At 44.3% G+C, this 72,089-nt stretch overlaps 1 protein-coding gene across 3 annotated transcripts; it reads left to right on the top strand.

Moving 5' to 3' along the window:
* Window positions 1-16,951: 16,951 nt before the first annotated feature.
* Window positions 16,952-70,755, top strand: RNF34 (ring finger protein 34). 3 transcript variants are annotated; one of them, XM_073676287.1, is made up of 7 exons: window positions 16,952-17,105; window positions 54,324-54,533; window positions 56,493-56,891; window positions 64,703-64,756; window positions 65,004-65,205; window positions 65,369-65,398; window positions 69,887-70,755. In XM_073676287.1, exons 1-7 carry the CDS (start codon window positions 17,100-17,102, stop codon window positions 70,072-70,074), a joined length of 1,089 nt encoding a protein of 362 aa, XP_073532388.1. In that variant the 5' UTR covers window positions 16,952-17,099; the 3' UTR covers window positions 70,075-70,755. The 3 variants fall into 3 exon arrangements, with proteins under 3 accessions (XP_073532388.1, XP_073532389.1, XP_073532387.1); XM_073676288.1 differs by lacking the exon at window positions 54,324-54,533 and having other exon boundaries at window positions 16,961-17,105; XM_073676286.1 differs by lacking the exon at window positions 16,952-17,105 and having other exon boundaries at window positions 54,315-54,533.
* Window positions 70,756-72,089: the final 1,334 nt, after the last annotated feature.

Raw genomic sequence — 72,089 nt, 5'->3', positions numbered from 1 at the left:
CACCAGGGTGAAGAAATCAAATCTGGACGTAGCAACATGCAATGCGCTTTCAGTGTATGAAGCTTCGAACAAGCCAAGATGATGAATCAGAGCGATGAAGTAGGGTTATGTTAACTTACACGTACATATAAATCATGGAACTTCATAGCAGATATAAATGCTCCCCTCCTCGCAAGAAAAAATAATATTCAGCGGAGTCACAGAAGAGCATATCTCACAACTTTGCAGCCCTTACAAAGTAATTTTGCCCTTATTGCAGCCCCTCAGTGTTCTCACACACTAAAATAGCCCTCTCATGGTGCCTATAAAGTATGATGCCAACAAGTGCCCCCCAACGACAGTAAAATACCACACAGAGGCCCCAACACAGCCCTCCACACTGTATGATGACCCTTTATACTGTACAATGGCCTCCTATACAATATAGTGACTCTCCATACAGTATAGTGGCCCTTCATACCCTCCACACAGTATGATGGCTCCCTCACAACCCTCCACGCTGAATAATGGCCTACATACAGTATCATAGCCCCCACTAGCCTCCAAACAGTATAATGGCCCCCATGCAACACTCCACATTAGTATAATGGACCCGACACTACCCTCCACACTGTATAATGGACGCTCCACAACCCGCCACATTGTATAATGGCCCACATATAGTATAATGGCCCCCACTAGCCCTCCAAACAGAATAATGACCCCCCACATAGCCCTCCACACAGTATAATGGACCCCACACAACCCTCCACACAGTATAATGGCCGCACCCAACCCTCCACACAGTATACTGGACCACAAACAACCCTCCACACTGTGTAATGGCCTACATATAGTATAATGGCCCCCCACATAGCCCTTCAAACAGTATAATGGCCCACCCACATAGCGCTCCAAACAGTATAATGGCACACACACAGCTCTCCAAACAGTATAATAGCTCCCACATAGCCCTCAAAACTGTAAAATGGCCCACACACAGCCCTCTGAACAGTATAATGACCACCACCCAGCCATCAAAACACTATAATTGGCCACCACACAGCGCTCCAAATAGCATAAGGGCCCTCCAAATGGTATGATGGCCTAAATATCCCTCCTAATGGTATGATAAACCTCCAAATAGCCCACCAAATAATACGATGGCCCCCCAAATGTTGATACCCCCACAATTAGCCCTCCAAATGGTATGATGGCTTCAAATAGCCCTCCTAATGGTATGAAGGCCACCAAATAGCCCTCCAAATGGCATGATGGCCCCCCAAATAGCCCTCCTAATGGTATGATGGCTCCAATTAGCCCTCATATTGGTATGATGGCCCCCAAATAGCCCACCAAATGGTATGATGATCCCCCAAATAGCTCTCCAAATGGTATGATAGCTCCAAATAAACCTTTTAATGGCATGATGGCCCCCAAATAGCCCACCATATGGTATGATGGCCCCCCAAATAGCTCTCCAAATGCTATTGCTATGATGGCCGCCAAATAGCCCTCCAAATGGTATGATGGCCGCCAAATAGCCCTCCAAATGGTATGATGGCCCCCCAAATAGCCCTCCAAATGGTATGATGGCCCCCCAAATAGCCCTCCAAATGGTATGATGGCCCCCAAATAGCATGATGGCCCCCCAAATAGCATGATAGCTCCAAATAACCCTTTTAATGGCATGATGGCCCCCAAATAGCATGATGGCCCCCCAAATAGCTCTCCAAATGCTATGATGGCCGCCAAATAGCCCTCCTACTGGTATGATGGCCCCCAAATAGCCCACGAAATGGTATGATGATCCCCAAATAGCTCTCCAAATGCTATTGCTATGATGGCCGCCAAATAGTCCTACAAATGGTATGATGGCTCCTAGAAAGTGCTCATTGATTTAAAAAAATACTTACCTTTTCCCATTCCCCTGCTGCTCCAGTCTCCACAGCCATGTAGTCTGAAGCTCTGCACATCACGGCACAGCAGGCACAATGTAGTGATGTCATTGCGCCCACTGAGCTGAGTCATCAGGGAGAATGATGAAGGAGGGAGCAGACTCTTTCATCATTACTTTCAACTCTGTCAGCATCCAGGTGCTGTCACTGTCACTGAGACCCTCTGACTCACGGTCCCCATAGAGGCTGCGTGGTCCGCCGCTATTAATGGTACCCCAATGACCCCCATATATGGTACTCTGAAAATCTCTCTGCCACTAAGCAAAAAACACTCCATTATCAAAAAGTCGGTATAAGGTGCACAATGTTTCGGTTGCGCTTCACACACCCCATTTTCTTTCACACCACTGTGAACACGGATGTGTACCTAGACATTTTTTAACAAATTGTGAATCAACAGCATGACCGTGAGTTAACGGAAGATTGCATCCAGCAGGATGGAGCAATGTCACATATTGGCAAGAAGTATGGCAGAAATTGAATCCTTTATCGGCAACATTGGCTTTGGCCACCATAGTCACTGGATCTAGCAGCACAAGACTTCTTCCTTTGGGGTATGCTGAAAGGAAATGTCTATTTAAATCTGATATTGATAAGTATTACGTATCCTCAGGATAAGTTATCAATGTGGTGGAAAACCCCTTTAAAAGGTCATTTTTCCAAAGATCATTGGTGACTCAACCAGGGTACCCTACTGTCCTGATGATTCAGAGTTTTACACACATGGAGTCATGTTTTTAATTAATACCTATAGCAAAACATATAGTTCAGCTACAAACACCATTGCAATCATCACATAATTGCCTATAAGATTAAAGGGGGTTGTCCACTACTCGGACAACTCCTTCTCAATCAGCACAGTTCCCCCATGTAAAATAATAGCAGCTATACTCAACTCTGGTGCAGGCACTGTACCAACGATGTCGGCTACTGATCTCCCAGAGCTTGCGGGACATTATGCCTCACAAGCTCAGCAGCCAATCAGCGGCCGCTCACCTCTCACTTCCTTGTGTAGTGTACCTTTAATAGGTGATTTTCTTATGATTGGTTCCCTTTAATAATTTTGGCTTTTAATAGCATTTTAAGCTGTTTTTTTTTTTAATTACAGGTCCAGCTTAATTTATTCAAGATGGCAGGAATGACTAGCACAAGAAAAACAGTCTCTCTCTGATCTTTTTTTTTTAATAACTTGTATAATTAGGTTTTCTTAATTAAAGTTATAAATCTATGTTATCTTTTAAACACATTCATCATACATTCCACCATATGTTCCTCCACCGTTTCTTTTCCTATTACTGTACACTAATGTAATTTATTGGATGCTTCTGGTCGTTTGGTTTCTATTTAGAAGCATTTTGCACGACTGGTTAGTGCTTGTTGCCATGGAGATGTTGCTTGCCGCACAGTGTGCAGACTTTGCTCAGGAACTCTCGGCGGGATGGTTTAGTGTTTCAAGTACTAAGTACAATCAGAACTCTGTTACATTGCCATCAGCAAATGTGGAATATTTAGTAGGAACTAAACGTGAGCCTTTAATAAGAGGGTACACAAGCCCAAGAAGAGTCTTAACACAGATTCTATGGAGGCAAGGTTCATCTTGACACATCAAGGGCAATGACAGTAGGACTGAAAGGATGGAAAGGAACATCATAACACCTCTCTCTGCCAAACGGCCACTATCCCTGGGAAGTAAGCTTTTGGGTGGAACCAAACTTGATAAAAACTTAAAGAGGTCATCCCAAGTGGACAATCCCAGTGCATACAGTTGCAATCAAAATGATTAATCTTTAACTGAAAATTAAAATGATAAAAATTTACAAACTTTCTGCATTTGCATAAACCAATGGAGCAAGAACAATTTAAATAGCTCAAAACTATCATACACCTGCCCTGGTATCCTGGGCTTCGCTCCCTTACCCTGCTGCCCTCTGTTGTGCTCCATGTTGGGTTTTGCAAGTTGCCGGCCCCCCCCGAAGCTGCTGCTACTGTTAACTATATCGGTGTGCACAGCGCGCTAAAACAGTTACTCTGTGGTAGAGCAGGGAGACACGATCTCCCTACACTACCGCTCTCTGTTCTGTACACTGCAGGTTGCTTGAAGTTTGCGGTCTACAGAACAGCAGGTGATGCACCGGCGTAAGCACAAGACTTCAGAGTCCCGGCATGGTGACGTCATTGTGCTGCATCGAGATTCTGATGTCCTGTGCATGGGATGACAGCACGTTGATCCGTCCATGCTTTGCTGTAGGACTCATCAAGATTGTGGATTAGTATATGATGTTTTTGATTTTATGTACAATGTGTGGTGGAACTGTCTGGGCATCATAGAGTATAGGGGCCCCTCACACAGTGGGGGGCCCCCTCATACAGCGTGGGAGCCCTTATATAGCGTGGATGCTAATCTGGAGGCCCTTATGCAGCGTGGGAGCTAATCTGGTAGATAGATACATACACACACAGTCATGGCCGAAAGTGTTGACACCCTTGAAATTGTTCCAGAACATGAAGTATTTCTCCCAGAAAATTATTGCAATTGCAAATTTTGTTATAGACATGTTTATTTCCATTGTGTGTATTGGAACCACACAACAAAAAATATGAGAAATAAGGCAAATTGGAAATAATTTCACATGAAACCCCAAAAATAGGCCAGACAAAATAGTTGGCACCTTGCCAAAATTGTGGGTAAACAACTTTGTTTGAAGCATGTGATACTCTTTCAAACTCACCTGTGGCAAGTAATAGGTGTGGGCAATATGAAAATCACTCCTAAAACCAGATAAAAAGGGGGGAGGTTGACTAAATCTTTGCATTGTGTGTCTGTTTGTGCTACACTAAGCTTTAGAGAACAGAAAGAGGAGAAGAGAACTGTCTGAGGACTTGAGAACCAAAATTGTTGAAAAATATCAACAATCAAGTTACAAGTCCATCTCCAGAGATCTTGAAGTTCCTTTGTCCACCTGTTATGCTACTCACTTGAGATAATAGGTAAATCTAAATACTGCAACTGACCCTGCCGGTTCCTGCAGACTAGAAATCCTGACCCCGAAGTCCCTAGTGGTTCCTGCATGAGTAGAAATCGCCCTAACCACAGACTAGAAGATGGCAACTCAGACCTATGCTGTCTAAAAGGTCGTTGGGTACATCACGTTCCTCCTAAAAAAACAGAGGGCAAAGCAGAGTGTAATTTACCTACAAAAGGGAAAGTATGCTGAAAAAAGAAATAGAAAATATGCCGCCAACTTCCTAAAAAGAAACAGAAGGTAGGGGTCATGCTAGGTATGGGAAGGACCCCACGTATGACGACGGGAAAAGGGGGGCGGGGGGGGCCCTAGGCAGATCTAACAACATCCTGACTCCCCTATCACCCCTAAATAGGTTTCTCACCTATCGCCGAGCAGGATACCTTAACCCTGGCTGTCCCTAGAGCTAGGCCCTAGGAAGGGAGGGGTGAACACTAGTCAGCCCCCATGCAACTAAAGACAAGGGAAACAGACAAGAAGATACACTTAGCTTTGAGAAGACACCAGAGAGATCACGACTACAATCCACAAAGGAACTCCAAGAAGAATCCAGCCGACTACTAGAACTCCAGACCTGAACAAATTAATTTACTCTATCACCAGTGATTCTCTGGAGACACTAAGGGTATTTAAAGATCCAGAAAGGGTGTGTTAATTAGCAGCAGAAGGTGGAGATCACCACTGGGTCCTAGAGAGGGAGGGATTATAAAAGGATCAAGAAGATGTCTGCAAGGAAAATCACAGTGACCTTTACAGCCGGATCCAGAATGACTGTCTGTCAAACCTGATACACCAGTGACAGTAGGTGAAGAATAAAGAACAGAAACAGCAAAGAGAAAAACCCTAACTGGAATTTCACTGACTGGCTTTAAGCTACAGCAGAATGGTTGAACATCCACAAGAAACTATCACCAGCAGGAAATGCCAGTAGGGACACAGAACATAAAGCCGCACCCAAAAGGTGACAGGGCAGACAAATGAAAACACCTGTGATATACTGAACAGACTACAGCCAGAATAACAAAATCTAAACAACCAGAGAAAAGGTGTGTCTGCTGTGGCTCGGCGGACAGAGAAGCCGACCACAAAACACAGGCTCAAGGGTTTGAACCCAGGAGCATGACAGCAACATAAGAAGTTTACAAGCCATGGCACTGTAGCTAATCTCCCTGGACGTGTACAGCAGAGAAAAATTGATGAAAGTCTGCAATGCAGTATTGTCCGGATGGTGGATAAGCAGCTCCAATCAAGTTCTAAAGAAATTCAAGCTGTCAGGGTGCATCAGTGTCAGCTTGAACTATCAGTCGACAGGCACATAAATATATATATGTATGTATGTATGTATGTATGTATGTATGTATGTGTGTGTTGTGGTAAAGTGGCTTGCTCGGCTGTACACTGAGGTAGACATGGAACACTTTCTTTAAATTTCAGGTTGGTTTATTAAAACATGTCATAAACCACCCTGGAGTCCATAAAGTAAACACAGCCCATTCGGAATAACGTCAAAACAAAACAAAGATACAGCACAGTCCGTATATCGGCTAGGGTCCGGCCACCCAGGGTTAACCACACACGGTTCAGATTTAGCCCAACACATGCAAGCTCCTCTCTGGAGCAAGCCTCTCCAGATACTGACCCACACCTGAGTATTTATAGCCCAGACCACACCATGAGGTGGAGATATGGAGAACAACCTCCTGCCCGCTCTATGGTTGTTCTGATAAAACACGCCCAAGCTTGAGAAAGACTCACATTTGGAGCTGAAACGTCGCATCAGCCCTTATGGGCTAATAAATCACTTTTTTTCGCTTTTTCCAATGAGGAGTGCTGTCTTCATTATTTTGCATCTAATAAAAAAAAAAACAACATATATATACGGTATGTATACATACACACACACATAGAATAATCTATATATATATATATATATATATATATATATATATATATATATATATATATATATATATAGATTATTCTAATTGTCTTATCCCGTCTGTGTCTTTCTGTCCAGGAAATCCCGCGTCGCTCATTGGTCCGGCCGCTGTCTGTCCAGGAAATCCCGCGTCGCTCATTGGTCCGGCCGCGGCCAATCAGCGACGCGGGATTTCAGAAAAAAGATGGCGGCCGTTAGCGGCTCATCTGCCGGACGGAGGTCAGCGGCGATGAACGGAGGACCGGGGAGCGGCGCCGCCGGTCGGAATGCTTCTGCTGCGAGCAGCCGCTCATCTGATCGCCAAATTTAAACAAGCTCTCCGGTCCTCACTAACACAGTTCGCTGATTGGTCGCGGCTGGCGGCAGCGACCAATCACCGATATTGCCGCCAAATTTAAATACCGTTTTGCTGATTGGTCGCAGCCGGCAACCGCGACCAATCAGCGATTTTGGCGCCAAATTTAAAACAACGTTCTGCTGATTGCGCCCCGTCGACCGCATACATATTCTAGAATACCCGATGCATTAGAATCGGGCCACCATCTAGTATCATATAAACATATATGTGTATCATTTATTACTTTTTATATAGTCCATTTTTTTATTCTAATCTTAATCCCCAAACAGTCCCTGTACAATGGCTTCTGAATTCATTTAAGGTATTTTTTTTAATCCAGTCTATTGTTTTTAACGTTTGCCTGTATTTTTATCTATTTTACCATTTGTATTTGCACTTTGTTATGCATTTCACTGAACCTTTAATATCTCATCTTTCTCCTCTGAAGTATAACACTCCCTCAAACCATGACCACAGCTCTTTTCCCTTTTTTCCTCCTTCACACCTAATTCTATCACAAACGAAATCTTTTCCATTTCTTCTCTATTACAGTTAGCTTTTGTTATTTTACTTTCACCCCTAACTATATTATTTCTTCTTTTACGTCCAAGCCTCCCACCATAAAAGGCAACACCATTACCCTTCTCGATGTCACGATTCCACCACTCACGGTGTCCTCTGGATGCTGTGAGTGACAGCTCTATAGAACCAAGGGTGTGCTGGGCTGTAAGTATTGTGCATGACTGCTCAGATTTCCAATCTGGCCAGGCCTATGGGGTTTCCTCCAGGTGTCTCCCATTCAGGGTGATTACCTAGCTATTTAGCTGGCTTGCAATGATCAAAACATTGCCAGTAGTAGCCTTGCTCAGTGGTGTTTGCTCTGTGTTCTGATCTTTCTTGCCGGACCTTGGACTTGCCTTTTGACTACTCGTTTGTATTACCCCTTTTGCCTTGACGCATTCTGACCTTAGTTACCTGACCCTAGACTGTGACCCCGACTATCCATTTGTTTTATCCCTTTGTCTTTAATGTACCCTCCTGGCTTTTGACCTTGGACGCCTTGACTTTCCCGCCTCAACGTCACACTCGCACTGTTATCTCATTCTTAACTTACATGCAATCTCTATAATTTTCTTTTTGCCCCTTCTTCAACTACTCTTTGTTACGCTCACGCCCGGACTGACTGGCGTGAGCATGGTTAGTGGTCCCACTGGGCCACGAACCAAGGAGTGCCTGGAGGGGCGTGACTAGGGGCCTCGCCAGATCCGACCACGAACACACGGCGGCTTAATCGGCTCCGTGGTCCGAGGAGGGACGTGGGAGGTGGCCCAGGTGCTACTCCAGGTCAGACCCTGGTCACAGCTGTTGACCCACACTGGGGAATGCAGGAACAGGCAGGTTAGGCTGGTATGCAGACAGGTGGGTACAGGCAGGCACGGCTGGCATGCAGACAGGTGGGTACTGGCAGGCACGGCTGGTATGCAGACAGGCGGGTACTGGCAGGCACGGCTGGTATGCAGACAGGCCGATACTGGCAGGTAGGAAAACAAGCTGGATAGGGACCATTACAGACTGGGATACAGGAACAGAGCCACAGGTGCGATGGACAAGCAGAGCAGAGCCACAGGCGCGGAGGACAAGTGGAGCAGAGCAGAGCAGAACCGCAGGCGCGGAGGACAAGCGGAGCAGAGCCGCAGGCGCGGATGACAAGCGGAGCAGAGCAGAACCGCAGGCGCGGAGGACAAGCGGAGCAGAGCAGAACCGCAGGCGCGGAGGACAAGCGGAGCAGAGCAGAACCGCAGGCGTGGAGGACAAGCGGAGCAGAGCAGAACCGCAGGAGCAGAGGACAAGCAGAGCAGAGTGAAACCGTAGGTGCAGGCAGACAGGACAGGGCTCTGTTCACATGGAACAGACTGGGAAACACAAGAAGATAGCTAGAACACAGGAGGTAGATACGGAGGCAGGGAAACGGGAACCAGATACACACAAGGTACTTGCAATGAAGCAGCGAGTGGACACAAAACTCACAAACAGAAGTATAGAGACAACGAGTTGGAGTTAGGTGCAGGTTCAGACACTGCAGGAAAAGGAAAGGATCGGACATAGAGACAAACAGGTATCGGGCTAGGACACAGTTCAGACAGGAACTGAACCTGGAACAAGATACAGGAACGAGCCTGGGTACTCAGCCCCCAGGGAGGTGGAAACAGACAAGATACAGGAGAGGACCTGGCAACTCAGTTGCACAGAAAAACTGAAAGCGTTACTCAGGCACCTCCTACTGGGTGGAGGGGGTTTAAGTATCCAGTGACTCACAGCAACAGGCTGGGGATGCATTAGGACTGCGCACACTAACTTTAAGAATCAGGAAGTAACAGCGCCGCCGCCATAAGCAATCAGACAAGAGACATGCACACAGCAAGTAATGGAGCAAAGTGTGCAGCCTGGACTGATAGGTAAGTTGGCGGTCTTGCATGGTGGGAGATGGTAAGCCATGCCAGCATGCCGCCAGGGATATTTCAGTACCCCCACTTTACACCCCCTCTTCTTCAAGCCTGCAGGGATTTTCTGCAGAGAATTTGGAGGCCAATCCGTCTGTTCAAGATTACCTCTTCTGTCCACTAGAGGGAACGAGACTGGGCTCACCATCTTGGTGACTAGGATGCTTCCTCCCATCGAGCCATCCTCAGCATCAGATGAAGTGGACGAAGTACCAGGAACAGGACAGTCTCTTTCCATTTGTTAATATCGGGTAGCACCCCAAAGGATTCACGGGACAACTGGAGATCCTCCACCGGATTGGAGGGGTGCAGAGACTCGGGGGTAACCACCGCCTTGATGTAAACTTTGCCAAGCTTACTGGATGAAGTGGGCGAAGTACCAGGTACAGGGTGTAGGAAAGTCTCTCTCCATTTGTTATCAGGTAGCACCCCAGAGGATTCAAGAGACAACTGGAGGTCCTCTGCCTGGTTGGAGGGGTGCCTTGGAGGTAGCGACCGCCTTGATGGACTTATGGCCAGATTTATTAGAGATGGAGGATCCTTGCTTTGGGACCATCTTCAGTCTGGTTTATGAGATGACACGTCGGCGAGGCGGGACGGTACCTGAAGCCAGATCATTGGTACAATCGTCGAGACTGTGTGGGGACATTGCCTCCGCTTCCCTTCCTTCGGATACTTCAGCATAGAGCAAGTCAGCGACTAGCAGATCTGGTGAAGAAGAAGAAGACACTGCTGACTGTCCTGAAGGTATGGGGACTGGACACCCCTTGTACCTCAGCAGTCCCCCAGGAAACACCATGCAGGATCTCCAGACCTGAGCGGGCACTAGATCTCTCGGCTCTGGACGACCTGTGGGTAAACCAGACAGCACCTGGAATGTGAACTTCTTCATGTGTAATGCTCCAATCTGGAGCTTAATTTGTACAGACATATTTTGACTGTTTCTGAGTAGGACTCGTCCTTCCGATGACAATGCCCAAACTGGCTTCTGGAGTTGTCGGACGGGAATCAGACACAGACTCTTCAAGGCTTTAAGCCCGAAACTTCCGGTTAATCAGAGGCCTTCACTTGCCACGGAGACAGTCATGGTCATCTGTGGAGAGGAAACACTAATGCCAAGGGCAGCCTCTCCTACAGGCCTAATGTCTTGGGACTCTCCAACCTTCACTGGACAAAGACAGTCAGGGTGACCCAAACAACTGCAGCGGGTCAGCAATCCGATTTTATGACTGAGTTCCATCCTCTGCTTTGCCTGACGAACATGGTCAACCTTCATGGATTCTGTGCGGATAGCTGCCTCTACAGGATGGGGAACTGGAGGTCTTTGGGAGGACAGAACCTGACGTGATGGTTTACCTCTACGCCTTGCACGTCTGGACTGCCTCTTGAGGTTGGGAAGAGAAGTATTCTGCGGAGCATTGTCATCCTGTGTGGATTCTGCGTGGGCAGCAGCCTCTTCAGGCTGGGGAACTGGTGGGCTACCTACAAGCATCACCCATCGGGAGTGCTCCAGGATATTGGGAAGGGAAGCTTTAGCAGAAGCTTCAGGGTTAGGGTCATCGAAGACCATTAGAAAGGCCACCAGGAAGGCCTGCAGGTCAGAGACTATAGGATCCCATGCTTACCATAGGGGGGTGATCCAATTCAAGGCATCACCCGCTAGGTAGGACATCGGAAATGCTACTTTAACCCGATTGTTGGGAAAATAGTGAGCATAGAATTTGAAATGCAGCATGCATTGCTCCACAAAAGCACGGCTTTGTTTTGGATCTCCATAGTACCGTGGTGGATCCGCAGGAAAAAGAGTGCTGATAACTCCATTTGGGCTTGTGCGTAAATCGCCTGGACCTCAGATTGAGAAAATTTTTTTCCTTGGTGCACGTATTCGCCAGACAAGGATTCAAATGTCTCTGAGAGCGAAGGGCCGTGGGGCTCAACGGGGACCATGGGCTGAGCAAACGGTTACTTTAAGAATCAGGAAGTAACAGCACCGCCGCCCTAAGCAATCAGACAAGAGACATGCACACAGCAAGTAATGGAGCAAAGTGTGCAGCCTGGACTGATAGGTAAGTTGGCGGTCTTGCATGGTGGGAGATGGTAAGCCATGCCAGCACGCCACCAGGGATGTTACAGTGGCCTGAGCAAACTGTTACGCTCACGCCCGGACTGACTGGTGTGAGCATGGTTAGTGGTCCCACTGGGCCACGAACCGAGGAGTGCCTGGAGGGGCGTGACTAGGGGCCTCGCCAGATCCGACCACGAACACACGGCGGCTTAATCGACTCCGTGGTCTGAGGAGGGACGTGGGAGGTGGCCCAAGTGCTACTCCAGGTCAGACCCCGGTCACAGCTGTTGACCCACACCGGGGAATGAAGGAACGGGCAGGTTAGGCTGGTATGCAGACAGGTGGGTACTGGCAGGCAAGGCTGGTATGCAGACAGGCGGGTACTGGCAGGCACGGCAGGTATGCAGACAGGCGGGTACTGGCAGGCACGGCAGGTATGCAGACAGGCGGGTACTGGCAGGCACGGCAGGTATGCAGACAGGCGGGTACTGGCAGGTAGGAAAGCAGGCTGGAAAGGGACCATTACAGACTGGGATGCAGGAACAGAGCTGCAGTGGACAAGCAGAGCAGAGACGCAGGTGCGGAGGACAAGTGGAGAAGAGCAGAGCAGAACCGCAGTTGGAGGACAAGCGGAGCAGAGCAGAACCGCAGGCACGGAAGACAAGCTGAGCAGAGAAGAACCGCAGGCGGGGAGGACAAGCGGAGCAGAGCAGAGCAGAACCACAGGCACGGAGGACAAGCGGAGCAGAGCAGAGCGGAACCGCAGGTGCAGGCAGACAGGACAGGGTTCTGTTCACATGGAACAGACTGGGAAACACAGGAGGTAGATATGGAGGCAGGGAAACGGGACAAGCAGAACCAGATACACACAAGGTACTTGCAATGAAGTAGCGAGTGGACACAAAACTCACAAACAGAAGTACAGAGACAACGAGTTGGAGTTAGGTGCAGGTTCAAACACTGCAGGAAAAGGGAAGGATCGGACATAGAGAAAAACAGGTAACGGGCTAGGACACAGATGCAAGACAGAACCTGGCAACTCAGTTGCACAGAACACACTGAAAGAAAGCGTTGCTGAGGCACCTCCTACTGGGTGGAGGGGGTTTAAGTATCCAGTGACTCACAGCAATAGGCTTGGGACGCATGGTGGGAGATGGTAAGCCATGCCAGCACGCCGCCAGGGATGTTACAGTCATAAGTTTGTTTTTTATTGTTCCCCTCAGAAAAAAAAACAAAACTTTAGTTCATTGGACCTCCTCTCACTAACGAATTTCACTATTACCTACTTACTCGATACCATTTTTCAAAGCACCATTTAACTCACAATACTCCTTCTTACACAATGTTTTTCTTTTTCTGTTCATTTTTTCTTGGTATTCACCCCTTTTACTATCTTCTCTTTTTAAATTTTTTGACAATTTCACTTTCTCCCCACTATACTAACCTCTTTTCCATGAAACTACACTTTTCCTCGTATATTGCTTCTGTCTGTCCTTTTGTATTGAAGCTGTCGACAATTATTTACCACTTTTCCTTATGCTTCCTCTGGCTTCTTAGTCTTCCACGTTATCTAACCAAAACTTTAATAATTATCCTGTGGCTCTACCAGATTACTCCTATTTTTTCCTGGTCTTTCTTCTCCTTCATTTCCACAACAGTGTTCTAGCCACAATTCCATCGTGTTTTTTTTCTCTTCTCTCTCCTGATTTCACCACTCATACATCATTTCACATAACTGAATTTTTCCATACTCGCTTCTTTATATTATTGGATCAAAGATCTTAATTTCGGTTAGTGCAGCCCAAACCGTGAATTGTGTTTACATTCAAGCTTCCTGGTAGAATTCATCCCCCAGCCATGGGGCAGCAACAACAGTTATTGAGCTTTCACAGGAGCTATGCTTACACAACGCGCTTAGGTGAGCACATTACCTGGATCTATTTTATCTTTTTATAAAGGTATCACTCCGTAGTCTGGTGCGCTTTGTTTCCTTACAGTGTTTATCTATGGCATATATAACGTTATCCATCTGGCCGATATTAATTCAAGGCTGATGCACAGACCGCACAGAGATGTAAGTAAATGCATTACATTCGACCACTTCGTCACGACGCCGAAAATATGTCTCCTATAACTACAGGACCTACATCTGTCATAAAAAAACAATATTCATAACCGGACTTTAATGCTAGTTTGTCTTATATCATTGGAGTGGGTAGTATTTGAACACAGGAAGATTTATCTCCACAGGCGTGGAGTCGCCTCCCAGCTTTTTGTATAGACTTTGTGTCTGCTCTCCATCAGATAACCCACTTCAATTACCTGTTCACCGCAGGGGGTTGTAGCTGAACAGGGGTCTGAACAGGAATAATATGTAGTGTTAGGGAGCTAGCTCTTGTTCCCTTTTCAAGTTATGATGAAGCCATGTTTCAGCCCTCAATATGAGGGTGACACGTCCCATCTCAAGAGATGACTTTATAGATTGTGTTAAATGTAATGGCAAAATAGGACCAATTATAAAAGAATGAACAAAAACTAAATCCATAGGTCCCAGCTGTCCCGGATACAGCGGGACGATTCCTGATATGAGTCTATGCTTTTCTGTCCTGGGCGTCTGCTGAATGTCCCTCACTGCTACCATGCCCCCTCTAATATCTCCTCCTAACAAGGTAGAAAGAAATGGTAAATGGATGTAGCTAAGGGGTGTGGTTAGGGATATGACTAAAAAATTAGATCAGCGATATGCCTTGGGCATTTCTGTCTACCTCCTCCTTGTCTCCAGATATGGTTAGCTAAATTTTCTGTTTTATTTTCTCCTTTGCCCATTTGCTGCCGTCACTATTATTTACAGCATTTTTTTACTCTATATTCCTACCATTCATGGTCTTTCTATCTTGACCAATATGGCTGTTGACACTACACACCTCTAGAGGTTTCTTCTTTTGTTAGTTATTCTCTTATCATCCCTTTTAGCTTCTGAACCATCATATTTACTACACACCCATTCTTCAAATATTTTTTTAAATTACCATAGTTTTCAGACCATAGGACGCACTTTTTCCCCCCAAATTTTGGAGGAAAATGGGGGGTGCGTCTTATTGTCCGAACGTAGCTTACCGGGGAGTTGCGTAGGTGATGGAGCGGGATTGCAGGAAGCATGGCCCTCTGTTCCCTCCCCGAGGAACCAGGTGGCGGCAGCAGAAGAGGTGAGATGCTAAGGGGCCGGTGTCTGGCTGTCGGTGGTGAGGCAGAGCAGCGTGCGCTGCTTTTCCAGTGGCAACGGCCATCTTCCTGAAGCCGTGATCTACAAGAAAATGGCTGCCTGAGCCGGCGCATGCTTAGGCTGGGAGCTCGGCAGCCATTTCCCTGAGGCCCATGGCTTCAGGAAGATGGCAGAGGCCACCAGAAAAGCAGCACATGCCGCTCTGTCTCATCTCCGACAGCCAGACACCGGCCCCGCAGCATCTCACCTCTTCTGCTGCCGCCGTCGGGAACGCAGGGCCTGCTTCCTGAGATCCTGCTCAAACACCACTGCAACTCCCTGCTGCTGGAGCACCGCCTTCTCGCACACAGGGTCCGCAGCATTTCTCCACTTCCACTGGCTTCCTGAGGGACCCTGCCTCCTGTGATCCCCACTTCACCGCCCCCCAGGTAAGATACCTATTCAGACCACAAGACATACCCCATCTTATAAAAGATTTTTTTTTTTCCTATTTTCCACCCCAAAATTTGGGGTGCGTCTTATGGTCTGGTGCGTCTTATAGTCCGAAAAATACGGTAAATTACATTATTATTATTGGGGGAATTGGTTTTTGGATTATTTTTTTGTGTGTGTTCCAACTACATAGTTGCGCCCATTATTTTGGCTTGAGGACATGGTTTATTCTTGCTCAATATCTCACCTTTTTTTTTTTTAATCACTGTTATATTTGTTCTCTTTTTTTCATAATAAAGTCTCATTTTCTGAATGTGTCTTCCTTTTGCATGTACTCTTTGTTTTCCATTGAATGCTCCTCACTTCTACCATGTCCCCCAGTGTGGTTAGGGACGTGACAAAAAAATTAATGCGATGCACAATTTCTGCTGCTTCTGTAAAAGTTGGGATGTATGGCTTTACTTACCCCACAGCCACAGCTCCCAGTGTCTGGTATTGTCTCCAGCACTGATATCACAACAGCAGCGCTGCAGCCGATCGGTGAGCTCAGAGGGCAGGACATCACCATGTTTTTGCACACAGGTTACCCTGTCTTTCACCTGCAAAATCTGTGTGACAAAAACGAATTGCAAAACTGCAGAAATTCATGGTAAAATGATTGCAGCTGTAAAGCAAAACAAGACATTTGTAGTCATTGAACTGTAAATCTATACTTGCCAACAACTCCCTAAATATACACCAGACCCCATAATTAAGACCCCAAACAAGAGAAAAGAAAATTAATTCAGACCTCAAAATAATTAAAGCACCACTCCAGAGGTTTTTTTTTTAGTGCTGGAGTGGTGCTACTAAATTAAGGTCCCTGCCCCCGGTGTTATACTCACCTGCCGTCTTTACCTTTATTCGTCGTCGCTCCGGTCCCGTGGACCATCTTGTGACTGCAACTTCTGACTGGCCGGAAGTGAGCTACGTCACAAGCTCTCAGTGAGGCCAGAATAAGACAAGAACGAAGCTCTCATAGACTTACATTGAGTTGTGACCGCCGTCTCGCCCAGCAAACACTGGAGCGATCCTGCAGGTCACAAACTGCTAGAGACAGACGGGAGCGGCGCAACAAAAGGGGAAGACGGCGGCAGGAAAGTATCAGACTAGGGGCAGGGATCTTAGAGTAGTAGCAATGCAGCAATAAAAATACCCGCTGGAGTGGTGCTTTGATACCTGGGACAACTATTGACCGGGATTGTGGATTGTCTAGCGCCACCTCGTTAGCACCTTCTGACACATCACAAGTAGAATCCTGAAGTGTTGCATCACCACTGATTTCTGCCCACATCCGGCCCCACACAGTCACATCCCTTTAGTACTGCTCAGAGATTTCTGTGCCTGAAATCATGGCCTTTCTGCAGATACTAGGGACCCAGCTCAGCCCTCGCACATGCGCACTGGTGCGCCCTGTGCTACAGCACGTCCATTCATGCCTCTCTCGCCGCGCAGAGCGTGGTCACGTGATCCAATGACGTCACACCCTTCCCCGGACACGTGACGATGATGTCATCTAACGGTGGAATTTACATGTAACGGTGGCGACTGATGGTTCTGTGTCAGAGACCGGGTCGGTGGGGAGCGCAAAGCGGACGGTGTCATGAAGGTAACGTCCTGGTGTTGTGGTGCCGGCTGTCAGGCAGGGATCATGTATGTGATGTTTGGCTGCGGCCGCAGATCAGTGCGCGTCCCAGATGATTGACTGCCTCGCGCTGAGTGTCAGGGAGGTCACGTGTCCCTGCCATGACCGGAGGTGCCCAGCGCTGGTGCCCGCAGGTGTCAGCCCTGATATTAGGGCGCTCGGTGTGACGTCACTTCTGACAATCAGGAAAACAGCTGAAAGCTTCGCACGTCCCCGGGATCCCGGAGCACGGAGCACGGATCGCGGATCGCACCGGCGCCCCAGAGCTGGCGCAGTATCCATAACTTAGTGTGCCTGCTGCTAACCTCTCCATGTCTGCATTACAGGCTGTAGACATTACACGCTGAAAATCTCCATCATTTAGTATGGTTTTCCATTGTGTCTGTAAAAAAAAAAAAAAAATTTGTTTGGCCTTCTGAAGAATTTTAGATAAGCAGCACTGAAAAAATAACCATTTATGTTGCCATTTGTGCATATGGCATAGTAATAGATGGTAGAAGTGTAATTTTAGCCTGGAAATCCCTTTTAAAGGGGCTGTCTGGGACTTTAACATTGATGTCTATGTTTAGTACAGGTCATCAATGCCTGATTGGTAGAGGTCCGGCACCCAGCACCCCAGTCACCCGCCCATCAGCTGTTATCCGTGCCGGCGGCTGGAACTGCTCACTTGTGGAGTTACACATTGCAGCTCTGTTTACTGCCAATTACTGTATATCTGCCGCATAGTCTAATAAATGGGCAGCTATACAGTACCGGACCGCGGCCTCTCTTCTGTTACCCAGCTCTGCAACTGAGCCGACACCAAGAACAGCTGATGGGCGGAGGTGCCAGGTGTCATATCCCCACCGATCAGACATTGATGACCTAGAGAGGTCTTCAATGATAAAGTCTCAGACAACACCTTAAAAGCCCCACCAATTACTAGAATATGGTTCCAAGCCGTGATCAAGCATTTACAGGGCCCCCGTACAATGTCTGGAGGGTGATGGAGGTGGGCAGCACCGTGGCTCAGTGGTTGGCACTGCTACAATGCATCGCTGGGGTCCTAGGTTCAAATCCCACCAAGGACAACATCTGCAAGGAGTTTGTATGTTCTCCCCATGTTTGTGTGGGTTTCTTCCGGGTTCTCCAGTTTCCTCCCACATTCCAAAGACATACTGATAGGCAATATAGATTGTGAGCCCCAATGGGGACAGTGATAATGTCTGTAAAGCGCTGTGGAATATAATGGCGCTATATAAGCAATGAATAATAATTGAGTGCAGTACTCTGCCATCTTCGTCATAGACGCTGCATACAGTTAGGTCCATATATATTTGGACAGAGACCACATTTTTCTAATTTTGGTTCTAGGCATTACCACAATGAATTATAAACAAAACAATTCAGATGCAGTTGAAGTTCAGACTTTCAGCTTTCATTTGAGGGTATCCACATTAAAATTAGATGAAGGGTTTAGGAGTTTCAGCTCCTTAACATGTGCCACCCTGTTTTTAAAGGGACCAGAAGTAATTGGACAACTGACTCCAAGGCTATTTCATGGACAGGTGTGGGCAATCCCTTCGTTATGTCATTCTCAATTAATCAGATAAAAGGCCTGGAGTTGATTTGAGGTGTGGTGCTTGCATTTGGAAGGTTTTGCTGTGAAGTAAACATGCGGTCAAAGGAGCTCTCCCTGCAGGTGAAACAAGCCATCCTTAAACTGCATAAACAGAAAAAAAACCATCTGAGCAATTGCTACAATATTAGGAGTGGCAAAATCTACAGTTTGGTACATCCTGAGAAAGAAAGAAAGCACTGGTGAACTCATCAATGCAAAAAGACCTGGGTGCCCACTGAAGACAACAGTGGTGGATGATCGCAGAATAATCTCCATGGTGAAGAGAAACCCCTTCACAACAGCCAACCAAGTGAACAACACTCTCCAGGAGGTAGGCGTATCAATATCCAAATCTACCATAAAGAGAAAACTGCATGAAAGTAAATACAGAGGGTTCACTGCACGGTGCAAGCCACTCATAAGCATCAAGAATAAAAAGGCTAGACTGGACTTTGCTAAAAAACATCTTAAAAAGCCAGCACAGTTCTGGAAGAACATTTTTTGGACAGATGAAACCAAGATCAACCTCTACCAGAATGATGGAAAGAGAAAAGTATGGCGAAGGCGTGGTACAGCTCATGATCCAAAGCATACCACATCATCTGTAAAACACGGCGGAGGCAGTGTGATGGCTTGGGCATGCATGGCTGCCAGTGGCACTGGGTCACTAGTGTTTATTGATGATGTGACACAGGACAGAAGCAGCCGAATGAATTCTGATGTATTCAGAGCCATACTGTGTGCTCAGATCCAGCCAAATGCAGCCAAACTGATTGGTTGTCGTTTCATACTACAGATGGACAATGACCCAAAACATAAAGCCAAAGCAACCCAGGAGTTTATTAAAGCAAAGAAGTGGAATATTCTTGAATAGCCAAGTTATTCACCTGATCTCAACCCAATTGAGCATGCATTTCACTTGTTAAAGACTAAACTTCAGACAGGCCCACAAACAAACAGCAACTGAAAACCACCGCAGTGAAGGCCTGGCAGAGCATCAAAAAGGAGGAAACACAGCATCTGGTGATGTCCATGAGTTCAACACTTCCGGCATTCATTGCCAACAAAGGGTTTTCAACCAAGTACTAGAAATGAACATTTTATTTACAATTATTTAATCTGTCCAATTACTTTTGGTCCCTTTAAAAACAGGGTGGCACATGTTAAGGAGCTGAAACTCCTAAACCCTTCATCCAATTTTAATGTGGATACCCTCAAATGAAAGCTGAAAGTCTGACCTTCAACTGCATCTGAATTGTTTTGTTTATAATTCATTGTGGTAATGTCTAGAACCAAAATTAGAAAAATGTTGTCTCTGTCCAAATATATATGGACCTAACTGTATGTGTGATCACCACTCCATCAAACGCCTATGGAACTAATTGCTTGGGTTTTCCATTCTATTCCTCGGGGAAGGGGATATTATATGGGTTTTCTCATCTGGGTGAACATGAGTACACTGCCCACCAGCCCCATAGCCTCCTGATCCATCGATGCACCGCTGTCCGATGCTGTTATCTGTGGCAGCGGAGGAGCAGTGTGACATTAGTGCTTACACGAGCTTGTGAGCGCTGTGCTTTTTGCCTTAGAGACCGGCCACTGTAGATAGACTGCAATGGTGGCAACAAGCAGAAAACAATCGCATTACAAATCCTTATTTTCTTGAGAATCGAGAGAATCTTTAATAGTAAGTGAATTGCAAAGTTTCCCATTTTACAAGCACTTTGCTCTTTTACCCATCTAAGATTATGAGAAAACCTCTTTAAAAATCATACATACAATCAGATCCCACAGTGATAAATGATTTAGAGACAAATGCTAATGGCTGTGTAAGAACTAATGTATTCCTAGGCTGATCTGGTCCCACAATAACTTAGAAAGTGGCCAAATTGTATTCTGTGGCTACCCAATGGTTTATTTGTGAGGCCGGAGAGGCAGACGTGAACATCCCAATGAATGGAAATGTCCTGTCCTACCTCAGCACCATGGACAGCATGTTGTTCTTGTCATCCATATCAATCAGGTGATGATGGGGGGACATTTCAGTTGTTATCCTCATTATCCAATTGGTTATCTCTGTATGGAAAATCTGCAGCAGAATCATTTACATGCAAGTCAATGAGATTTTAACCAAGTACAAATTTCCTGCATGGAAATTCAGTAGGGAAGAAATCTGCAATCAAATTCTAGTGGTACAGATTTTACGTCCGATTACCGAGTTCCTAGTTTCTTCTTCCACTGTTGATAATGCTCTTAAAATAAAAGACAGAAGTTGCACTCTATTCACTTTAGCTCTTTTTATGCACTGCCGTGTGTATAATAATTCATGTTTTTTTTTCAGGGGATTTTTTATTTTTTGTTAAAGGGTATTTTGTCATTAGATTCATACTGCCCAAACCGTGTTCAATGTGACTCAGAGCCTATCTGCTCGATTGTATCCAGCCGTGTTTTACTCTGAAATGCTGCAGTGTTTCAGAGAAAACCTTTAAAGAGCCAGCTGGGGACCAAACGGAGTTTGTCTACGTGGTAGGAAAAGCGAGGGAGATGTATGTGAAAAAGATAATAAATAAAGGACAAAAATTAAAACACCGCTTATGCTGAATATATCTATATATCTCAATTAATAAAAAGTACACTAGAAAACAAAAAAAGAGCCTAATAAAAAATGGTATAACTAAAGGAACCGTCTTTAAAAAAAACATCTATAATATGCCCACTCATATCCATGAGACAGATGAAAGAATGAAATGGCAATCTAAAAGAACATCTAAGGCTATGTGCCTACGATGCAGAAATGCTCCGGATTTTTCCTGAGCGTTTCTGCATCTCCCTGGCAGAAAAAACACATGCGGATTGTACATGCGTTTTTCCTGCCAGGGGCATGCGGATGTGAAGCGTTCTTCACATGCATTTCCTCATGCGGGTTGACAAGCGCTTTCCAAGCGATTTTAGCATCACTTGGAAAGTGCTTGTCAACTTGGTCACACTATATAAATCCATGCAAACGGCATGGATTTATATAGTCTGACCCCAAAGAATGGTTAAAAAAAAAAAAAAAAAAAAAAAAAAATCTATACTTACCTTCTGATGTTCCCTGGAGTCTTGCTTCGCTCCATCCTGGCTGCCGGCAGATCGCGGTACACTACACTGAAGGACCTGGCGACGTCAGCGGCGCGTGACCCGTCACATGATTATGACGTCAGCGCAGTTCCTCCAGTCCATCGCGATCTGCCGGCATGGGAGGACGAGCGCACCGGGGGCCATCAGAAGGTAAATATAATATTTATTTTTTATTTTATTCTTCTTTTTTTTAATTTTTATTTTTTACAGTTTCTATGGTACCCGGGTCCGAAGGAGAGTCTCCTGTCCTCTAGACCCGGGTACCATCCGCACATTGAACGCATCTATTCCGCATGTGCTTATCTAGTGAAGCGGAATACATGCGTCTAATGCAAGTAAATGGTGGCGAAAAGGCAGCCCTTCCGCAAAATAATTGGTAGTGCTGCATTTTTTTCCGCAATGATAATCCGCAGCATGTGCACAGCACATGCGGACTATCATTGGGGAACATGGCAGGCCTTCTACCATGGCAGGCCTTCTGCAGCGTTTTTGCCGCTGCGGAAACGCTTAAACGCATCGTGGGCACACAGCCTAAAAGAGCTCTAAAGAAAACAAGCAAAACACAACTGGTCATTCAAACTAAGTGGTGATAATGTTTGTAACACGGTAATCCACTTGTGCTCGATTTGGACCAATCTCTTCTTAATATTGCCCCCACATGACCCCAAATTTATCAGGTCAATCCCTCTGACTCGAAGTTCCTGCCACCGATGAGGATGGTAGTCTGAAATGGCGTGTAATTGGTTTCAGTTGGGAGATTGTATCTTACTCTCTCAGACTTTTTGCCATTGCATTTTTAAAGGGGTTGTCCACTACTCAATCACCATGTTCTTTCCTTCTAAAATAATAACGATACTCCCCTCCGGTGTGGGCACCATGCCAGCGTTGTTGGCACTGGATCTTCTAAGGCTTGTGAGATGTTATGTCACTTGATCCCCGCTCCTAATCAGCGGACGCTTCCCTCTCCCCTCCTTCGGACAACTGGAAGAAGTGAGAGAACAGCCGCAGCTCTGACTTCCTTCAGATGTCTAATTTGTTAGAAGAAGGTCGCATGACTTTGTTATTGGAGAGCCAGGGCTGACACCATTGGAACAACGCCTCCACTGGAGGTGAGTATAGATGTTATTATTTTATAAGGGGGACCATAGTGATTGAGAAAGGGGTTGTAAGAGTAGTGGACAACCCCTTTAATATCCTTGATATGCTCCAATACACATGCATGAAGCTCTCTGGAGGTGAGGCCTAATTATAGTAGTTGGACACATGGATAGGACGCCAAAAAGATAACCACTGTAGATTGACAGTTGATATAACGTACAATTCTGAAAGCATACAAAATCCACAATGGCGCTACTGACTATCTCACACGCTGCAAGTTGATTGTATAAACCCACTAATTGCAAAACAGTAAAATATTAAAAAGGGAATATGTGCTCAATGAATTAGGGTAATGAACCACATACAACCCCTGGCAAAAATTATGGAATCACCGGGCTCGGAGGATGTTCATTCAGTTGTTTAATGTTGTTAAAAAAAGCAGATGACAGACATGGCCCAAAACTAAAGTCATTTCAAATGGCAACTTTAGGGCTTTAAGAAACACGAAAAGAAATCAAGATTAAAAAATGTGGTACTCAGGGTAATTTTTTTTCAGACCAAGCAGAGGAAAAAATTATGGAATCACTCAATTCTGAGGAAAAAATTATGGAATCACCCTGTAAATTTTCATTTCCAAAACGAACACCTGCATAAAATTACATCTGCTCGTTAGTCTGCATCTAAAAAGGAGTGATCACACCTTGGAGAGCTGTTGCACCAAGTGGACTGACATGAATCATGGCTCCAACACGAGAGATATCAACTGAAACAGAGGAGAGGATTATCAAACTCTTAAAAGAAGGTAAATCATCACGCAGTGTTGCAAAAGTTGTTGGTTGTTCAGTCAGCTGTGTCTAAAATCTGGACCACATACAAACAACATGGGAAGGTTGTTAAAGGCAAACATACTGGTAGACCAAGGAAGACCTCAACGCGTCAAGACTGGAAACTTAAAGCAATATGTCTCCAAAACAGGAAATGCACAACAAAACAAATGAGGAACGAATGGGGGGGAAACTGGAGTCAATGTCTGTGACCGAACTGTAAGAAACCGCCTAAAGGAAATGGGATTTACATACAGAAAAGCTAAACAAAAGCCATCATTAACACCTAAACAGAAAAAAACAAGGTTACAATGGGCTAAGGAAAAGCAATCGTGGACTGTGGATGACTGGATGAAAGTCCTATTCAGTGATGAATCGCGAATCTGCATTGGGCAAGGTGATGATGCTGGAACTTGTTTGGTGTCGTTCCAATGAGATTTATAAAGATGACTGCATGAAGAGAACATGCAAATTTCCACAGTCATTGATGATATGGGGCTGCATGTGAGGTAAAGGCACTGGGGAGATGGCTGTCATTACATCTTTAATAAATGCCCAAGTTTACATTGATATTTTGGACAGTTTTCTTATCCCATCAATTGAAAGGATGTTTGGGGATGATGACATCATTTTTCAAGATGATAATGCATAGAGAAAAAACTGTGAAAACATTCCTTGAAAGAAGACACCTAAGGTCAATGTCATGGCCTGCAAATAGTCCGGATCTCAATCCAATTGAAAATCTTTGGTGGGAGTTGAAGAAAATGGTCCATGACAAGGCTCCAACCTGCAAAGCTGATCTGGCAACAGCAATCAGAGAAAGTTGGAGCCAGATTGATGAAGAGTACTGTTTGTCACTCATTAAGTCCATGCCGCAGAGACTGCAAGCTGTTATTAAAGCCAGAGGTGGTGCAACAAAATACTAGTGATGTATTGGAGTGTTCTTTTGTGTGTTTATTTTTCATGATTCCATAATTTTTTTCCTCAGAATTGAGTGATTCCATAATTTTTTTCCCTCTTCTTGGTCAGAAAAAAATTACCCTTACTGAGTACCACATTTTTTATCTTGATTTCTTTTAGTGTTTCTTAAAGCCCTGAATTTGCCATTTGAAATGACTTTAGTTTTGTGCCATGTCTGTGATCTGCTTTTTTTTCAACAACATTAAACAACTGAATGAACATCCTCCAAGGCCGGTGATTCCATAATTTTTGCCAGGGGTTGTATACCGAACAGATACAGCATATACTGCATAGTATGTGTCACAGCCAATATGTAATATACACAGGGTATTGATAGTGTGATTACCATGTGGGGCCAAAGTGATAGGAGACATTTACCCCATGGATTAAGTGGTCTATAATCAAGTACTTTACCGCCAACACTGGACTAATGTGGACGTATGACCTATGTTTTATGCACTCCGTCCACCTTATGCCTATTACTACTGGTGTAAATATGGTAGGCTACCGCGTTCCTGTGGCAGATCGGTGCACAAGTAGGGTCCAACCACAGAGCAATAATACAAAGAACTTGGCACTCAAAATGACTCAATAAATTTTGAGAATTTAATTGTGGAAAAAATAGTACAATACACAAACGTTTCAGTCATGTATGACCTTCCTCAGTGTACAGAAATCTTCGGTGCTGGACAGAAATTAGAGGTACTGTGTCCAGCATCTATACAAAGCACTGCGTGGTATCTTATAACTTGGGTAATGGCGGTGGGAACATGGTGTCCGCCGCTGTGTTCCCACCGCCATTACCCAAGTTATGATACCACCCAGTGGTTTGGATAGAAGCTGGACACAGTACCTCTAATTCCTGTCCAGCACCGAAAATTTCTGTACACTGAGGAAGGTCATACATGACTGAAACGTTTGTGTATTGTACTATTTTTTTCCTCAATTAAATTTTCAAAATTTATTGAGTCATTTTGAGTGCCAAGTTCTTCGTCTTATTGCTACTGGTGTAACCTTTGCCTAGTGGAGATATCACCTTGGCCCCACATGGTAATCACACTATATCAGTACCCTGTGTATATTACATATTGGGTGTGACATACTGTGCAGTATATGCTGTATCTGTTTGGTCTGTTAGGGTAATGAACCACATATACCTATTTCATTGGCCTTTTTAGTATGTTAATAATGTACAATTCTATATTCCTTCTGTCCAGAGGAGTCTAAAAATCTGTCAGTTGTAGTCATAAATCTGCATGCGGAGCAGTTCATCATTTGAGACCACGAGAGTCAAATAAATACCTAGAAGATGAAGTATAGTGGCTATGGACAAGAATGTCACGCAGCGTCTGTACATGTCTAACCACCAGTTATGGTGTCGGAGAGGTAAATTGTTTAAGATCCTAGTCTGGCAATAAAATTGGCCAATATTTTTTAAATATTTCCAGCGCCTCGTCCCAATGACTAAGAAAACCAGCAATTACAGGGACATGTTCTTCTTTAGATTGCTGTTTTTTGCTCACCTTAGAATAGAGATCATCACGCCGACATTGCTTTGCAGCATGGTTAGCTAGTCAATATTTCGTTACCAGTAGCCTCTTGGTAAGAATCGCCTCTTCAACGCATTGACCATTCTATTGGTTGGTCTCAGATCCTCCCAGCTCTGATAGATTGTCCTTTTGGGATAGCACTAATGACGTGTTTGGGATGTGACAACCGGGCATGTAGAATAGCATTCACATTGGTAGATTTCCGAAAGAGTGTGGTATGGAACATGCCAGAGGTCTCCTTCTGAATGCTGATGTCAAGGAAATCAATTCAGATAATTGATATTGAGGGAAAGACATTGATTCAGCGGTTCATGTGTACGCTGCCAGATGAAGAGGATATCATCAATGAATCGTAGCTAAAGAATAACTCAACCCTTTTCTTGCATGCTGTATGTTTGAACACAATTTTTGTCTTACAGTTCCAAGAATAAATTGGCATATGCAGTTTTACAGGTGGCGCCCATAGTCACTGCTCTGGTCTGTAGGAAATATTTGTCCTAAAAGGGGTTGTCCAGTCTTAAAGGGAACCTTTCACCAGGTTTTTCCCATATAAAGTACTGTGAGCTCCTGTACGCCCTCATATACAGCATTCTAGAATGCTGAATATATGTCCCCAGTGCACTCTGCATAACACAAAAAATAGCTTTTATTATACTCCGCTACAGTGTGGTTCGGTCCGATGGGCGTCATTTGTCTTGATCAGGCGTCTCCTCTGTTTTATGATCCTGGCTACATTCTGAGTAGATGTTTCCAGCTTCATTCAATACACTTGCATTGGGCGAGGTCGGAATGTGACCAGGAGCATACCTATCGCATACTTGCTGTCACATGACCGCTGGTGCCGGAGAATCCTCACAGCGCACTGGGCATCACCAGTGTATTTAACATAAGTTCTGCTCTGGTTCTTGCTGCTTGAACCACGGCAATGTAATGACAAGTTCCCTTTAAAACCATTAGCTAATTCTAGATGATTTAGTTTGAATCTGTTGAGGGAAAAGTCCTGCAGCAAAATCAGCCTTGCCTGATCGTGCCTTGGCCATGGAAGCTGTTCAGCAACAGACCCATCCAAACTACTTAAAGGGAATCTGTCACCACTTTGGAGTTATCAGACCTCTACTATGGCCATACAGGGTATAGAAAAGAAAATCTATACATACCTGTATGGCCCATGGTAGAGGTTTGATTGCAGAGAAAAGCGATTTAATCAACTTTATTCTGTACAGGCTTGGCGTCCCCCGGACGCCAAGCAGTCCCCGGCTATGTGCTTATTATTCCCCCAAATCCCTGGCTATATGATTAATTATCATATTCCCCCCTCCCCTGCACGTCACAGGGCCCTCTGACGTACACTGTGCTCCCTGACTTCCTGGGCATGGGCAAAGCGCCGCTCACATACAGCGCGCTTTGCTTCATCCCGGCCCGTCTCTCCATGCTCTGCGCTGCAGGGTTCTGTTGCGCAGGCGCTGGGGAGTGACAGTGACTCCCCGGCGCCTGCGCAATAGAAACTTGCGGCGCAGTGCACAGGCAGACGGGGCCTGGATGAAGCAAAGTGCGCTCTATGTGAGCGGCGCTTTGCTCGTGCCCGGGAAGTCAGGGAGCACAGTGCACGTCACAGGGCTCTGTGACATGCAGGGGAGGGGGGAATATGATAATTAAACATATAGCTGGGGATTTGGGGGAATAATAAGCACATAGGCGGGGATTGCTTGGCGTCCCCCAGACGCCAAGCCTGTACAAAATAGAATTGATTAAAGCGCTTTTCTCTGCAATCAAACCTCTACTATGGGCCATACAGGTATGTATATATTTACTTTTCTATAAACTGTATGGCCATAGTAGAGGTCTGATAACTCCAAAGTGGTGACAGATTCCCTTTAATGTGGAAACTGCTGGGAGAACCGATTTTAAATGATGTTTGATGGGCAGTTTGCTTCATCACCTTGTAGCTTTCTCTGTCATGATAAAAGATTATCAATGCTATTTAGAGGAGAAATCCACTTTAAGGGAATCTGTAGTATCAGTAGGATCAACCCTCCTAAGCCGTCCATATGGGCATGTAGGTCATAGGAAGCTGAGTACAAGGATACCTTGATATCTGTGATCCAGTGTCTTATTCCAGAGAAATCCATGTTTCTCCAATTCCCTCCACGACAGCACCACCTGGAGGTTGCCTCCCCATCCTAATTAGGGACAGGAAACACAAGAGGTTAAATAGCTCCTCCCCTATACTATCCCCAGTGTTTTCCTGTCCCTATGGGATGAAGAGGTTCCTAGGGTAGCTGTGGCCGGCGAGCAGTTCCCTAATAACATAAACCTGAGCCGGGCTGCAGGGATTGAGCGCCTCTAGCCTTCCTCCCCTGTTAGCTCCCTTTCCCTCCGGAGCGGGACCTCCCCACTCTCCTGCGCCTTCAGGTAAGGCTGAGTGGGTGGTGGGCTGGGGGCCTCCTGTAGCTCCTCAGCCTGTGGATTGTCCTCCGTCCTCCATGGCAGCGTCCGGCGCACATGCAGGACGCACCGGAAGTATGCAGTGTTCGATCGGCGACGTCACTTCCGGTTTGCGTTCCACAGTGGACCACATGGGGCCGCGGCGGGAAATTTGAAACCTTGGTTTTTCCCTAAAATGGAGGAAAACTTCCACCTGATTGGTGGGAGTCGGCGGTGGATCTCGGTTCCTTCTATAAGAGGCCCAGATAAGAAGACACCGATAAGGTAGGACAGAAAATGTCTGTATCTATGGAAGGTGTTGTCTCAAAGCCTGCATCTGCAGAGCCCGGCGTGAACCCAGCCCCAGTAAGTACTCCTGGGATAGGTTATTCCCCACTCTTGAGCAGGATCCAAAAAGTTTAAATAAATCTTCCCTTCTAATTTTAGGGAGACAAGGATCCTGCACCGAAAGTGGGTGAAAGTACTACAATATGCAGATGTGCCATTTGTAGAAAAAAATCTTACCTCAGGCCATAAGAAACCCCTGTGCCAGAGATGTACGGAGACTATTGTGAAAGAGGAATAGCCGTCCCTTATGGAAGAAGTTAGGGGAATGGTCCGGCAGGAAATACAGTCCTCACTAGCTTCCTTCTCACAGTCCTTCCAGCAAGCGAGGGCTGAGGGTCCTCCCCGGCTAAAAAGAGGAAGTATCCAGTCAGGGATACTTCAGACTCAGAGGAAAATATTTCTATGGAAGAGCTTGAGAAGGTGACCTGAGTGCAGATCAGCGAAGTGAGGACAAAAAGTACTATTTTTCATCAGAAAATATGGAAGAGTTGTTGTTGCAAGTGAGGGACACTATGCAGGTGGAGGAAGAGCAGAAAACCTGTACAATCCAGGATGAGATGTTTGGGGGCTTGAAGTCGAAGAAAAAGCTAGTGTTCCCGGTGCACGACAATATCCGTAGTCTCATCATGGATGAATGGGAGTTTCCGGAACAAAGGTTAAATATTGCTGGAGAAATGAAAGAGAGATTCCCGCTAGATGAGAGTATGACTAAAGCATGGTCAGAGATTCCAAAAGTAGATGTTCAAGCTGCGAGGGTGGCGAAAAAGACGACCCTTCCATTTGAAGATTCCTCCCAACTAAAGGATCGAATGGAGAGGAAGATGGACAGCCTGTTGAGGAAGACATGGGAAACATCTGCGGCTTCCCTGAGGACAAATCGCCTCGACTTGTGTAGCATGATCCATGTTCCTCTGGTTACAGCAATTAGAGGATCATCTCTGGAAAGGTACTCCCAGGGAGGACCTTCTTGCATCTCTTCCCCCTACTGCAGAAAGCCACAAGATTCTTAGCAGATACCTCTGCAGAGTCTGTTGGATAGTACTGTCGATCTTGCTGCAATTCTAATTCCACGAGAAGGCCTTTGTGGCTGAAGATGTGGAGCGGAGATAATGTGTCAAAATCAAAGCTTTGTTCCATCCCGTTTAAAGGAGAATATATGTTTGGTTCGGCCTTCGATGAGCTATTAGAAAAAGCTTCAGAAAAGAAAAAATCTTTACCAGAGCCAAAAGTTCCAAAAAACTTTAGAAAGAGGCCATTTCTTCCATCTCAGCAACAGCAATCGTTTCACTATAGAGGCAAAGGAAAATACGGTCGCTGGTCTTACCCCAAAGGTGGAAGAGGGAAGAATATTTTTCAAAACTTAAGACAAGACAGACAATGACGCCAGGAAGGTAGGAGGCAGGATTGCAAGTTTCCTTCCACAGTGGCGGCTAATATCAACAGATAGAAAGATACTGGAGATAGTGGGAACAGGAGTCAAAATTGACTTCGCTGCTTACCCACCAAGAAGAGTAGAGATAACAACCTTGTCTTCCTCAAGATTTCAGAAAGTCCCAATATCAGGTCTTCAGGATTTACAAAATGCAGGAGTAATATCAACAGTTCCTGGCCGAGAACGAGGAGAAGGTCACTATTCTCGAATAGTCTTGTTAAAAAAGGCATCAGGTGCCTACAGGATAATTCTCAATCTGAAACGTCTCAACCAATATGTAAAATACAGAAGGTTCAAGATGGAATCTTTAAAGTCCACAATTCCACTGATTGGGGAAGATTTTGTGATGGCAACAATAGTACGCCTCTTGCAGTTCTATCATGTGCCAATTCATCCTTCTTACAGGAAGTTCCTCAGGTTTGCTGTAAGTCATAATCAAAGAATACATCATTTTCAGTTCAGCGTGCTTCCCTTCGGGATTTCGTCGACTCCCCGCTTGTTCACAAAGCTCATGGCGGAAGTAGTGGCCTTTGCAAGAAGACGGGATATCGGTATCGTTCCATATTTGGACGATTTTTTATTAATGGCTCCCTGAGTCCCAATATTGAAGGAGCACCTCCAGATGACTCTTCATACTCTGGAATCATTGGGATGGCTGATAAATCGCAACAAGTCGGATCTACTTCCCTCCACCAAGAAGACCTTTTTGGGGATTCTTCTAGATTCCCAGCAGCAGGCCTCGTTTTTGCCAAGGCAAAAGCAAATTCAGCTGAGGTCAAAAGTCCATGCACTAATGAACCAGAACAAGGTCTCAATAAGATTTGCCATGTCCGTCCTGGGGACCATAACCTCCTCTATTCAAGTGGTACCTTGGGCTCAAGCACATACAAGGGTTCTCCAGAGCTTCATCCTTTCCCACTGGGACAGATCTCTAAGTTCCCTCACCAGCAGAATTCATCTACCAGAGCAGGTGAAAGTATCTTTAAGATGGTGGCTTTGTCCGAGAAATCTGGAAAAGGGAACAGTATGGTTTCAGCATCCGTTTGTGTCAGTCAAGACAGACGCCAGCAAGAGGGGATGGGGAGCCATAGTCTCCCAGGTGGCCTTTCAGGGAATTTGGTCGCAAGAAATTGCGGATCAGTCCTCGAACTTAAGAGAATTGAAAGCTTTGGAAGAGACCCTTCTGGCAGCCGAGTCCCTACTCCAGGGGTCACATGTCAGAATATACTCGGACAATATGACAATGGTAGCCCACCTGAGACATCAGGGAAGCACAAGGAACAGAAACCTGCAGTTAATCTGAGCAATGATCTTTCGCTGGGCAGAGCTTCATCTCCTATCCCTGTCGGCTGTGCACCTGAAGGGCTCCGACAATTAACAGGCAGATTTATTAAGCAGAAGGGATATTCATCCGGGGGAATGGAGTCTGAACTGGAAGATATTCCACATGGTTGTACAGAAATGGGGAAATCCAGAAGTGGATCTGTTCGCAAACCACGAGAACTCGAAAGTAAAAACCTTTTTTTTCTCCCTGGATCCCAAGGATCCGGCAGCGTGGATAGACGCGTTTGCTCATCCTTGGAATGTCAGACTCGCATATGCGTTTCCCCCAATTCCGTTTTTACCAAGGACTTTACAAAAAATCAGGGCCGAAAGGGTAAAAACAATCCTCATAGCTCCGATGTGGCCCAAAAGGGCATGGTTCGGAATATTGAACAGTTTGAAGGTGGCAGATCCGTTGATTCATCCTCAGATGCACGATCTTTTGCATCAGGGTCCGATCTACCATCCAACCCCTCAGAATCTCTCCTTAGTAGCCTGGCTTCTGAAGCCACCATCCTGAAAACCAGAGGCTTTTCAGAGGAGGTAATCCATACATTGCAGAAAAGCAGGAAGCAGGTCACGAACTCCATTTATGGAAAGCTCTGGAAGACCTTCAAGCTGTGGTATGACCCTCATACACTAGATCCCTTTCAGCCGAATATATCTAAGATTCTGGATTTTTTGCAAAACGGTCTGTCTAAAGGATTAAGACCAAGCACTCTTCAGGTCCAGATCTCGGCCCTAAGCTTCTATTTTGATACTGACTTGGCCCAAAACAGATGGACTAGGAGATTCATGACGGCTGCATCACGAATAAACCCGACGAGAGCAAGAAATGTTCCGCCTTGGGATCTCAATACGGTTCTTAAAGGTCTTACCATGCAACCTTTCAAGCCAATATCTGAATCTCAAATAGACCAGCTGTCATGGAAAGCAGCATTGTTGATAGCCCTGACTACAGCTAGGAGAGTGGAGGAAATTCAAGCACTTTCCATCAGAGAGCCTTACGTTCGTGTTTTGGAAGACAGAATAATCCTCCAGTTGGAGCCTTCATTTCTTCCCAAAGTCTCATCTGAATTCGATATGTCTCAGCCTATAATCCTTCCCTCCTTTTGTCAGAATCCATCAAATAGCAGGAAAGAGGAGTTCCACTCGCTGGATGTTAGAAGGACTATTATCTTCTACTTAAGTCAGACTGAGTCCTGGAGACAGGATCAGAGCCTATTTGTGCAATATGGAGGCCCCAACAAAGGGAAGAAAATCTCCAAAAACACACTGGCAAATCGGATTAAAAAAGCTATTTGTGAGGCGTATAAAAATCAAGATTTACTTCCTCCAGAATCATTGAAAGCTCATTCCACCAGAGCTATGTCTGTCTCCTGGGCTGAAAAGACTAGCGCATCCATCAAGCAGATTTGCAGGGCGGATGTAATGTCAAATTAAGACCTAGCATTGGGAAGGAAAGTCCTTCAGGCGGTTGTGCCTCCCTAAAACTCATTCTTTGGTATTGCTCCAGGTGGTGCTGTCGTGGAGGGGACTGGAGAAAATAGAATTGGTCTTACCGGTAATTCGGTTTCTAAGACCCTCCACGACAGCACGGGTAATCCCCCCCCCCTTTCTTGATTTATGAGAAAAATTCCTTAGTGTTAATAAAATATTATTGAAGCATTCATCTTGTGTGGTCCTTTGAAAACACTGGGGATAGTATGGGGGAGGGGCTATTTAACCTCTTGTGTTTCCTGTCCCTAATTAGGATGGGGAGACAACCTCCAGGTGGTGCTGTTGTGGAGGGTCTTAGAAACCGAATTACCTGTAAGACTAATTCTATTTTTTCTTATATGTACAGTACAGACATCATCTATATAACGTGTCCAGATGTCAATCTTTTTTGCTATCCCCTCTGCTTCCCCTTCAAAAACTCTGGTCTCTTCCCACCAACCTAGGTAAAGGTTCGCATACGGAGGGGCACAGGGGCTCCCCATAGCGGTTCCCCTTATTTTGTGGTAGAGCTTCCGGTTGAAGCAGAAGAAATTGTGTGTCAGGCAGAATTGTAACAATTTTAATATAAAGGTATTATGTGCCTCAAACTGGCAACCTCTCATCCTCAGGAAATGGTTAACTGTCTCCAATCCCTTGTCATGTGGGATGGAGGAGTAAAGGGCCTCAACGTCCACACTCCCCATTAGGGCCTGAGGATCTATTATAAGGCCATCCAAACTACGCAACAAATCTGGTGTATCCTGGACTTATGACTGTAAAGCTGTAACCCTATGGTCCGGTTCACCTAATATCTATAAAATAAAATAAATGTCATTGACTATATGTAATCAAAAATTCACTGCATCTAATAGATCAGCTAATCATAACATTCCCTTGACATGGTTAATTGTCATTGGTATTTTGGAATTATTTGTTTGATTGGGTGCTGTTTGTGAGTTTTGAATGCGGAGCGTGCGTCCCGCACTCTTTGGTTGATGTAGTGGACATTGAGGATGTGCCTATGCAGCTATGTATTCTTGGAGCGCAGTCTGTGCGGCTCACGTTCCGGAACTGATGTGGGGCACGTGGGCCGGCAATGAACCGCAGTATGCTTCTCTAGCCTCGGAGCTGATGTGGGCGGACCGTAGCATCTGCATTCAGGCGGTTGTGTGACGTGTAACAGCCGGCAATGAACCGCAGAATGCGTCTCTAGCCTCGGAGTTGATGTGGGAGGAGCGCAGCGTCTGCATTCAGGCGGATGTGTGATTTGTAACAGCCGTTCGCGAAACCGGAAGAGGGAGGAGTTTCTTGCGTTCCACAGATTCAGGAAGTAGTGGAGCGTGCGGTTCATATACCGGACGCGGTGCAGAAACAACTACATGTGGAAGCATAGTTTTTGGGAAGGGAACAGGGAGGTGACAATTCATATAGGGGGGAGTCTATAGGTAACCCATATGGTCAGTAATATTGTGAGCTGACAGGGAATAATAGGGTCAGCCCATGTCCCCACTTTGTGTTCCAAAGGTAACCCTGGACATCTACCTCCTCCCTTGTTAATCAAGAAAGAATGGGTGAGATAATTCCATTTTTTTCTCTTATATAATTGAACTGTGATAAGTTGTTGTCTGCACTCGGACTATACTATGTATAATCACTTTTTTATGTCACTTTTATCTTCATGGACTCGTGGTTACTAGGTAAATGTGTGGACCTTGAGTACGTTTCAGTGACTATTTTGGTTACACAGACTGGAAAAAAATCTATATTATAGAGGGTATCTGTTTGACACAGGGTTTTCTCCACTGATCCCTGTTTTTCTATGGTCCTTCTGTTATAGAATCTATCCTACACAGGTTTTTGATCTCCTTACTGCAGGGGTGATCAATAAACCATTTTTTTATATATACATAGGGGCGGTCTCTAGGCTATATTTTTCAGTTAATGATCAGGTTGGCCCAGCGACTCGCTTCTAAGTGAGTGGCACATTTTATATATCGTATTAAAAGTTACGTTTTAAATTTCACAATTTTGCTATCTAATTATTCCACTTTTAAAGGAACAGAGATCAGCAAAAAATGAGTGAAATATCTGAATTTAATTATTATTGACTTGGTCACCATGAAGTCCACGATGACCAGGGATACAGCTAGTTTTTTTTTTTTCAGATGTTGTATTGTGGCAAGAAGATGCCCTGACCCGTCTTCTTTTATGAAATAACTGCATAATAAAGTAAAAGAAGCACTTCTAAAATGTGGACTCTTAATAATGTCTACTCTTCCAACCAATGATGTTTAGGATTCTGCTGCAGATTTTCCATACAGAGATAGCCAACTGGATAATGAGGATAACCACTGAAATGTCCCCCCATCACCACCTGATTGATATGGATGACAAGAACAACATGCTGTCCATGGTGCTGAGGTAGGACAGGACATTTCCATTCATTGGGGTGTTCACGTCTGCCTCTCCGGCCTCACAAATAAACCATTGGGTAGCCACAGAATACAATTTGGCCACTTTCTAAGTTATTGTGGGACCAGATCAGCCTAGGAATACATTAGTTCTTACACAGCCATTAGCATTTGTCTCTAAATCATTTATCACTGTGGGATCTGATTGTATGTATGATTTTTAAAGAGGTTTTCTCATAATCTTAGATGGGTAAAAGAGCAAAGTGCTTGTAAAATGGGAAACTTTGCAATTCACTTACTATTAAAGATCCTCTCGATTCTCAAGAAAATAAGGATTTGTAATACTATTGTTTTCTGCTTGTTGCCACCATTGCAGTCTATCTACAGTGGCCGGTCTCTAAGGCAAAAAGCACAGCGCTCACAAGCTTGTGTAAGCACTAGTGTCACACCGCTCCTCCGCTGCCACAGATAACAGCATCGGACAGCGGTGCATCGATGGATCAGGAGGCTATGGGGCTGGTGGGCAGTGTACTTATGTTCACCCAGATGAGAAAACCCATATAATATCCCCTTCCCCAAGGAATAGAATGGAAAACCCAAGCAATTAGTTCCATAGGCGTTTGATGGAGTGGTGGTCACACATATGCAGCGTCTATGACTATGATGAAGATGGCAAAGTACTGCACTCAATTATTATTCATTGCTTATATAGCGCCATTATATTCCACAGCGCTTTACAGACATTATCACTGTCCCCATTGGGGCTCACAATCTACATTCCCTATCAGTATGTCTTTGGAATGTGGGAGAAAACCGGAGAAACTGGAGGAAACCCACACAAACACGGGGAGAACATACAAACTCCTTGCAGATGTCGCCCTTGGTGGGATTTGATCCCAGGACCCAGCGCTGCAGTGCTAAACACTGAGCCACCTCTATCAGCCTCCAGACATTGTATGGGGGCCCTGTGAATGCTTGATCACTGCTTGAAACCATATTCTAGTAATCGAGGCATTACACTCATTTATTGTAATAAAAAATTCCCGCAGTTTTTCATCTATTCTTGGGGCATTATTTAGATTTGGTAGCTAATATGTATTGGGCCCCTATAACAAGTTTCCACGTTGTACTTTGGAAGTATTGCTAAACTAGTTAACATTGGTGTATGATCATATAAACGTCTTTTCATTCAGAAAAGTGCGACTATTTTTTTTTCTCACTTGACATTCTTGTTCAGTCTGTTTGGTTGTTTTTTGTTTTTTTTCAGCAGCTATTAATCATTTACAGTTTCCTGTTACAGAACTGTAACCAACTTGAAAAAGATCAGACACTATACTGTGTCTCTGTATGGCATCCAATTTTCTTTTGCGCACCCATAGACTTGAATGGGTGAGTCTCCGATTTACTGAAGAAACTAGTGCTGGCTGCGATTTATTTATATATATTTTTTACATGCAGATTAAGGCTAAGTGCCCACGATGCAGAAATGCTGCATATTTTTTCCGCTTCTCCCTGGCAGGAAAAACGCATGCGGATTTTACATGCGTTTTTCCTGCCAGGTAGAAGCGTTTGTCAAGCGTTCTTCACATGCATTTCTGCATGCGGGTTATCAAGCGCTTTTCCAAGCGATTTTAGCATCACTTGGAAAAGTGCTTGACAACTTGGTCACACTATATAAATCCATGCAACCAGCATGGATTTATATAGTGTGACCTAGTAATAGTTAAAAGAAAAGAATAAGAATGGTAAAAAGTTAAGACTATACTTACCTTCCAATGGCCCTCGGTATTTTCTCCGCTCCTTCTGGTCTGTTGTATGGGTCGCGGTGGTGTGAAAGGACCTGCGATGACGTCATTGAGTCATGTGACAGGTCACGCGACCGCCGACGTCAGTGGTCACGTGACCTGTCACATGTCTAAATGACATCATGGCAGGTCCTCACACCACCGCGACCCATACAACAGACTGGACGCATCGCTGAGGATACCGGGGGCCATCAGAAGGTAAGTATAATCTTTATTTTTTATTTTAAATTCTTTTTTTTACAGTTTCTATGGTACCTGAGCCTGGAGGAGAGTCTCCTCTTCTCCAGACCCGGGTACCATCCGCACATTGAATTCCATAATATCCATGTGTGCAAATGTGCTGACACGGATATTGAGTGTTTCAATGCAAGTTAATGGCGGCAATTACGCAAAATTAATGCACATGCTGCGTATTTTTCCGCAATGTGGATTATCATTGGAGACCATGGGGCACGTATTACCAAGCGTTTTTTAAGCGTTTTCGCTGTGGGAATTCCGCAGCAAAGACGCTTGAAAAACGCATAGTGGGCATGCAGCCTTAGTCAGTGAAAAGTGCTCATCTGCGCGGCCTCATTGAATAACATTGCTCCGAGTGCTGTCTGTTTTTTCCACGGACAGCACTCGAACCGAAAATAGTCTTGGGTAGTCTATTTTATAAATAAAAGGCTGAGCCTCCGCAATGTGAAGCTGTGGTATTGGTGTAGTACCTTAAATCCTGCCAAGATAAGTATTTGTTAGTCACCTACTATTTTGATCGGAGCTGTAGTCGCTTCTAGAATAAAAGGATGTTAAGTTCTGTAATGCAGCAAGGTGGAGTAATTAACACCGTGATTATGACAAATAATAGCCAAAGTCAGCAAGTGTCCATGTACATTGGAATGGTATATTTTAATTTATTTAAAGAGGTTGTCCATTACTTTAGCATTGATGACCTATCCTCAGGAGAGGTCATCAATGTCTGATCGATCAGGGTCCAACGCCCGGACACCTGCCAATCAGCTGTTCTTGGTGTCAGTGGCGGTCGACGTCTGCCGGAAATACTCACTTGTGGAGCTTCTCCGTTTTCTGATAGTGGCCGGGGCTTGGTACTACACATCCACTTCCTATTCCAATGAATAGGAGGCGAATGTGTAGTACCCTACGGTGGCTACTATCAGAAGATGGCCAGCTCTACAAGTGAGTATTTCCGGCTGGTGGCTGCTGACACCGATAAGAGCTGATCGGCCGGGGCACTGGGTGTCGGACCCTGACTGATTAGACATTGATGAGCTATGCTGAGGATAGGTCATCAGTGCTAAAGTAATGGACAACCTCTTTAAGATGATGTTGCCTCCAGAGAGCAAACTAAAAGTAGAATGATGTTGATGAGATCCAAGTGTAGATTCTCGGGACTTGTGTTTTTTTGTAAACCAATTGAGTTTTGATCTTGTTTGATAAACTGAAAAAGTACTTGTCTCTGGTTGGTAACACTTAGACCCTTGACCGTCCAGGAGATGATATTATCTACCCCCGTCATTATACCAAAAGCAGGATACATTTCCTGAAAATACTATGACACAACTTAACAATTGGAAATGGATAAGCCCTGAGAATGTGGACAATAAACCCAATCTGCAGTCCTAAAACACTTAGGCTATGTTTGCACGTTCAGGATTTGAAGGAGAAATTTCTGCAGCGTTTCTGCATCTCCTTGGCAGGAAAAACGCTGCAAAAAAACCGCACCTTTTTGCTGTGTTTTTTTAAGCGTTTTTTTACATCAATGAATGCTTTTTGGAGCTAAATAAAGTTATTTTGGTGAGACATTGCTTTAACCCTTAGATTACCGTCAGAACTGGGGTGAGTATATTGGTTAATTTTAAATGATTAAAGAATCTGTCTGTTGTATTTCAAATAAAGTGTTTACTCTGTGTGTTTATTTAGCTCTTTACTTTTACTTTAATTAGGTTTGGTGATGAAAGGGTCTGATTGACACCTTGTCATCACCAAACAAAATAGCAGGTGTCAGCTAATCCCATTCACCCAATCTTCATTAGCATTTCCATTCGTGTAATTTCTGGGGCAGCTGTGAGCTGCTATTTTTAGCCTAGGAAAGTGCCATTAGGAAAACATGGTCCCTGGCTATTATTAACAGCTCACAGCTGTTTAGTTAGCCGCTACGTCCCCATGAACAGCAACAAGCAGTGCTTTGGATGCAACTTATTTTTGCGTCCAAAACGCTGTGTTCTAATGCCACACTTTTGTTGTCGGTACATGTGAATCCACTGCATATAATGACGCTTCAATCGGTCAAAATCTGCAGCGGAGACTGGCGTATCTGCTACAGAAATTGACATGCTGCAAGTGAGTTTGGGTACATGGCCACGATCAGGAGCCGCTGCAGGTTTGACGCTGCGTGTTTATACAGCGTCAAACCCGCACCGTCCAGATGTTACAGCATAGTGGATGGGATTTCTAGAAATCCCATGTCCACTATGATTCCATCAGAGGCTGTGAATCACCTGTGGACACTGACATGCAGCGCGTCTTTCAGGACCGCAGCATGTCAAATTCTCTTGCGGAGTCGCTAGTCTCCGCAGCAGAAATTTGACCACTAGAAAGTATTGAATGCGATAAATCTGCATGGTTCAGTGAACATATGCGAATTTACCTGCGTTCAATAGAATGCAACGTTTTAGACACAGCAAAAATATGCGTCCAAAGCGATACTATGTCCGGATTGTGGGCACAGAGCCTAAAATGTAAAAAAAAAAAAATGGTGTGGGCTCCCGTGTCATTCATATAACCAGCAGAGGTAAAGCTGGGGGCTGATATTAGTATCCGGGGAAGGGGCCATTAGCCAACAATGTTCCCTGGCTATTAATATCAGCCCACAGCTGTTTGTTTAGCCTTTACTGGCTAGATTACAGGGGGACCCCAGAAAAAAATTGATGTGGGGCCCCCCTATTAAATCTAACCAGAAAAGGCTAAACAGACAGCTGCGGGATGATATTAATAGCCAGGGAAGGGGCCATGAATACTACCCCCTTCTGCAGCTAATAATATCACCTTTCAGCAGTCCCAGAAATGGCGAATCAATAAGATGCGCCAAATATGGCGCTTAGCCTCCGCTCTTCCCACTGCCCTGTAGCGGTGGCGAGTGGGGTAATGGGGTTAGGGTTCACGTCAGCCCCCATTACTAACAGCGTAGTAAAGTTCTCGCCGCTTTTTCAATAAGTACACGGCCAGAATAAAGTATTTTAATGAAATAAGTGTTTTAAAATGTTTTTTTATTGTACGCTCATTCCCCGAATCCCTCGATCTTCTGTAAAAAAAATAAAAAAAAATAAAATAAAAACAACCATATCCCTCACCTGTCCGCCGTCACGATTGTCCCTCGGCGATCGGGTGTACCGCCGACCTGATCACATTGCAGAGAAGCAGGAGGACACTGGGGGCCGCCGGACAGGTGAGAATAGTTTTTTTTTGTTTGTTTTGTTTTTTTTCACCGTGCGCAGTCCCGGCTCGGCTGAGGAGACTACTACTACTCCCCTCAGCCGCACCGCTCTCGCAGTTCTCAGCGGGAGCGGTGGTCGGATGAGGGGATATTAGTCCTCCCCAGCCAACCTGGGTACTACTCGCAGCATTTCCGCAGCGTTTCACCACCCATTGACTTTAATTGAAACGCAGTAAATCCGCAGGAATAAATATTATACTTGCAGATTTGCTGTGTTTCAATTAAAGTCAATGGGTGGGAACCGCTGTGGAAATGCTGCATACAATTGACACGCTGCGGTTTTTGCACAATGGCAATCCTGAGTGGAAATTTCTGCATCATGTGCACAGCAAATCAGGATTGCCATTGCAATAGCTGGTAGACCGATTACCAAGCGTTTTTGCTGCGTTTCTGCGAAAAATCGCCTCGAAAATGCAAAAAAAATGCTACGTGTGCACTTAACCTTTCACCCTCCCAAAATATCCCCCTCCCCCCAAAAAAAAGTAATTTCGGGAAAAGGAAAACAAAATGTCAAAACCTAATGCTCGACCTTTGTGCTAATAAAGCTCAAAACCACATGATTGGTGAGACAATTCTATTTTCTAGCACCACTCCTGCCAAAAATATAAATTGTGCCAAGTTCTGATTATCGGTTATCAGTTCGACAATCCATCAGCATTCAAGCCAACCCGCGGCATCACGGAAAGATTTTAAGAAATAAGTTTCATTCAGAGACGCAGCCCTAAATCATGTCATATGGGACTTGCAATGCTCTGTTTGTTTGTTTTTTACAGCCTGAAATTGTATACATCTGGGCTGCACCTCTGCAGAGTAGTCGGGGAAAATTGCCACTTTATTGCCTCCAATTTGGAGATCCTGCTGAATTCTAGCCATTTTCATTATACAGTCACGATCTTTTAAATGGATTATCTGAATTAGGCTATGTGCCCACGATGCAGAAATGCTCAGGATTTTTTCCTGAGCGTTTCTGCATCTCCCTGGCAGAAAAAACGCATGCGGATTGTACATGTGTTTTCCTGCCAGGGACATGCGGAAAAGGAGCGGTTACCCACTGACATTTCCGCATGCGGATTGACAAGCGCTTTCCAAGCGATTACCATCACTTGGAAAGTGCTTGACAACTAGGTCACTCTATATAAATCCATGCAAACAGCATGGATTTATATAGTGTGACCCGAGAGAGTGGTAAAAATAAAAAAAATAAATGTATACTTACCCTCCGATGGCCCCCGGTGTCCCGCTCACTCCGTTCTCCCTTGCCGGCAACAGTGAATTGAAAGACCTGCCAACGTCAGCGTCACGTGACCCGTCAAATGACTGACATCAGCGCAGGTCCTTCAACTCACTGCAAAGTGCCGGGAACCAAGCATGAGCGGTGCGCGGGCCGACAGAAGGTAAGTATACATTTATTTTTTATTTTATTCTTTTTTTACAGATTTTTTTAATGGTACCTGGGTGTGGAGGAGACTCTCCTCTCATCTACACCCGGGTACCATCCGCACATTAGAACGCTTGGATTACGCATCTACATATACAGTGATGCGTAATCCATGCGGTCTAATGCAAGTCAATGGCGGCGAAGACGCCGCACTTCCGCAAAATAATTGGTAGTGCTGCAGATTTTTCCGCAATGATAATCCGCAGCGGAAATTTCCGCAGCATGTGCACAGCACATGCGGATTATCATTGGGGAAAATTGCTGCCCTTCTACCATGCGTTTTTAATGCATTTCCGAAGCTGCCAAAACGCTGCGGAAACGCATTAAAAACGCATCGTGTGCACACTGCCTTAGGATTGGCCAATGTGGAGTGCCCAGAGGCAGCACTCTAGTGGGTTCTCATTAGGCCCGCTCTGTTGCAAATGGGGGAGAGAGGGAAAGTTTTCCAAAAGCCACAACATAAGAACACTGGTGTTCGTGCCCTCTGTCTTATCCAAAACACCTGGGATTCTTAAATGATTACTTCTGAGTCTATTTTCTAGATTGTCAGATTCATTCATGAGAGTTGCGATGAGTCTTAATATCTTTACCACTGGTGGTATTTGCTCTTCCACCTTACTACTTCTCTCCTCCTCAGCTTTGAGGCGCTCCCTCGCCTTCTGCATGTCTTGTCTGATACACGAGACGTCAATTTGTATTTTCCCACATGCTTGTTTAAGGTAGATAGTGCTGAGTTGCATTGTCTTTTAGTGTTGGTTGGATTATCCCACTGCTGGTAACTATTAGTGTGACGATACAGCATTTATTCTTAATTATGCCAAACGTATGTTTAGTAGGCCCAGGGACATGAGCTATTGTTCATATGAGTCTGAGCGTTGACTCTTGTTATAGATTGAATTGATGTTTGTGAATTGTTGAATGGCAACTGTTTACCTATTATATCCTCTACTACATTTTAATGTGCTGCTATCCTTGGAGGACAGGGACACAGGCTCATTGACCAATCGATGTTTGCTAATATTGACTTCCAGTTGTATCAGTCCATGCTGTTTGTTGACCTGATGGACAAATTATGCACATTGATTAAATACTCGAACAATTAGAGTTGACCTCACCCCACCTTCCCTCTGACCTGTGGATAATGTCCTGAAGGACAGATGTGGGTATAAAAAGGGACCTCTATCCTTCTGCAGAGAGACGTTATAGATCAGCACCAGGGAACCATGGCTCCAACATACAGATTTGACACTCTACAGTACGCCAACTTAAGGGACCATGGCTCCAGCTGGAGGGATACAGATCTGATCCAGTGACCATCATTGAACCCTTGGAGACTTTCGAAGAAGCCAGGTTGGGACCATTTGGTCACCTGGCCCTATGGAGACATTTGTAGAAGCCAGGTTGGGACCATTTGGTCACCTGGCCCTATGGAGACATTTGTAGAAGCCAGGTTGGGACCATTTGGTCACCTGGCCCTATGGAGACATTTGTAGAAGCCAGGTTGGGACCATTTGGTCACCTGGCCCTATGGAGACATTTGTAGAAGCCAGGTTGGGACCATTTGGTCACCTGGCCCTATGGAGACATTTGTAGAAGCCAGGTTGGGACCATCCGGTCACCTGCCCCATGGAGACATTTGTAGAAGCCAGGTTGGGACCATCCAGTCACCTACCCCATGGAGACGTTTGGAGAAGCCAGGTTGGGACTATCTGGTCACCTGCCCCATGGAGACGGTTGTCCCAACCTGGCTTCTCCAAACGTCTCCATCTGGTCACCTGCCCCATGGAGACGGTTGTCCCAACCTGGCTTCTCCAAACGTCTCCATGGGGCAGGTGACCGGATGGTCCCAACCTGGCTTCTCCAAACGTCTCCATGGGGCCAGGTGACTGGATGGTCCCAACCTGGCTTCTCCAATCAGATCACCTGGCCACGTACCTCAATCGACTGTCAGCTTCCTAAGCTTGTCGTTGCCTCCACTCTGTGGGTGCCCGCCAAAAGTGGGGTGCCACTGGTGGGGGTAATCGGCCCTGGAAGGCCCGGAGTCGCAGCTGCTCTAATCCCTGTGATCCAGCGTAAGGATGAGACTGTAATTTGCACCATCTTGTGCATTTGCTGGGGCTGTTCTATATTTTATTGTCTGTTGGTGGTTCAATAAAGTATTGCCACACAGTTTTAGTCTCACCCTGTGTTGTCTGAGTAGTATTCTCCCAACGGAGAAGGAGTGTGGGCATTCAGTGGGATGAACCCTGGTCAATGAGATCTTTCCAAAGGCAGCCGGGCCAGCGGACCAGAGCACCCACTGACCCCCATGTCTCCACAATTAGCATTGGTATAGTTACCATCTGAAACCGCCCTGAGGCCTCCGATGCCACACCATTTTTTCCTCTGCTGCCTGACCCGTCATTGCATTCTCGAAAGATTCTGTCAGTCCAGAGACCGCACAAGGGCATATTATTCCAGTTTAGCAGCTACCTCTGCCTCTTTCTCTGTCTTAGGTGCTGACTCCGCCAGCTTGTGCGCTTCTCTTCTTCTGTACATCAGCTTTGGCTTCCCATCCTGCCTCTACATTATGTCTTTTTTTGTATCTAACCATGTTTGCCAACGTTTCCACTTTTCAATAATGCCACTTACAGATGATCGTGGAATATTTAGGAGGGGAGAAACTTCATGAAATTACTTGTTACATCGGTTCCCTCCTGTTACAAGACCACACTGGTGTCAGTGAGCTCTCTAGAATGAGCCATGCTTTCAAAAATGTTAGTAATGGCAGACAGCATGGCGAGGAGCTGGATTTTAAACACCAGTGGCAATGAGATCTGACTGGTAAAACCTGAATTCATTGATTTGATGTGTCCCAATACTTTTGTCCATACAATGTAGGTTCAGAAGGCAAATAATCTTTCAGAGGAGATCTAAGTGTTTGTCGGCAGCCTCCCAGCTCTTGGCTTGTAGTAGGATCATCAGTGAGAGTGAAAACTCTAAGGACTTTCACATCTTTAGCTGATGTGGTTTTAGGTGGGTGCAAAGTTTCTACAGTACTAGCAGTGCAGCAGTCAAGTGTAGGGGGGCCGAATGCGTCTTATAAATGAAAGGGACATTTTTTTCTTTAAAGGAACAGTCCAAGTTTATAACATAGAAGCTGCCTTTCCAGAAACATCACCTCTTTTGTCTTCGGACTGTGTCTGTCTGACATTGCAGGCTATTCTCATTCACATGCATGGGGTTGAGTTGCACTATCAGACAAAGCCCATATACAGGAGTAGTGCTGTTTTTGGAAAATAGGCAGATCCAATGTTCTATCTCCAGACAAGTCATTAAAATATATATTACAATGTTTGTTTTATTTGCATAAACTGTTGGTTTATATAAAAAAACAGTCTGTATGCTATAACATATACTTTAAACAATTCCATCATAATATACACTGATTTATATAAAATTAAAGGGAATGTTTATTAAATTATGGTTGGCACTGCAGGTGAAAGTTACACATGGAAGGTTGAGGAATTCCGAACTCACAACCTTTTAGGCTATGTTCACACATCATGGGTTTTTTTGCGTCACAAATCTGCAGAAAAACCTGATTTCTGGCAGGATAGAAGATGCGTAAAAAACGCATGTTTTGCTGCGTTTTTTGTGTTTTTTTTTTTTATTTTTTGCAGAATTGTGTCTCTTGTTCAAGCTTTGTCTCTTTTATGCATGTACAATAAAGTTCAGTGAAAAAAAAAATCTCATTCTGGTTTTGGCATAAGAGTGGGGAGGTGAATTGTTCAGGAATAGTTTAACTGTATGACACTATTTTCTTTCACACTATGGGGTCTGCCATTCAGTTGCACACGCATTGTTCAATTTCACACCTCACTGGGCCACAGGTATTGTTCAGTCTCACATGTAGCTCAGCCAATGTTTACAATTTTACACATCACTAATTTAATTAAACTCTCCTTATACAAGCTACCATCTCAGTGACCAGGACAAGATGGTAAAATCACAAAAATAAATGTGTTTCACATACTGCTGTACTTGCTTATTTTCACTAAAAACTCAGCAAAACCTGATAGCTATGTTCACACATCATGTTTTTTTCAGCAGTTTTCACCACCCATTACTTCCTATGGGTGAAAAAACGCTGAAAGAAGTGACATGCTTTGTTTTCCAAAAACCCAACCAAGGCACAAAATCCTGAACAAAGAAGCCATGATATGTGAACAGATAATTCTGGTTTCTCATAGACTTTGTTGGTACTGCAAAAGGCACCTGAAAATTTGCATAAAAATCTGTAGCAAAAAACGCTGGAAAAAACATGATGTGTGAACATAGCCTTAGAGTAAACCACGGCACTTATGATGCTCAGCAGATTGCTGTTATTAGGCTGTGTGCCCACGATGCGTTTTTTAAGCTTTTCCGCAGCGGCAAAAACGCTGCAGAAACACTTAAAAAACGCATGGTAGAAGGCCTGCCATGTTCCCCAATGATAATCCGCATGTGCTGTGCGGGAAAAAAATGCAGCACTACCAATTATTTTGCAGAAGCGCTGCATTTTCGCCGTCATTGACTTGCATTAGAACGCATGGATTCCGCTTCACTAGATAAGCACATGTGGAATACATGCGTTCAATGTGCGGATGGTACCCAGGTCTAGAGGACAGGAGACTCTCCTCCGGACCCGGGTACCATAGAAAACTGTACAAAAAGAAAGCATAAAGTAAAAAATATACATTATACTTGCCTTCTGGCGGCCCCCGCTGCGCTCGTCCTCCCATGCCAGCAGATCGCGATGGACTGAAGGACCTGCGCTGACGTCATAGTCATGTGACGGCAGGTCCTTCAGTGCAGTGTACCGCAATATGCCGGCAGCCAGGACAAAGGGAAGCTAGACTGCGGGGGCCATCGGAAGGCAAGTATAGATTATTTTTTTATTTTTATTTTATTTTTTTTACTATTCTTTACAGTCACACTATATAAATTCATGCCGGTTGCATGGATTTATATAGTGTGACCAAGTTGTCAAGCACTTTCCAAGTGATGCTAAAATCGCTTGGAAAGCGCTTGTCAACCCGCATGCGGAAATGCATGTGAAGAACGCTTCACTTCCGCATGTCCCTGGCAGGAAAAACGCATGTACAATCCACATGCGTTTTTTTCTGCCAGGGAGATGCAGAGACGCTCAGGAAAAATCCGGAGCATTTCTGCATCGTGGGCACATAGCCTTAGGAATTCATAGATCAATCCAACAATAGCTTGTATCTTCATGTACCCAATGTATTATAGAGTACAATGACAAAATACTTGCGCACAACCATAGGCGGATTATAATGAGGGTAATATGGGCTACCGCCCGGGACCCTGAGGCTCCAGGGGGCCCATGAATTGCTCCCATTATAATGCGCATTTTTTTCGTTCACCGCTGCGCTGGCCGAAGGTTTAGATGATCACCGCTGCGGGCCCGCAGCTGTAGGCGGTTTGAATCATACTGTGCCGCCCCCCCCTGCCAGTGCCACATGACGCTCCCATCTGGCCGCCGCGGCTGTATATTCACTAGCACGGGTGTGCAGTTTAAATTCTGTTGGTACCGCCCTGCCTGACGTCATGTGGCAGGGCGGTCCCCTCCCAACATCATTTAAATTTCCCGCCGGCGCTAGTGCATAAACAGGGCTGCGTGATGCTGCCAACGTGTCTGTGAGTGGCTGCTTTGAACTTTGGGACCGCCCTGCCACATGACGTCAAGCAGGGCGGTCCCAAAGTTCAAAGCAGCCACTCACAGACACGCTGGCTGCTTCACGCAGCCGCTTCCATCCGGCCAGCTGCAGATCCACCGGGGCGGGCAGTTTGAATGATGCTGGGACCGCCCTGCCACATGATGTCAGGCAGGGCCCAGCATACACAGGGGCGCGGCAGACAGTGGCGGGGGGCCCCCGGACCGCTCCCCCAGCAGCGGTGCGCGGGCGCTACTTCTTCTTCGGCCGGGCCAGCACTGCAGCAGTTAACTTCCCTGTGCTGGCCCGGCCGCGTCACAGCTAGGAGACACGGCCCTGTAGCCGTGACGTCACGGCCCTGTAGCCGTGACGTCACGCAGTGCGCGCCCGGCCTACACTGCTGCAGCCTGCATCAGAGAGGAGCAGGAGGACTGGAGCCGAGCCGGGGGATGGTGAGAGTGTGTGAGAGTGATTGTGTGTGTGTGTAGGCGGACATAATTGTGTGATACATGTCTGTTTATATGTATTTTTGTGTTTCAAATGTGTTTATGCATGTATGTATGTGTATGTCTGTATATGTTTGTGTGTGTGCGTGACTGCGTGCAGCCTCCTGCTGAGTATAGATGGCGCCGTGCGGCCTCCCATTGTATCTGGGGGGGCGCCGTGTGGCCTCCCACTGTGTATAGATGGCGCCGTGCGGCCTCCCGCTGTGTATAGACGGTGCCGTGCGGCCTCCCGCTGTGTATAGACGGCGCCGTGCGGCCTCCCGCTGTGTATAGATGGCTACGTGTGCTCAATATTGAGTCCTACAATTAATGTAAGGCTATGTGCCCACGATGCAGAAATGCTCCGGATTTTTTTTGAGCGTTTCTGCATCTCCCTGGCAGAAAAAACGCATGCGGATTGTACAAGCGTTTTTCCTGCCAGGGACATGCGGATGTGAAGCGTTCTTCACATGCATTTCTGCATGCGGGTTGACAAGCGCTTTCCCAGCGATTTTAGCATCACTTGGAAAGTGCTTGACAACTTGGTCACACTATATATAAATCCATGCAAACAGCATGGATTTATATAGTGTGACCGTAAAGAATGGTAAAAAATAAAAAATATATACTTACCTTCTGATGGCCTGCCGACGTCAGCGGTCGCGTGACCCGTCACCTGACTAAATGACGTCACGGCAGGTCCTTTTCAGACCATCGCGAACTGCCGGCAAGCCAGGACGCATCGGATAAAGACACCGGCGGCCATCAGAAGGTAAGTATAATATTTATTTTTTATTTTATTCTTTTTTTTACAGGTTCTATGGTACCCAGTCTCCTCTTCTCCAAACCTGGGTACCATCCGCACATTGAAACGCATGGATTCCGCATCTACAGATGCAGTAATGAGGAATCCAAGTGTTCCAATGCAAGTCAATGGCGGCGAAAACGCCGCGCTTCCGCAAAATAATTGGTAATGCTGTGGATTTTTCCGCAATGATAATCCGCACCGGAAATTTCCGCAGCATGTGCACAGCACATGCTGATTATCATTGGGGAACATGGCAGACCTTCTACCAAGCGTTTTTTAAGTGTTTCTGCAGCGGAATTGCCGCTGTGGAAACGCTTAAACGCATAGTGGGCACACAGCCTAAAAAAAATAATTATAATTAATATTGTGCCAAATTAATTTCCCGTGAACTATCACATGATCTATCACAGGGGATCATGTGACATGTGATACATCAGGTGTGTGTGTGTGTATGGGGGGGGGGCGCGCCTTCTAAACTGCCCGGGGCCCTTGCTACTCTTAATCCACCCCTGCGCACAACACCAGTGTTTCGGTCCTCCCGGACTTTAACCATGGTGGTATTCTGTCTGTACTACACGCTGTCAGGGTTTTCCGGTGCGGGCGGCGAGAGCAGACAGTCATGTGACCACAGGTATGCATTTTGCATGCTCACTAGAGGTGCGCAACCTCAATTCATTTGTATTGAGGGAGGCCAAGCACGTCCTGTCAGAATGTGGCCGGAAGCATGCAAATCGCAAACTTGTCATGTGACCACCCGCTCTTGCCGCCAGCATCGGAGGATCCTGACAGCACATAGTGCGCATGCTATGAGGATTCTTTTAGGGTACATTCTAATGGGATGTATTTACTGCAAACTTTCCACAATGGATTCACAGCAACAATATCTGTTCTAATTGGGCTGGCTTAGGCTGTGTTTTTTTCCTGTAATTGTTGTGGATATATCATAGACTTCACTCTTTGCATTTATGGAGCAGTTTTTCTTGGCAGCGTGTTTTAGATTTCTTAAAGGGAATCTGTTACCAGGTTTTTGCTGTGTAATCTGAGAGCAGCATGATTTAAGGGCTGAGAGCCCGATAGCAGCGATGTGTCGCTTACTGGGCTGCTTGCTGTAGTTTTGATAATCTCCTGCTGATAAACAGTGATTTTATCACTACAGGACTAGTAATTCTGCTTCCCGGTAGTCAAGTATATTCATGAGCTGTGTCTAACCCCGCCTGCACCACTGATTGTGCATAGGCAGAAAGCTGACAGAGTACACAGAAAGTTGCCAATCAGTGGTGTAGGCGGGTTATACAGAGCTCAGTATTCAGAGAACTACTAGATGTGCAGCAGATAAAACTGATTTATACAATTTATTATTATTATTTTTTTTTTTTATCAAAATGACAGCAAGCAGCCCAGTATGTGACATATAGCTGGAATCAGGGTCTCTGCTCCTTCATCATGCCGTAGAAAAAAACTTGGTGCCCGATTCCCTTTAACATCTCATTCACAATGCTTGTACTGTAAATTGCAGCTGATTTTCCACCTTGGCAAAACATCCGTTGCACTTTTGCTCTGAGCATCTCTAACCTAGAGCTCCTTTAATGGTAAATACCTTAGAAGGCCCATCATATTAATATACCAGCACGATGGATAGTTTTGTGCCCTCTTCACCGTGATCCTAACGCTACTCAATCAACCAACCAACTTTCACAACATCCTAGCGACAGCCAGTGCCGCTCATGTTCCCGGGATGATTTTTGGATTGTTATATACCAATCTGGTGTTTCACTAAAGTAAAAGACTTTCCTAATGGCTGAAGTTTTCTTTAATTTCTGAATGTTTAGGGTGAAAATAAATTCATAGACACACTGAATAATTCCTTCCAGTTGTCACATCTTCTGCATCAGATACTAGAGGAGAAGCAGCTTCATTCCCTAGATAGACGATCGCGCCATGGAAATAATCAGATGTGTCTAAACTGATGTCAAGGAATACGTCCTATTTTTATCATTGTGATCTTGACAACCAGGAACTTGAGAATCTGTCTGCGGAGATCTGCAGCTCGGTGCCGTCCTCACACAGATGCCTGGATGACTGTTAGAAAAGGCTCATGAGCGCAATAAATCATTTAGTAAAAGATGTGTGTAGATTGTCCCAAAAATGAGGAAATTATGCTGAAAGAGTTTTTGTAACCTTTCTGTTCGGAGTTGTAATAATCTTACAGCTCTGCTCTTTTGGCTGGGATCAGAGAGGACTCACAACCCAGACATTTAATCCTTTAAAGGGAACCTGTCACCGTGAGAATGCAGTCAGCTCTGCAGGCACCATGTTATAGAGCAGGAGGAGCTGGGTGGATTGATATATGGTTTTGTGACAAAAGATTCAGTATAATTTTATGTTTTCATCATTTAGTCCTCTGCTCGTTCTGGAATTTTCGGTCAAGTGGGCGGTCCTATCAGTGATTGTATAAGTGTGCATACAGATGGCAGATACGCAGTGGAAAATCTGCTGTGTATTCACATCGTGGGAACTTAGTTTGAGGCCTCATTCAGACGTTCGTTTTTCATCCGAGAGCTAGCCATGTTTTTCATGGATGGCACTTGTCGGGTAGACTATCACAGGTACCAGTCCGTGATGTTTTGCTCGGTCCGCAGAAAACTGCGAAGACTTTTTATTTTGATTCCAGGGTAGGACCTAAATCGACAATGCTTGTCTGTGTCCGTGAAAAAATCAGACCACACTCAGATGACATTCGAGGTTTTTTTGTGTGAAGGTGGAAAACTTCTTTTTTATTTTTTTTTTTTTATATCCCCTCCTTGTACGAGAAAAACTGATGACACTCAGACCAATGTCTGATCAATGTCATCTGTACTTTTTTTTGTACATGAGAAAAATTTACATCTGAATGAGCCTTTAATCTTCAGAGAAGTGACATTAGTCTTCAGCCTCATTCAGACATCCGTGATTTTTCACATAAGCTAATGAAACAGTCCTAGTTTCATCAGTGTTTGTTCTGTATTTCAGTTTTTACCATCAATGCAGTGATTTTCACCTATAGAAAAATTAAATGAATTACATACAGTAGCTTCTCCTATACATTACAATGGTAATCCTGAACCGCACACAGATTGTACACTGATGCCATTGGTGTGTTGTCAATGATTTTCACAGACCCGTCGACTTGTATGAGTAATTTTGATCACAATAGAAATATAACATTTTATGTACAGGACTATATAGCGGGTCTCCTGCTCACGCCTTCTTTAAAGGTTTTGTTTACTACCCGGAGAGCCCCTTTTTAACTTAAGTAGACCCCCATGTAAGATAAAAATAACACATACTCACCTTCCACATCTGCGCCATTCCAGCGATGTCGCTGCCAGGTCTGCGCTCTCACTTTTTCCACCTGTCTGACTTTTGTCAGAAGGAAGTAAAAACGCTGCAGCCAATGGCGGCTACTTATTGGCTGTGGGGCTCACGTGGTATGACAACGTCACGCAAACCCAGCGCCGACATTACTGGAATGACGCAGATGCGGAAGGTGAGTATATGTTATTTTTATTTTATAAGAAGGACAACTTAATTTAAAAATAGGTCATCTAAGTAGTGGACAAACCGTTTAAAGGGAATCTGTCACCAGTTTTTGCTTTGTAATCTGAGAGCGCCATGATGTAGCAGCAGAGACCCTGATTTCATCAATGTGCATTGTTTTGCCTTTTCAACACAATCAGTGTTTTATCAGCAGGAGATTATCACTACAGGACAAGCTGCCTTGTGCCTCCTAGTCCAATCTTTCCCCCAGCACTGATTAGCAGCTCTCGGACAATATACAGTGTACACAGAAAGCTGCCAATCAGTGCTGCGGGTAGAGTTATACACAGCTTAATATTCTGCGATTTGCTGAAGAGAAAATTGTGATTCTATAACAACTGCTGCAGCCAGTAAGCTAAGTGATACATCGCCGGAATCAGGGTCTCTGTCCTTACCACACGGTACTATCAAACTGCATAACAAAAACCTGCTGACATATTCCCTTTAGTCTCAAGGTGTTGATTTTGTGCCTTTGCAAGTGCTAAAAGTACTATTTCAGAATTGAGAGGGTTAAAGGGTTTCTTCTAAAAACCCTTGTCCATGGGTTGTGCCTGGTATTGGAGCACAGCTCCATTAGGCCAAAGTCGCGTATCTGTGATTTGCTTGTTTTTCTGGTATGTGAAAAGCAGAACGTTCTTTTCAGCCTGCTCTTGTAGGCCATGTGCTAATTTTTACAATATGTGACTCATCCATTTTCCTTTTGAAAAAAAAAAATGTAAAGCTTCGAAAGAAATAAGAAAACAGAAAGCATTTGGGTGACGCACGGATTGTGAACACCGCAATGGAAATGATTGACGTGTGAATGAGCCCTCGAAGCGAATATGGCTGAGCCGCAGCATCCCACATAAGCGGTAAACGGGTTTAACGCTGGTTTTGTAAAAAGACGGCCATGCTTTTCTGTTGTTGGACAGCTCAAGTTAGGCCATGTTCACACGCTCAGTATTTGGTCAGTATTTTACCCCAGTATCTGAAAGCCGAAACCAGGAGTGGAACAATCAGAGGAAAAGTATAATAGAAACACATCACCACTCCTGTACTTATCACCCACTCCTGGTTTTGGCTTACACATACTGATGGAAAAAACTCACCAAATACTCATTGTGTGAACGTGGCCGTAGAGACCAGAGAAAAGGAGGTTTTCAGGAAATGTATTTTATACTGTTAGATTTTTACGTTGATATGTTTTTCATGATAATCTAATTGCAGGTCATTGTCAACTCCCCCCAGTGCTCCCCTATATGGGATTGCGTCCATAGAGTAGGATGTGCCCAGGCTCCTCTTACCCGCTCTTCTTCTGTCTTGCATGTTACAGGCGGGGGCCAGCTCCATGTGGGCTTCTTGCTGTGGGCTGTTGAATGAAGTCATGGGTACAGGCGCTGTGCGAGGGCAGCAGTCGGGCTTCGGAGGAGGAGCGGGCCCCTTTAGATTCGCACAGAATACTGACTTTTCATCATATCCTTCATCATCCTCCAACATTGTATGTAAGTCTTGTGGACTGAACTTCACAGTCTTCAGGAAGAAGGTGAGACGTTCTGTGGGGGGTGACTTTTGTAGGAGTTGAATATTTGTGCGAAAACAGAAAAAATCTAAACATGTTACATAGTTATATTGTATGTCAGAGGGTTATACAATGTGTTTTTCAGTGTCATAGAATAGATTATTTTTCACATTTTCTCCCATAGATGTCTAAATCTCCTGCACCCTGTCATGGATTTATACAAATAATATATTTAATTCAATGGGAGCGATAAAAATCAGTAGGAATGAGTTCACTTCTTGGCAGCTTCTGAGAAGAACCAGTAGTGTTGATTGCTACTATGATGGGTAAACCCCTGTTAGATATTTAGCAGTAGCTCCTTACTGCAGGTCTCAATGGGGGGAAAAAATAAGGTGCCAGTAGCACACTTCCTGCGCCTTGGAATCTTAGCCCAATTTAACCCCTTCATGACCTCACAGTCTTTCTTTTTTGCACTTTAGCTTTTTCCTCCCCTTATTCCAAGAGCCATAACTTTTTTTTTTCCTTTTCCATAGCCGTATGACAGCTTGTTTTTTTGCAGGACGAGTTGTACTTTTGAATACCACCATCCATTTTATTATGTGATCCACCGGAAAGTGTGAAAAAAAATTATAACTATGTTGAAATTGCAAAAAAGTGCAATTTTTCAATTGTTTTTTATTTATGTTCATGTTCGCTATATGGTAAAACTGACCTGGCAATATGATTCTCCTGTTCAAAACGATTACACAGAAACCAATCCTGTATAGTTTTTTTATTATTATTATTAAGTGGTGAAAAAAAAATTTCGCCTATGTCGCCATTTTCCGATGCCCGTAACTTTCATTTTTCAGGATATGTGGCTGGGTGAGGACTTATTTTTTGCACCCTGAGCTGACGTTTTTATTGATATCATTTTGGGGTAGATACGATGTTTTGATCGCCTCTTATTGCAATGTTGCTGCTGCCAAAAAACATAATTCTGGCGTTTGTTTTTTTTCTTGTTAAGTGTTTACCTATCAGATTAATTTATTTTATGTTTTGCTTTTACAAACACAATGATGCCAAATATGTATATATTTTTTGTGTGTTATTTTCAATGGGGCAAAAGGGGGGTGATTTGAACTTGTTTTTGTTTTTTGGGCTTTTTTTATTTTCATTCTTTTTACTATATTGAATAGTCCTCTTGGGGAAATTGAAGCTGCGACCGTCCGATCGCTTGTGCTATACGTAGCACATGTATGCATATGTATACCAGAAATTACGATCTCCTATGAACGCCAGCTACAGGCCGGCATTCACAGGAGAATTGTAATGACAGGCACGGGGGTCATCAACAGACCCCCGGCTGTCATGACAACCCACCGGCTCCTTGTGATCATGTGACAGGAGAAATCCAATGTTGAAATCAATTGCAAATGGGCTGCAAGTGTTTTCAGAGTGTGACATTGCACTTGCAGTTCTCCTGCCCTCCCTCACTGCTTACCGTCTGCCTCTGATTTCAGACTGACAGGTTCCTCTTTTTTCAGTAACTTGCCCCCCCCCAAATCAAAAGCTCAAGCAAGTGGCATCAGTGCCTCGGGCGGTGCATGCGCACCAAAGGCCTCATGACATTGCTAGACAAAGTGCATTGATCTGCGCATGCTCCAGCCTCTATATGAACAGGCGAGCGGAGCGGGAATGTGTAGTAGTGAAGAATTGTCCGCATCGGATCAGAGGAGGCAGATAACTGAAACAAGAGCGACCTGTCATTCAGACACAGGAGGCAGGTGGGGAATAAGGAGAGCAGCAAGTGCAATATACCAAGCACTTGCAGCTCATCTGCATAAGAATTCAGCTCTGGATTTTTCAGAAACTGCAATGCTGATCTCATAGGATGTTCTCATTATATCACTGTCTTCTGCGGTCTGTACACAGGTACGTGTATCACTGGATGATTAGAAGAGCGTAGGCGCTAATAACCAACCATGCTCTTTTGTCTTACAGCATGTCTGTTGTGACTGCAAAAAAGACTTTTGCTCAGTGTGCTCTACACTTCAGGAAAACCTCAGGCGCTGTAGTACTTGCCACTTACTACAGGAGACAGCATTTCAGCGGCCCCAGTTAATGAAGCTGAAAGTGAAAGACCTACGTCAATACCTTACACTAAGGAACATCCCTACCGAGAGTTGTCGGGAGAAGGAAGACTTGGTGGAGCTGGTGCTGTGCCACCATGGCTCATGTCCTGAAGAGGAGATGGATGTTAGCACAGACGGCACTACAAGATCGCAGTCCTCTGCCTTCTCTTTCTTTACTGCTATATCTGCGCCTTCATCTTCCGGATCTTCATCTCAGGGAGAATTATCAGACAGAAGTGGGAGCTTGGGAAGTGGATCTACATCCCAGGTACCAGCAGCCTTGATATATTGCAGTCACAATGGGGATTTGGGTGTATAGGTTTGCCTTTTATCACCTGCAATGCTAATATCAAGATAAATGATGGCAAATTAAATCGTTTCATAATCAACATAAAAAATTAGTCATTTCCCAGATTGCAGCCTACCAGAATAAGCTGGAAACATGTAATGATTTGTTGCACTTTGTGTCTTTTTTTTTTTTTTCCCTAGAAGTATCATTGTTTATAGGTTTATCAGATGCTAGGAACCCTGAGCTGTAGGATCTGTTCACATCAGCGTTGTGGGGATAGTCTATAGCAGAACACAACTTTCACCAGCACACTGTCCGACATATGGCACTTTCATTGTGTAACTGTAAGGTGTTTTTCTCCACAATTTACACTCACAAGACTAGATTTTTTTTATGGGACACTGAGGCCGCGCACTGGTATTTTGTATATGGTCAGTCTTCATAAAACTGTATGGTTTACCAATTCCACTTTGTTTTGGTTGTCCTAGTTGGGCTCTGTGCACATTGTATTACTTTAGTATGATTGCACCATATCTGATATGTGTTTAGGCACCTTCTGCACATTGTCCGACAAAGGGAAGTAGCCTCACTAGGAGTGGCTATGCTTTGTCTGAAAAGTGGCATGGCCTAACAAGCGAGAAATTATTTTTTCGGCGCACAGTAAGCGACTGATATGTTGTGTAAATTTTAGGGTCCAATTCATTAAACAATTTGCACCAGAATCCTGTGTTAAAACTATTTAAAGGGGTAGTACTCAGACAACCCCTTCTCAATCCACATGTTTGTCCCGAATAAAAAAATAAAACTTAAACTCACCTCCGGTGCCACCGCCGATCCTGTGATGTCGGCTCTCCTGGGGATTGCGTGACGTAACAATCAGAGTCTGCTTCACTCTCTCCGCCTTCAAACGTATCTGCTCTCAGTTCCTATGGATGTAAAGTCATGGCCGAAAGTGTTGGCGCCTTTGAAATTGTTCCAGAAAATTAAGTATTTCTCCCAGAAAACTATTGCAATTACAAATGTTTATTTCCTTTATGTGTATTGGAACAACATAAAACAGAGGGGAAAAAAGGCAAATTGGACATAATTTCACACACAACCCCAAAAATGGGCCGGACAAAATTGTTTGCACCCTCAACTTAATATTTGGTTGCACACCCTTTGGATTAGCTAACTGCAATCAATCGCTTCCTATAACCATCAACAAGCTTCCTACACCTCTCAGCTGGAATTTTGGAGCACTCTTCTTGTGCAAACTGCTCCAGGTCTCTCATATTAGTGCCTTCTCCCAACAGCAATTTTAAGATCTCTCCACGGGTGTTCAATGGGAATTAGATCCGGACTCCTTGCTGGCCACTTCACAACTCTCCAGCGCTTTGTTTTTATCCATTTCTGGGTGCTTCTTTAAGTATGTTTGGGGTCATTGTCCTGCTAGGGAAGACCCAAGGACGCAAACCCAGCTTTCGAACACTGGCCACTACATTGCAACCCAAAATCCTTTGGTATTCTTCAGTTTTCATGATGCATTGCACACAGTCAAGGCACCCAGTGCCAGAGGCAGCAAAACAACCCCAAAACATCTTTGAACCTCCACCATATTTGACTCTGTAGGTACTGTGTTTTTTTATTTTTATTTTTTTATTTGTAGGCCTCATTCAGTTTTCGGTAAACTCCAGAATGTTGTGCTTTATCAAAAACCTTTATCTTGGTCTCATCTGTCCACAAGACTCTTTGTAAGAAGGTTTTTTCTAACTCCCATACATTTTGGCAAACAGCAGTCTAGCTTTTTCATGTCTCTGTGTCAGGAGTGGGGTCCTCCTGGGTGTTCTGCCAAAGCGTTTCATTTCATTCCAATGTCGACGGATAGTTCATGCTGACACTGACGCACCCTGAGCCTGAAGGACAGCTTGAATTTCTTTAGAACTTGACTGGGGCTGCTTATCCACCATCCTGCGTTAAACCTTTCATCAATTTTTCTCTGCCGTCCATGTTCAGGGAGATTAGCTGCAGTGCTATGGGTTGTAAACTTCTTCATTATGTTGTGCACCGTGAACAAAGGAACATTAAGATCTCTTCCGATGGCCTTGTAACCTTGATATTGTTGATATTGTTCAACAATTTTGGTTCTCAAGTCCTCAGACAGTGCTATTCTCCTCTTTCTGTTCTCTGTGCTTAGTGTGGCACACACACAATGCAAAGATTGAATCAACTTCTCCCCTTTTTTCTGGTTTCAGATGTAAGTTTCATATTGCCCATGCCTCTTACTTGCCACAGGTGAGTTTGAATGAGCACCACATGCTTGAAACAAAGTTGTTTACCCACAATTTTGGAAAGGTGGCAATTATTTTGTCTTTCCCATTTTTAGGGTTTAGTGTGAAATTATGTCCAATTTTTTCCCTTTTTTTATGTTGTTCCAATACACACAAAGGAAATTTACATATGTATAACAAAGCAAAATTGCAATAATTTTCTGGGAGAAATACAGTGCCTACAAGTAGTATTCAACCCCCTGCAGATTTAGCTGGTTGACACATGCGGAATTAACTTGGCATTGTGACATTTGTACTGTAGATCAGCCTGGAAGTGGCAAATGCACTGCAGCAAATTTTGTTTTTGTTTTTTTTTTTTGTTTGTTTTTTTAAACGTTAAAAGTTAATTCAGAGTGTCATTTATTATTCAACCCCTCAAACCACAAGAATTCTGTTTGGTCTCCCTAAAGTATTAAGAAGTAGTTCAGGCACCAAGAATAATGAGCTTCACATGTGTGGATTAAAGATCTCTTTTGCCAGCCTTTTCTGACTATTTAAGACCCTCCCCAAACTTGTGAACAGCACTCAGACATGGTCAACATGGGAAAGACAAAGGAGCATTCCAAGGCCATCAGAGACAAGATCGTGGAGGGTCACAAGGCTGGCAAGGGGTACAAAACCCTTTCCAAGGAGTTGGGCCTACCTGTCTCCACTGTTGGGAGCATCATCCGTAAGTGGAAGGCTTATGGAACTACTGTTAGCCTTCCACGGCCTGGACAGCCTTTGAAAGTATCCTCCCGTGCCGAGGCCAGGCTTGTCCGAAGAGTCAAGGCTAACCCAAGGACAACAAGGAAGGAGCTCCGGGAAGATCTCATGGCAGTGGGGACATTGGTTTCAGTCAATACCATAAGTAACGTACTCCACCGCAATGGTCTCCGTTCCAGACGAGCCTGTATGGTACCTTTACTTTCAAAGCGTCATGTCAAGGCTCGTCTACAGTTTGCTCATGATCACTTGGAGGACTCTGAGACAGACTGGTTCAAGGTTCTATGGTCTGATGAGACCAAGATCGAGATCTTTGGTGCCAACCACACACGTGACGTTTGGAGACTGGATTGCACTGCATACGACCCCAAGAATACCATCCCTACAGTCAAGCATGGTGGTGGCAGCATCATGCTGTGGGGCTGTTTCTCAGCCAAGGGGCCTGGCCATCTGGTCCGCATCCATGGGAAGATGGATAACACGGCCTACCTGGAGATTTTGGCCAAGAACCTCCGCTCCTCCATCAAGGATCTTAAGATGGGTCGTAATTTCATCTTCCAACAAGACAACGACCCAAAGCACACAGCCAAGAAAACCAAGGCATGGTTCAAGAGGGAAAAAGTCAAGGTGTTGGAGTGGCCTAGTCAGTCTCCTGACCTTAACCCAATTGAAAACTTGTGGAAGGAGCTCAAGAATAAAGTTCACATGAGACACCCAAAGAACCTAGATAACTTGGAGAAGATCTGCATGGAGGAGTGGGCCAAGATAACTCCACAGACCTGTGCCGGCCTGATCAGGTCTTATAAAAGACGATTATTAGCTGTAATTGCAAACAAGGGTTATTCCACAAAATATTAAACATAGGGGTTGTATAATAATTGACCCACACTTTTATGTTTAAAATTTAATAAAATTCAACTGAGCAACATAACTTTTTGGTTTGTAAGATTTATGCTTCTGTTCATAAAACCTACTCTCGTTTGCAGTTTGAAGGCTCTAACTTATTTGCATCTTATCAAACCAGCTAAATCTGCAGGGGGTTGAATACTACTTGTAGGCACTGTACTTCATTTTCTGGAACAATTTCAAGAATGCTAACACTTTTAGCCATGACTGTATGTGATACGTCAGAAGGCAGGGAGAGTGTCACGCGATCCCTGGGAAAGTTGACATCGACACGGCTGGAATGGTACCAGCACCAGAGGCAAGGTAAAGTGTTATTATTTTCCTGAGGGCAAACATACAGATTGAGGAGGGGTTGTCGGAGTAGTGGATAACCCCTATAATATGTTGCAGATTGTTTGCACAATTTATAGTTGAGCAAAATTTACGACATCTGGTGTTTTTAAGCTCCTCCAGGTTTAGTGGGGAGGGAACACAGCCAACAAATTCATCGTAATTACAGCCTAATAATACTTCAGATTTATCAAGCGCCATCGTTTGCAATGTCTCAGAATTATGCCCAATGTGCACAGACTCTAACTCGTCTCTGGGAGTTAAAAAATAAAACTCAGAAGAATTTGTGAAACATTTAAATGGACTTTCTACAGTGGCACTTCAGAAAAAGATTGCAATGCAGTGAGGTACTTTCCCTCTGCCCAGGAGTGTCTTAATAGGTTGCCTAGCAGGCAATAATACTTTCGAGTACTGCACATTTCATCGCAAGTAATTGCAATTGCAACTGCAAAGAGCACAGAATATTGAATCTTGTTGTTATAAAGTTTATTGAAAAAAAAAATATATAATGTATTTTTACACCCTTTTTATGTAGGAAAAACAATGCAAAAAAAAAGGGGAAATGTTTTTGTTTTTTTTGATGTGGGTGGGGGGGGTGAAAGGAGGTGCATTCTCTCTATAAAATGTATAAAAATTAAAAATAAATAAAAATAAATAACTCATTCAAGATTGTTGGAAGATCATTTCCGGTGACTACCTCTTGAAGCTCATCAAGAGAATGCCAAGAGTGTGCAAAGCAGTCGTCAAAGCAAAAGGTGGCTACTTTGAAGAACCAAGAATATAAGACATATTTTCAGTTGTTTCACACTTTTGTTACGTATATAATTCCACATGTGTTAATTCATAGTTTTGATGCCTTCAGTGTGAATGTACAATTTTCATAGTCGCGAAAATACAGAAAAATCTTTAAATGAGAAGGTGTGTCCAAATTTTTCGTCTGCACTGTATGTGTATGTGGGTTTTTTAAAAAAAATGTTTTATTGTTTTATTTTGAATGGGGCGAAGGGGGGTGATTTCAACTTTTTATATTTTCTTTTATTTTTTTAAGAACAATTTTTTTTTACACTTTCTGCTTCCTTCAATAGTCTCCATGGGGGACTAGAAGCAGCAGTTATCTGATCCCCCTCTGCTACATACAGGCGATGAGCAGATCGCCTGTATGTATTAGAAATGCTCACTTGCTATGAGCGCCGACCACTGGGCGGTGCTCATAGCAATGTAGACATGACAACCACAGGGGTCTGCTGCAGACCTCTGGTTGTCATGCCAACCCATCGGTGACCCGCGATCACGTGACTGGGTCACCGATGGGCGGAGTCAGTGAAGCGCTTCAGAGATTGACAGCGGCATTTAACTGGTTAACAGCCGCGTGTGGGTTGCTATTCAACCCGCGGCTGTTGTGGGCACATGTCAGCTGTATAAATCAGCTGACATGTGCCCAGTTCAGTGCGGGCTCAGCGCCGGAGCCCGCGCTGAACCAGGGGTTCCGACATGGTGCGTACTAACACACACCACATCGGAAAGGAGGTCAAGAATGACTGGAAATGTTAGTAAACAGTAAATTGTGCAAGCACTAAAACACTTTTCAATCAAATAATACCCATGAGATTATGTCTTTAAAGGAAATCGGTCAGTAGGATCAACCCTCCTATATGCCGTATGTGAGCATGCAGGTCATAGGAAGCTGAATAAAATGATACCTTGATATCTGCGATCCAATGTCTTATTCCAGAGAAATCTAAGTTTTTCTTATATGTAAATGAGCAGTTCAGGGCTATGGGACGGACACTGCATGAGAATCCGCCTCCAGAGCTTTTTATATGAAAGGAGGCGTTACCAGTTTCAGACATGTAGAACAGGAGAGCAGACTGTCAGTCATCACATGTCTCACACTAGTAACGCTCTTTTCATTTAAAATTTTCTTTGGAGGCAGATTCTCAGGGAGATCTATGTCCGGTCCATGAAGAAAAATGGCTTTCTCTGGAATAAGTTATCAGATCCCAGATATCAAGGTATCATATTATTCATCTTTCCATGACCTACAGTGGCATGTAAGAGTTTGTGCACCCCTAGTTTTGATTTGCCTCTCTAGCAATCCTCACTGAAATTTTGCTTGGTCTTCCAGACCTTATGGGCAGCACGGTGGCTCAGTGGTTAACATTGCTGCCAATCCCACCAAGGACATCTGCAAGGCATTTGTATGTTCTCCCCTTGTTTGTGTGGGTTTCCTCCGGGCTCTCCGGCTTCCTCCCACGCTCCAAAGACATACTGATAGGGAATGTAGATTGTGAGCCCAAATGGGGACAGTGCCGATAATGTATGTAAATTGTCCTTATTGTAAAGCGCTGCGGAATATAAATAAGATTATTATTATTACCTCATCTTGACCTCCACTTTTCCTGTTGGGAAAGAGCAACTTGAAAACGCTTTGTTATCTTATAGCCTTCCCCTGTTTTGTGGGCTAGGCAGCTGCTTAGAAGAACCCATGGCTGCTGTTTTTGGCACAAGGTTAGAGGAGGTTGGGTTTTTATAAAGCTGGGAAATTAGCATCACCTGGCCTTTCCTAACAAAGATGGTGAACAAGCCATAACTCTAACAGGCTAATTAAAGTCTGAAACTTTGGTCAAAGTTATCTGAGCACACACATCTCCAAGGGTGCCCAAACGTTTGCATCGGCCCATTTTCCTTTTTGTAATTTTTAAAATGTATATTTTTATTGGCTAAAATACAAAGGAAATTTTAACTTTAGGTCTTTTACAGATCATTTCATCTTCAACTTGCTTAACTGTTCACAATAACAGTAATTTTGACTAGGGGTGCCCATACTTTTACATGCCCATGTAGATGGCTTAGGAGCGTTGATCCTACTGACAGATTCCCTTTAATAACTACTAAGAAAGTGGCAAGTAATGGTCTGTCGCGAGCATTTGGCAATTTAAAATTTATTTTCAGTCTTGCCGAGAGAGAATGTTTCCATTCATGGAGAGTATGTGCATTTACTAAAACTGACATTTCAGGAGTGAAGTCAGATCCTTTTTAATAGAGTAACCACTTCTATCTCTTTCTATGAATCAGTCTTGGCTTTATGGGGGCATCAGAAGCCATATGCTCATGTCTTTTTATGTGCTGAGTCAGTCAGTGACTGTATGGCTGTGTGCCCACGATGCGTTTTTGGTGCGTATTTGCAGCGCTTAAACGCTCCAGAAACGCATTGCATACCTTATCCCATGACTTCCTATGACATTCTGCAAGTTCTGTGCACATGGTCCGTATTTTTTTCTGCGCAGGTTTTACTCGCAGAAAAAATACGGACATGACCAATTCTTGTGCGTTTCTGCATGCGTATTTGCCTATACAATACATTGGAAAAACGCATGGCAAATACGCGTCAAATACGCATGTAAAAAAACGCATGCGTTTTTCTGCCAAGGAGATGCAGAAATGCTCAGGAAAATTTCTGCTTCATTTCTGCATCGTGGACACTAAGCCTAAGTCTTGTAAAACATTTCTTTGATGCTTATGTTGTATCTTTATTTCTAGGGAACAATTGAAACCATATCCATAACATCTGATACCGACACCCCAGACCTCCCGGTGAGTAATGTTGGTCATTACTGAAACAAGGGCAGGATAATGTCAACTAGCATTAGAAATACTTCTGAATAATTCAGGGTTGTACGCCATCTATCTAATGCACTGAGGAGTAAGGGGCATATGTGATTAATGTCATGATCACATGGTAGTAGCACACTGGAAATCTTTTGTAGTTGTCAAATGTCTTGTAGCCATTATAAATGATTTCTACAAATCTTGCATTGTAATAAGTGGTTTATTCTCTAAGGCTAATGAGCTATCAAAGAAACAAGCCAGAGCATCATTATCAGACTTATCAACGCTGGAGGAAATAGAAGGGCTAACTATTCGACAGCTAAAAGAAATTTTGGCCCGCAACTTTGTCAACTACTCAGGATGCTGTGAGAAATGGGAACTTGTGGAGAAAGTGAACAGACTGTACCGAGAGAGTGAAGACAACAGAAAGTCGTGTACGTTGGGGAGTTTCTTTGATTTTCTGTCACCTTTATTTAGTAAACAGAATTATAATAGTCCACTCATCAGAGTATTCCAGATTATACATGAAACTTTTATCTTTTAGTACCATGTTTAATTATTTCATACATCTTCTTTTTTTCTTGCTCTCTTTTTCAGTGGAAAGCTTAGAATCCAGACACAACTCAGGTTAGTCAGTTGTCCTTTTTTCAATTCTCCTTATTTTTCCTATCTAGACATAGAAAATGAAGGAGTGATTTGAAGGGTCGTTTTCTGCTTTCCTGATTGACAGTTCGAACCAGCCGCATAGCAGTGCCGCTGGCCCAAATTGTGCTCTCGCAGATTCTGCAAGCATCAGTGGAGCACAAGAGGCACCGACGATCTTGTAAGCACTACGATCTGTGCCTAGAAGACCAGCCAGGCCATAGGTTGAAATGGTGGCCGGTGACCTAGGCAATGAACAGAACACTAATTTTGAAAATTCCTCCATTGCTGAGATTGGAGAGGATTTATGATACAAAGTTAATTGCAAAGTTGCTTGTTTTTACAAGTACTTTGCAATTTTTACCATTTACGATATTGAGAATCATCCTTTAAAGCGTAACAGCTGTTTTAATTTTTATTCCATAAATAGTACACATGAAAATAAGCAACTTTGTAATATATGTTATCAGAGAAATCTGCTCCTTTCTCTGCCAGAATTGATCCTTTATCAAAATTCTTAATTCTGAGGTAAAATCTCTATTCAGTGAAGACAGACTTTCCCATTAATGAGATAGGAGATAGGAGATGGCAGCTGCTATGGATACAATTCTATGTAGATGGGAGGAGATAGAATCTTATCAGTAGCAACTACAATGTCATGGGATGTTATGTCACAGATCAGGGGGCGTGGCCTGCTTCCTGCTAGCAACAGCCAGCCCCCTGATACGATCTGCTTGTATGTGGTCCAATATTGGGGATGAGGTGGGCGTGGCTTGCTCCAGGCTGCTAGTAGCAGCAGCCAACCCCCTGATAATATCAGACCACATACAAGCAGATATTATCAGGGGGCTAGTTGCTGCTAGCAGACTGGAGCAGGCCTTACCCACGCCATGCCTGCAATATCAGACTGCATACAAGCAGATAGTATCAGGGGACAGGCTGCTACTAGCAGCTGTGAGCAGGCCACGCCCCCTGATGTGTGACATAACATCCCATAAGGGAGGGAGAGCAGTGAGGAGCAGCTGCAGCATCACACAGAATTACAGGTAGTGTGAGGGTGGGACACACCACTATTCATGTTATCCTAATAGTTTATGAAGGCATGGCCATTACAATAATTTATTTCCCCTGAGTACCCCTTTAAAGGAAGTGTGCATGGCACAGGCTGTGACTGCTTTAGAGCTGACACGACTGAAGTGTCTTTTTTAAAGTTGGCCAAACCTATCAATATTGGTGGGATTGTCAGACAGTATAATGTGCTTGGGGGCCCCCACAGATGATATCTGGGAAGATGACTTTGACAGTTTGAATTTTAATGCCAGATCCTTTTATCCAGGAGAAAATCTCCTGTCCGTTGTCTGGTAGTAGCTTTCTCCACTCTCTCCTTTGAAAACACATGAACATTTATCCAAGCCAAACTTTCAAGTGAGGAAACTATATAATATATATGAAGGCCTTTAACATTGTCTGACATGGTCAGGCCACCTTAGAGTTGGGCATTCAGGACAGATCCTTTCTATATGACTGAGGGGAGTCTCCTTCTGTTTGCCAGAATGAAGATCGGCTGCACATGGCAGCTGTTTTGGACTCTTCCTTATTACATGGCACTTTTTACATTACATTTCTCTGCAAAATGAGCTACAGAAATACAAGCTGTTTTATGTGTTACAAGTTGAAATCTTGGTGTTCCAAAAACCCCAGGCATCATTGTTCTGTTGAGAGACAACACTGACACTCTAGTCGGCACGTGACTGCAATTATGGAAATCACATGACTGCGAGCATTACACACCATTAGGATTCGGCAGCCTTACTGACTGTTTCACCAGGGGTGGACAACTCCTGGTGCCTCATTTGCATATGTATTAAAACAGCGTTTTTTTTTAGTCAAGGAGCAATAGTTGATCCCATACAAAAGAGATTATGCATGACACTATATGGTCATGTTGCTCTCAACGATTAACAGTTTGGATGGGATGAGGTGGAGGAGAGTTGAAACTTCCTGACAGATTCCCTTTAAGGATTGTTGGGTTATCTCCACATACTTGCCTAACCTAAGGTTATGAAATATTTAAATTTTTTTTTTTACTCTCTCATATTTCATTCAGTTTATCTTTCTTTTTTTGTCAATTTATTGTAAGTGCTACCAAAGTGATTTTAACACATAGTAACAAAATAAATTGTGCAGAAACTCGTGTGTAAATTGTAAAGCTGGACATGGCTGTTACTGTACTACCCAAACTTTATCCCAGTTATAGAGTCCTGTACACTGAGAAACGTTGTAAAACCAGGGCTGTGGAGTCGGTAAGCCAAACCTCTGACTCCTCAGTTTCCATGACTCTGACTCCCTCATTCATGGCTCATGTTTAACCCCTTTAAAGCCCAAGACGTACTAATACATATCTGCGCTCTGGGCTTTAAGAGCCTGATACGTATTAGTACGTCTTTGCGATCGCGCCCGCACACAGGCTGTGCGGGCACGATCGTCACCGGGTGTCAGCTGATAGTACCGGGTGTCAGCTGTGACAATGAGCAGGGAGCGGTCCCGAACCGCTCCCGACACATTAACCCCCGCAATGCTGCGATCGAAGTCGATCGCAGCATTGCGGTGGCAAGGGGAGGTGATCGCAATACTCACCTCCTCTTCCGGCCTCCAGCGCCGTCTACCGCGGCTTCCCGGATGTTGCGATGATGACCCGATGTTGTCTTGTCACCAGGCAGCAGGAAGATATTTGGTCATGCGCAGTGCATGACCAAACTATCTTCTGCTTCTTCTGCGCTGACAGCCTGTATAGCACAGGGATGGTGCTGCATTCCTGTGCTATACAGGCGATCAGAATAAAAAAAGTGAAAGTCCCATAGTGGGATAAAGAATAAAAGTAAAAAAAAAAAGTGTCAGAAAGTGAAAAATAAAAAATAAAAATAAATTAAAAAAAGAATCCACCAAAAATGAAAATATAATGTATCCATCAATAAATATTATTATGAAAAAAAAAAACATTAAAAGTACACATATTTGGTATCGCCGCGTCCGGAATGACCTGACCTATAAAATTGTCCGACTAGTTAACCCCTTCAGTGAACACGGTAAAAAAAAAAAAAAAAGCGAAGCAAAAAACAATGCTTTATCATCATACCGCCAAACAAAAAATGGATTAACACGCGATCAAAAAGACGAATATAAATAAAAATGGTACCGCTTAAAACTTCATCTCGTCCCGCAAAAAAACAAGCCGCCATACAGCTCCATCAGCCGAAAAATAAAAGTTACAGCTCTCAGAATAAAACGATGCAAAAAATAATTTTTTCTATAAAATTGCTTTTATTATGTAAAAGCGCCAAAACATAGAAAAACGATATAAATGTGGTACCGCTGTAAACGTACTAACCTGAAGGATAAAGCTACCTTATCAATTTTACCACACGCGGAACAGAATAAAATTTAAAAAAAAAAAAAAAAACAATTCCTGAATTGTTGTTTTTTGTTCATTCTGCCTCCAAAAAATCGGAATAGAAAGCGATCAAAACATGTCACGTGCCTGAAAATGGCACCAATAACAACGTCAACTCATCCCGCAAAAAACAAGCCGTCACATGACTCTGTCGGGCAAAATATGGAAAAATTCTAGCTCTCAAAATATGGCGATGCAAAAACTAGATTTTACAAAAAAATGCGTCTTTTAGTGTGTGACAGCTGTCAATTATAAAAACCCGATATGATTCTGGTATCACTTTAATCGCACCGACTCGAAGAATAAAGTAGTCTAATCACTTATACCGCACGAGGAACGGCGTAAAAAATAAACTCTCTGGTTAGGGTTGGCTAGGGGTGGGGTTGGGGTTGGGGTTAGGGTTGGGGTTGGGCTAGGGTTGGGGTTGGGCTAGGGTTGGGGTTGGGCTAGGGTTAGGGTTGTGCTAGGGGTAGGGTTGGGGTTGGAGTTAGGGTTGGGCTAGGGTTAGGGTTGGGGTTAGGATTGAGTTTGGGCTAGGGTTGGGGTTGGGTTTTTTCAAAAGTAAAAAAAAAAATGACGATATGGCAAATAGTGTTGAGCGCAAGTGCTCGCTACTTGAGTTTGCATCGGGTGCTCGGGTATACATTGAGTATCGCGGGTGCTCGAGTGACATGCTCGAGTCTCCGCCCCATAAGACATTTCATAACTTTCCCAAATTCTTCTGAAAAAATATTCCCCACAAACTGCATTGAACTAATGTACCTAATTTATTATATATTTTAGGAGTCGGAGTTGGTCCATTTTATACTCCAACTCCACCAAAATGGGCTCCGACTCCACAGCCCTGTGTAAAACATGAGAAAACTTGTGACCAGTCATCTTTAGTAAATGCTGCAATTTGTAAACTGTATTGTACAGTCCAATCGCATGAGGTATCACATCTACAGCCACTGTAACCGACCTTCATATTAGTCATTCATACATTTGTCTCCAACCCTCTTCCACCATGTTCTTTCTTTCAGAGAGAGATCGGCTACAGCTGACTGGTAACGATGATAACCTTTGTCGCATCTGCATGGACGCCGTTATTGACTGTGTTCTCCTAGAGTGCGGCCATATGGTGACCTGCACAAAATGTGGCAAGAGAATGAGCGAATGTCCCATCTGCCGACAGTACGTGGTGCGGGCTGTTCATGTCTTCAAGTCTTAAGCATCCAGACCAAAAATAAATAAAATTGCGTGACGGTTCTATGCCTTGGGGATCAAAATGCGTACAAAGAAACCTGGTTATATGTATAATGTTTGAGTGAACTGATAGAGATGTGTTTTGTACTAAATTAACAGGTAGGTTTTGTTTATGAGCTATATGAGGTTTGGTCAGACAAAATGCATGCGTGTGTTTGTGACTTTGGAATGGATGACAATTCTTATCAATAAAATCTATATACTTGTTGGAAACTGGACTCTGTGCATTCAGAAACTGGAGATTTCGATTATTTCATATTCTGCTAGATAAAAAAAATACTGAATTCTCTGTAAAAGGACAGTTGCCTTAAAGGGGTTGTCCACTAATCGGCCATCCCTTTTCAATCACTATGTTGCTTCCTTGTAAAATAATTACACTTATACTCTTCGCAATTACAGCAGTATCAGGACTGGCTCTCCTGGAGCTCTCGTGGTATTATGTCACGTGATCCCTGCAGTTAATCAGCGGCCTCTTCACTATCTCCTCCTTCGGACGTCATTGACATCCGGAGGAAGTCAGAGCTGCCGCTGCTCTCTCACTTCCTTTCTGGCACGCGTCAGGGGAAATCCTCACTAGACGTCATTGGCACATACTGGAAGTGACGGAGGCCTTCACCAATGCAAGGATCCACAGGTTCAGTGCGCATGCTCCTGCCAGCGCCATTTTACTGGGGTCCTGTGTACGTCACCAACTTGTCAGATCCATTCAGACACACGCAACCACACACAAGACACACCACGCAGTCCCAACACGCAAGGGTAAGTTCATCTGTATCCCCAAGTGAAGCATTCAGGTTGTGCAAACTATATATATGTTTCCCAATATCACACAGGGCAAGTTAAGAGTGTTCCAAAAATGAATTGGTGGCGCCAAAACTACCAGGGGTGTCACGGATACAATTGCCCCCCTCAACACTCATAGTATCAATGAACCAACAAAAACACGGATGGTACATCGGGGAAAGCGAGTCGGACAGCTTGCCATTCTACCACACCTAAGGATGTGCCTTAAAAAAATATCAATACCAATCAAATCACATTTTTTGGCATATTCAACAGTGTTAAGTAAGATCACCAATATGTTTTCAAAAATAAGTGGATTTGGGGCACTATATATCTCAGCCAAATTAGATTCCAAGGAAGTCCTGAAATATTGTGGTGATATCTTCTCGTCTTTCAAATTGAAAGATGGCACTCTCCATTCCGGGAATGTGGCATCATCACATTTAGTGTGGTCTCAGACAAGCATCCTCATTGCAAGGGTAAGTAACTCCGATGTTCAATAAAATGACTGGAAAGGTATACACACTTTCTTTACTATGATGTAGGTGGTGCTATAGAGTTCAAGTCCTCTTTTTCTCTGAAGAGGCAATTTGCATATTAAATTTCCCAGAGGAGCATTGCACGGCGAATAAGCCTCCTTACCTTGACATGCCAGAGCTGGTGTGTCACCCTCCACAAGGAGAAATGTTACCCCTTAGACCTCAGTCCAGAGCCTCTCATGCAGCCAAATCAGTTCTCATACTTTGCACTGACGAGGGCCAATAGCCCGAAACAGCGTCTGAAAATTGAGATTCTGATTTGGCTTTTATCCGAAGTCGTATTGCACGACTTGTTAAAGGGTTGATTGTGACTTGTAGGATTGCTGCTTCCAATAGGTGGCGCTATAGAATACAAGTCCTCTTTTTTTCTAAAGAGGCAATTTGCATATTTACTATGATGAGAACAGAAAAAGGGAATGTTTAAAAAGACGGGGTTAAAAATGCAGAGATCACAGGAAAGGCGAGAAACTAAAAAAGCATGTCCCCATGTGGACTGAATGAGAAACTTAGTGTCCCCCTCCCTTGATCCCACAATGGATTCTGTCACTCCTTTTGATTTTGATTCCTCTTGGGTCCGAATTGTGGCAAAGCTTAAAATGCTTTGGTATCGTTTTCAGTGTCATTAAGTCCTCCACCTCTCCTGCCGCAATAATATCCC

This window comes from Phyllobates terribilis, unplaced genomic scaffold (genome assembly GCF_046119375.1).
Source record: "Phyllobates terribilis strain yellow unplaced genomic scaffold, ASM4611937v1 Scaffold_1__5_contigs__length_1240528914, whole genome shotgun sequence".
Lineage (NCBI taxonomy): Eukaryota > Metazoa > Chordata > Amphibia > Anura > Dendrobatidae > Phyllobates > Phyllobates terribilis.
Note: the sequence above shows the minus strand (reverse complement) of the source record. Positions and strands in the feature narration are given on the sequence as shown.

Bases quoted from the DNA above. Each gene is read 5' to 3' on its own strand.
- RNF34 (XM_073676286.1), top strand. From the start codon at position 54,315: ATGTTACAGGCGGGGGCCAGCTCCATGTGGGCTTCTTGCTGTGGGCTG. The intron at 64,757-65,003 runs GTGAGTAATGTT...TTATTCTCTAAG, and splicing joins CCGACACCCCAGACCTCCCG to GCTAATGAGCTATCAAAGAA. The intron at 65,206-65,368 runs GTACGTTGGGGA...TCTCTTTTTCAG, and splicing joins TGAAGACAACAGAAAGTCGT to TGGAAAGCTTAGAATCCAGA.